General features: G+C 42.2%; 2 long non-coding RNA genes across 2 annotated transcripts; one reads left to right on the top strand and one right to left on the bottom strand.

The window, feature by feature from the left end:
• Positions 1-1,749: 1,749 nt before the first annotated feature.
• On the bottom strand, positions 1,750-32,315 carry LOC138758792 (uncharacterized). The gene is made up of 2 exons (XR_011354447.1): positions 32,202-32,315; positions 1,750-1,830 (listed from the first exon to the last, which is right to left on the bottom strand). It is a non-coding gene; the product is annotated as an uncharacterized lncRNA (long non-coding RNA).
• Positions 20,458-32,407, top strand: LOC138758791 (uncharacterized). Its single transcript, XR_011354446.1, has 2 exons — positions 20,458-20,539; positions 32,261-32,407. It is a non-coding gene; the product is annotated as an uncharacterized lncRNA (long non-coding RNA).
• Positions 32,408-72,089: the final 39,682 nt, after the last annotated feature.

Genomic DNA, 72,089 nt, shown 5'->3' on the forward strand with positions numbered 1-72,089 from the left:
TGTGTGTGTGTGTGTGTGAGAGACACCTGTGGCATATTCATTCAACTCTTTGGATGAGAGGGGGCGTGGCAAGATGGCGTAGAGTGCAATCTCGACCTCTCTGGCCAGACTTTTAAATACCCCTTTTTTAACCCTTTGTTTTCAAGTTTAAACTTTTTAAATTTTAGTTTAAAGTATTAAGGAATTATTATGGCCACTAATGGTAAAAAGACTAAACCTCAAGGTCAAAAGAAGATACATTTTCGAAGTGTTGAAGATCTGGGGCCTAGAAGACTTGAAACAGCCCATTCTTCAGGGGACACTGAGCTTTCTTCAGCATCATCCTGTTCTTCTCATAAATGTTCAGTCTGTCCAGAAGGAAGGTGTCATTGTCTTTAACTCACAAGGTTGACATGATCTGTTATAATCTTGATCTTTGCCACATGCACATTGTATCACCAGTGTTGCACAGCTGTCTGTGGATCTTCTGTGTATGCTGCCATTTTGCCTTCCAGACTGCACAGGAGAGTTCATCCCTGGGTGATCTTGAAGCTATTCTGTTCCCTGCCATGAAGGCAACATCATGAGCTCTTAGAAGGGCCTGTACCTCTGTATCCATCTGTGAGAGATGAGTAACACTGATCTAAAAATATGAAGATGAAGAAACTAGTATAGATATATGTGTAATGAATAAAGCCAGTATGAATAGGATAAGAATAGATAATAGATAATAGAATGTAGGAAGTAAAGTTAGTCTGAATAAGATAAGGGTCTTCTAGCCTTTTAGACAGAACCAGCAAGTTCACCAGTATGAATAGGATAAGAATAGATAATAGATAATAGAATGTAGGAAGTAAAGTTAGTCTGAATAAGATAAGGGTCTTCTAGCCTTAGACAGAATTAGCAAGTTCTGCATGTAAGAAGTTAGTCAGCCCTGAGAGTCAGGAAGGTGTGAATAAGGACAATGACATGATGGGATACCTCCAAGTTCACAGAAACAGCACGTAGGCAGACAGGATTGCCTAATGCCAAACTCATCCAGGAGGCAGAAGAATGTAAGGGGGAGGATACTTCTATATTGAAATAAACTATAAAAGTGGGTGAGCCCCAGAGAATGTGTGCATTGTTGTATAATAAATGTTCTTTGTTCTCAATTTTTGTCTCGAGCAATTTCTGTGAAGGTACTTCTGTTTCTAACACATCTATGGTTTCTGTTAAGCCCTGGTTGTGAAATATTTGGTCTTGCTGATGTAGCCAGTCACTGAGCTGGTGTACTCCTCAATGATTACATGACCGTAGTTGTTGGTCACCTCCCTGAAACAGCTCCAGCCTGTAGTCTCAAAGCACTCTTTTGTAGTGCTGCTGTGCCTCCCCCACCATCCCCCCCACCCAAAGCCTTACAACATCCTGATCTCCTTGCAAACTGACTTAGTTTGCTCTATGTCCATAACTCTACCAATTTAGCTAAGAATTTTACAGAGGATACAATATTTGGTAAGATTATGGAGACCACATGAAAACTGGTAAATTAAAATCTTTCTGGAGAAATACCAAGTAATATATTTGGTTAAGGGAAGGTAACACACAATCATGAATAAGAATGGAAAGGTTGAGGGACTAAGAAGTGCATGCTCACACTTCCTAAGAGATGGCATGTTAGATAAGCTGGACATTTTCCTTTTGTTACTGGGACAAAGAATATAACAGATGGGAGGTGTTGCCAGAAATGTATTATTGATAAATTAGCCCAAAAGTGGACTGTGTACTCACATGATTGCTGCATTTCATGTACTGGAGAAAAATAGAGGTGTTTTCCACTTGCTTGAGATTGACAATGGCTAACTAATACACCTGCATTAAGAATTAACAAGTTTAAAAGACAAACATCAAAAATACTTTACCGTTCTTTCACTGAACAAACTTCACTTGCATTAATATATAAAATATATTACAGTACTTTATTTTCAGTCACATTGTTTGAAAACATTTAACCATCACTGCATCTGCAGGTTCTTCCCCCTCCACAGAGCTGCCTGAAAGACAAACATTATAGATAATTTCCCCCCCCCCCCCCTCAAGTTTACAGATAAAGCCTCTGACCGGTTGACTCTTACGAAGCATGGATAAGGAGAGTCACCCCAATGGCAAGCGATATCAACCAGCTCTTCATCCTGAGAGATGTCATTATATTCCAACACAACTTTATTTAAATGCTATTCCATCAGCTGCTACAAGCAGCTACAAGCTGCTACAAAAGACAAAGGAGGAAAAACCCAACACCCAACCCCAACCAACCAATTTTCCCTTGCAACCGCTGCAACCGTGTCTGCCTGTCCCGCATCGGACTTGTCAGCCACAAACGAGCCTGCAGCTGACGTGGACATTACCCCTCCATAAATCTTCGTCCGCGAAGCCAAGCCAAAGAAGAAACAAGCAAAGCACAACCAAGGCAATGTGTTGGCTGAATATTTGCTCCCATCTTCACCAAAGGTATATGTGTTATTTCAAAGAATATTTACTTTACAATATTAAACATTTTTTTTAACTGAATGCAGATATGAAGATCTTGGTTAAAGTGGTAGCCCACAGACTGGAGAATATATTACCATTAATTTATCTTTGAAGATCAGACTGGCTTTATTTAAAAAATTATTCTTATTTTAATATACATAATTTATTTAATATTTTATATTTACCCCCCCCTCTCTTGTCTATGAATGTGTTCTTTTGTTAGATGCAGAGATAGCTTTTGACTGGGTGTGGTAGGGTTATTTATTTGCAATCCTGGAAAAATTAAATTTTGCACCATGTTTAATTAAGTTATTTTATTTCAGTCCTAATGCTTTAATTTTTACTGATATACAGCAGTCAAAACCTTTTAATCTTCAACTGTACTTGTCATTACTTTTTGATTTGGTTTTACAACCATTAGTACAGTGATGTTCAGGGATTTACAGGAAGGGTATTGATTCCCGTATATGCAGATGACCTTTTGCTTTTTATAAATACTTCTTTGCCATTCTTTGCTATTTCAATTTAGTCAGCTTTCAGGGTATAAGCTGAACCTGCTTAAGAGTGAATTATTTTTTCTTATTTGTTTTAATATTTTAAAATTTATTTTCTTTGTTTTTTGGTGGTTGCTTGAATTCCACATACCAGGGGCTTTACTATACAATAAAATTCTCATATTTAAAAGCAACTTGGATGTGTTTCCCATTCTCAAAAGCTATGTCTCATAATCTCAAAGGTGGAATTAGGCCAGATGTCACCTTTTTGGATGACACAGACACAATGGTTGACAGGCCCTTGATACTTCTGTAGATTTTGGTGATAGAAGATTGACACTCAAGTCACCTTATCTTACCTGTAAGGAGATCCCAGGTAAAGAAATTAATAATACATTTTGTATCTCCCAAGCAAAAAGCACTGTGTGCACAGTGTAATTCAATTCTCAAGAGATTGAAAGCACTATTGTATAATTTAGGATATGGAAAATGAGTTCTGCTTGGAAGGGGAAAACATTGTTCAGAAAGATTTTGCTATATCCTATTAACTTTTTATTTTATCTGCATGCAGAAATCAGATTTAGAAAATGAAGTAGGAAGACTAAATTTGAAGATGAGCTTTTAGCATCTCAACACTTTCCAATGAGTATTAATATTAATGAAGTACACCTGAGGTGTCGTCATAGTTGTAACAGAGGAAGTTCTGTGGCCATTTTACACACATCAGGGGCAGTTAAACGAAGGTCCTCATTCTTCCTGATTGAGATGTCTCATCTTTGTGGGTTTTTTTAAAAGTTTTGTGCACGCAGTGCAGGGAATAAAAGCAAACTATAAAAACATGCAAATAGAGAAAAGATGCAAGGGGCCACATTTGCTCCAAAATTCAAGCAAAGCTTGATGTGTGTGGGGAAAGACAAACATTTAGATTTGTGCTTCTTAAATTTTTGAAGGAACAAAGGTAGTTTCTGAAATGGGAGATTGTTAGGTTTCAGAGGTGAAGGTCAGAAGAACTATGTGGAGAGGAAAGATGGGAATGTTGTAAGAGCTATGCTAGTCAACTAATAACACAGGACAGTGAAGATTTTGCTTCTGGCACACATGTGGGTACATTTTATCGATATCTATTTATTATCATGAACAAGTCACAAAATTCGGTGTTTGCAGGAGCATCATTAGTGCACATTTCCAACAATAATTTTTTTTAAAATAGTGCATGAAAAGTAAGGGAGTGTCTTTGGTTCATTTATTATTCAGGATTCTGATGGCAGAGGGGAAGAAACCATTCTTGCACTGTTGAGTGCTTGTCTTTAGGCTTTTGTACCTTTTTCCCGACGTTAGCAGAGTGAAGAGGGCATGGCCTGGATGAATGGGGTCTTTGAGGATAGAGGCTGCTTTTTTAAGACACCGCCTCTTGTAGATGTCCTCGATTGAGTGAAGTCTGGTGTCTGAAGGCCGAGTTAACAACCCTCTGGAGTTTATTCTTGTCCTAAGATTTGACGCCTCTATACCAGACTGTGATGCAGCCAGCCAGAATGCTCTCCACATTACACCTGTAGATGTTTCAAAAGTCTTCGGTGACATACCGAATTTCTTCAAATACCTCATAAAGTCTAGCTGCTGGCGAGCCTTCTTCGTGATTGCATCAGCATGGAGGCTCTAGGACAGATCCTCAGAAATGTTGACAGCCAGGAATTTGAAGTTCTTGACCCTCTCCACTACTGAGCCCACGATGAGGAATGGGCTATGTTCCCCTGACTTCCTCCTGAAGTCCACGATCATCTTGGGTTTATTAAAGTTGAATGCAAGGTTGTTGGCGTGACACCACTCAATGAGCTGATTGATCTCCCATCCTGTTCGCTTCCTCATTGCCGTTTGTGATTCTGCTGACAACTGTGGTGCCATCGGCAAAATTGTAGATGGCATTGGAATTGTGCCTGGCCACACAGTCATGGGTGTATAATGAGTAGAGCAGTGGGCTAGGCACAGATCCTTGGGGTGTGCCTGTGTTGATAATCAGAGAGGAGGAGATGCTGTTTCCAATTCAAACTGTGGTCTTTTGATGAGAAAGTCGAGGATCCAGTTGCAGAGGGGGGTGCAGAGGCCCAGAGTTTGTAGCTTTTTGACCAGTATTGGTGTTGAAGGCTGAGATGTAAATGATGAGGAGTGGTCGTATGTATGAGTTGCTGTTTTCAAGGTGATCCAGAGCTGAGTGGAGAGCCAGTGATATTGCGTCAGTTGTGGAGTGACTGTGACAATAGGCAGATTGCAGTGAGTCCAAACCTTTGCTTAGGTCTGTGTTAATTCTGGCCATGACCAGCCTTTCAAAGCATTTAATCACAGTAGAGGTTAGTGTTACTGGGCGATAGTCGTTGAGACAGCTCACACCGGGATGATTGATGCTCTTTTGGAGCAGGTGGGAATTTCCGATCGCAGCAATGAGAGATTGAAAATGTCTGTAAACCCTCCGGCTAGTTGGTTAGCGCAGATTTTCAGTACCATGGAAGGTATGCCATCAGGGCCTGATGCCTTGTGAGGATTCACCGTCTTGAATGATGTTCTGGCATCGTCCTCAGAGACAGATATCACAGGGTCCTCAGCCTTTGCAGGGATTCTAGTAGGCACTGTTTGTGTCTCCTCAAAGTGGGCATAGAAGTTGTTTATCTTATCAAGCAATGAAGTGCTTAGCCGTCTATGGTGTTTTCCCTTGCTTTGTAGGCTGTAATGGCCTGCACTCCCTGCCATAGCAGGGAACCTTTCTCTAGATTCCTCCTGAATTGCCACTTTGCTTCAGAGATGGCTCTCCACAGGTCGTACTCGGACTTTTTGTCAAGATATAGATCTCCGGCTGTAAACTGCCTTGATCTCGCCCTCAGCAGGTTGTGAATTCTCTGATTCATCCAGGCTTCTGTTTGGGGAACACCTGGTATGTGCACAAGGGCAAACTCTCATCTACACAGGTCTTGCTGAAGTCGACGACACCTGTTGTATATTCGTTTAAATCTATAGATGAGTTCTTGAATATGTTCCAGTCCACCAATTCAATGCAGTACAACAAACAGTCCTCCACCTCCCTTGACCATACTTTCGCTGTCTTCACTACTGGTGCTGTGGTCCTCAGTTCCTGCTTGTACACCAGGAGTAGAAGTATATCCAGGTGATCAGACCCACCAAAGTACAGTCATGGTGTGGCTTGGTATGGGTTCTTCATGGTGGTGTAGCAGTAGTTGAAGTGTGTTGGCTCCCTTAGTCTCGCATGTGATGTGTTGGGGGTAGTTTGTCAGGGACTTCTTCAGATTGGCCTGATTGACGTCCCATTCAATGATCAGGAAGGCATCAGGATGTATTGTCTCATGGCTGCTAATCACTCTGCTCAGTCCTTCCGGTGCCAACCTGACATTAGCCTAGGGTGGAATATACACTGCAACCAGGACGATGGCAGTGAACTCCCTCGGCAGGTAGAACGGGTGGTTCTTGATCGCTAGATGCTCCACATCGGGGGGAGAAGGACCGGAACATGGCCGTCACGTCTGTGCACCGTGATGAATTGACGATGATACAAACGCCTCCTTATAACCATATAACCATTTACGGAGCGGAAACAGGCCAAGTTGACCTGTCGAGTCTGCACCGGTTCACTAGAACAACTCCACTAGCTCAAACCTCCCACTGTCCGCCAATAACCCTCCAACCCCCTCTCCTCCACGTACACATCCAACCTTCTCTTAAATTTGTGAATAAGATTCCTAGAATTGGCCTTGTGGAGTCTCTCATGCATGGGTCTGTATCATTGTAGCTATTAAAGTTGGAAAAGAAGAACATAAAATTAATTTATTTGCAGATGATGTATTCATTTACATGACAGATCCAATAAACTCTTTAAGACATTTATCGGTAAGATTGATCTGATATAGTTCATAAAGCCCATTGGATTTTTACTTCTGTTGGGAGCACAGTGGGCTATGAACAACTTTTCTTGTTGTTTTCAGAGCATATCTTTCCCCTGGTTTATAATTCTTTGTGTGAATAATTTTTTTACTCCTGTCTAAGTTAGTAACCTTCTTTGATTTTTTTTCCTGACGCCAGTGTTTGGTCAACGTGAAGAAGGGTGTAGCCCATGGGCTGTAGCGTCATGTCCAGAATGTTCACGTTTAACCATATTTTTGTAAAGCACATCACGTAGCACTCCATGATGTCTCTCTGATGTTGAAGTCAGGCTTGGAGTTCATCGAGTTTGGCTCCAAAGGTTACACATTGGCCAGGAGGATAGTAGGGAGTGGAAGCCTCAGGGCTTGGCGTCTCAGCTAAACTTGTAGCCCCCCTCTGCATCCATGTCTTGTTTGCATGGCCTGTGGGTCTGTTGCTGGTAGTTCCTGCAGTGTTTAAATGGTCTGTGTGATGTCCCTTTAAATCACCTGCGACGTTTAAATGTATTGATCATCTGCTGTTTGCGACTCCCGCGGTTTAAATGGCCCGATCGTTGACTGTTTAAAACTCCGACAGTGATGAACCTGCCCGATCGCTGCTGTTTAAAGGTCCCGTAGTCCGACGGAGACTGACAATTCTTCCAATTCCGAGGTCTGCCAGCGATTTTAGGATATCCTTATTTACAGATGAGTTTGATTTTATGGTTCTGGGGTTGAATTTGAATATTTCTGAAATATTTGATAACTCCAATCAAAGCTGCATGCAAAGAGTCGTCACTGTAAGGCGCCATCTTAAATCCGGTTTTGAGCTGGATAAAATTTTGGGCTCATGATTTCGAAAATCTCCGGAAAAGTTTCCTATCACATACTTTTTTTTAGCTATTTTTGTGATTTCCTGCCATATTTTAAGTCGACTTCAAGCAGAAAAAAACACGAAGTGCAACATATCATTGAAAATTCATTTTCTGCATTTGCACATGGACGTCTTCCCTGCTGATCTTAGTGCGGTTTTTGATGAACACGGTGAAAATTTTCACCAGGGTATTGCGACCATGGAAAAGCGGTATCGAAGCAACTAGAATCCATCAATGCTGGCCAACTATTTTTGGACACTGACACAAGAGGCATCAGGTGCTGATTACAAATGAAATTTGTTGTCTAGTGTAATTTAAAGGTATGTTTTAAGTGATCTGAAAAGTTTCCCCAAGGCAGACGCAGATCAAATTGCTGGCATGGTAACAGGGTTGCACAAATTGCTGCACTAACTGTGCCTGTATGTAGGTGGCAAAGAATACAACAGACTGAATATTGTGGTTCAAATGACAGTTTATATTGCTTTTACTACACTAATAATCTGACAGTAACTTTAGGAAGAGACAGAGTTAATAATGAAAATAAAACAGATGGAAATCTGAAAAAAAGCAGAAAATGCTGGAAAATCTCAGCGGGTCAAGCAGTTTTTGTGGAAATTGAAGCAGTCAACATTTCAGATCAAGCATCAGGGTTGTGATTCCTTGATCTTCCAGCAGGGTACACTCCTTTACAGCTTTCCTCTGTAATTTCAGTGAGAAAAAATGTGCCTTGAAATTCACCCTTAGTTGATTTCACTGTTATAGGAGCTTTGTGCTCTACTTTCAAAATTCAATTCTAATTTTGGAATCAGAATAGAGGTTGCAGCTGTTACTACACAGCATATTTAGAACAAGTGATGAGATGAATTTCCTGTCAGAACTATTTGCAAGTTACTCTCCTTGTAAAATATCCTTTGCTGCATGAGCATGTACACAGATAAATTAGTGGCAGAAATCGGTTAATCAGTATCTTGAGCTTACTGATCATTCCTGATCTAACTGTAACCTTAACACCAAATTCCTGTCTAACCTGAATTGCCCTTTTACTTCTTGCTTGTCAATAAACTAAGCCTGCCTTAAAACTGTTCAAAGATTCTGTCTTTCTGTTTCCATTATTTTTTGAGAGAGTTCCAAGGATATGCTGTCCTCTAAGAAAATAAGTCACTTTATCTCGTAAGTGCCTGCTGCACCCAGATCTTATCCTTTGAGAATCACGCAGTGACACCCAGATCCCTCTGCAATTTCTCAGCAGTCATATTATGCTTCTTCCTGCTAAGATGGATCATTTTACATTTTTCTCATAATATTCCATTTGCCAGATCTTTGTCCAATCACACAACTTCTCTCTATGCATTTGTAGCCTTTTACAACTTACTTTACTATCTATTTTTGTATATTTCTCTTGCATTGCCAACCAGGAAAAGATCGATTTATATGTATACTCTGTGAAGAAGGCACCTCAGTGCCTCTACTCCCCAAAAGCTTACTCTATCAAACTTCTACAGGTGCACTGGGGAAACTATACTGACTGGTTGCATTGCAGTCTGGTTTGGTAACTCAGATGCAGAAGACTGCAAAAAAATTGGCACATCCATCACAGGTTCTGATCTCCCATCCATTTAAGATATCTATGTGAGATGCTGCCTCAAGAAGGCAGCTAACATCATAATGGAAACTCACCACCCTAGTCACAACCTCTTCTTGCTGCTACCATCGGGCAGAGATACAGAAACCTGAAATCCAGCCCTTCTAGGTTGAAGAACAGTTTTTTTAATCCAAAAGCCATCAGGCTCTTGAGTCTCCCCAAACTATTCTATTTGCAACTGTGAATATTTTAATTTTAAATTCAGACATGCAGCACGGTAATAGGCCTTTTCATCTCTCTGCTATGTGCCGTCCAATTACACCCAATTGACCTACAACCTGTTACGTTTTGAAGGGTGGGAGGAAACTGGAGCACCCAGAGGAAATACACGCGGACACGGGGAGAACATCCAGACTACTTACAGACAGCGTGGGATTCGAACTCAAATTGCTGGCACGGTAACAGCGTTGCAAATTGCTGCACTAACTGCAATTTAGATAGATCATTGATCTATCCTTTTATATTGATTATTTCTTTATATGTCTTGGTATAGTGTGCTAATTGAATATATACTATAGTAGTTGGTGTATCTTGTGTACCTGCTTGGCTGCAGTAAGTCTGAATTTCAGTGCATCTGTATATTGTATTCGTGTATATGACAATAAACACTCATTACCTTCTATTCATTCTTGGCGGCTATCTATTTTCTCTGTACGTCACTTTGTTATTACTTACATTGTAGGCTTTTCATTTTGGTAATAACCTTGAATATTGCATTTTAATTTATTTAATATTAATTTAGAGATATAGCACGGAAACATGCCCTTACAGCTCACAAGCCCATGCAACCCAAATTAAACTAGTAGTCCTGGAGGAACCCCATGCAGACATGGGGAGAATATGCAAACTCCTTACAGACTGGTGCTGCAATAGTATTTTGCTCATCAGTACATTATTTATTGAATGTCCACTGGGAAGCTAAGTATAATACATTTTCCAGTTCCTTTTTATAGCTAAAACAAATCGGTCATGGATGCTACCCTGCTGAGTTCCTCTCACACTTTTGTGTATTGTATTAGTGCCCTGGTATCTGCAAAATTCACATTTACCAGCAAATCAGACAAAACTTTGCAAAATTATACAAACTTTGTGCGATTATCTTGATTTTTTCTAAGTGCCCTGCTCGAACAATGTTAACTATAGCTTTTTGTATATTCATTTTGACTGGTTAATGTAACTGACCTGAAATTTGCTATTTTTTGTGCAAACTATATTTTCCTTTATGCTTTATCCTTGTGTGTGGATATTCTAAATGTGACCTGTCTATGACCACCAAAAGTAACTACTATACTTGCTTTAAGTATTACTTATCTCCATCCAAACTGCTTCAACAGTTTGGTTTCCCGAACTGACATCGGTGGTGCTGTGGCCTAGAGTTCCCTTTAAATTGGTGTCTGAACGAAGAGAAAATAACAGAATCACTTCTCCAACTTTCAATGGTTTCTATCTTTCCTTCATATCTGTCCCTCAATATTCAGCTTCCAATCTATGTCTCCCTGGAGTCACATCTTTGTAGTTTATGTGAGATTATACATAATTATTTCATTTTGTACTCTTATTTCAACAGGCACAGGACATTTATCTCTGTCCTATTATATTTGAAACCAGAGCCTCATCTCCCAATTAGAATGGTATTTATTCCTTTATGGTACAGTCTGTTCAACATTCCCCATTTTCACTCCAGCCTTGTCTCTACTCAGCTCTTCACAACTTTGATCCCTTGTCCTGATATTTACTGTATGTACTCATGTAAAAGTTGATCTCACATAAATGTTAGCCCCTGCTTTTGGCCAATATATCTGCAATTTTCCATATATTTCGTATAAAAGTTGACCTTAGTCTCTCACCCTGGCCCTGGCTACCCACAGCTAGAACTCCCGATGCCTCGAACATGGACATGTCTTGACCCTGGCCACCTGCCCATCTGATCTCCTGACACCTCTGAGAACGCAGATACTTACTGCAGTCCTGGCCTTCCCAATGGTAGGATGTGCGTTTTGATGCGCAGACTCTGAATGATTACTGTAATCCATTGTGTTTTTGGCCTTTATTCATTGAGAGATGATTTGAAGTTCTGCTGTTGATACGGTATTTTGGATTCTAGTGTATATTTCAACCCTTTAGAAGTAGTATCCATGTAATAGATGACCCCATGAATTTAACATTAAAAAATGGTGTACAAAATTTGACTTTTACATCAATGTATGTGGTAGTTTAAAATTCCTGCTTCCAGCTCTTGTAGCTACTCTGGAAATCTCCTCTCTTCTGCCACAATTTTTATCTGAAGCAAAATATGTTTGATTCTTGAAATGTGAAATATAAACAGAATATGCTGGAAATACTTAGCAGATCAAGCAGTATTTGAGGAGAGAAATAGGGGGCCAAATGCAAAGTGCAGGAATAAAACAGGAAACACAGAGTCTAAAATATGAAAGGTCATCAAATTCAAATGTTAATTTTGTTTCTCTGTCTTTTCATTTGCCTGGATTTTCTGTAATTATCTCTTCCCTTTACATTTCTTAGGTATTGAATGCTGTTGCTTCATTCGTTTAGTTAACTCAAGGCAAGGGTTGCTGCATTTCAACAGCAGATTCATACCACCTAGGCAAATCCAAACAAGGTCTTCTGGTAAATGCAGTTTTTAATATACCAAGGAAGCACAAGTTGTCTGGTTTCTGCAATGCAAAGTGATTGGCATGCTATACGGTCGAACCCCTGGTATCCGGAACCTATGGGGATTGGAAGATGACGGATAATTGAATTTTCCAGTTGCTTGAAATTCCGTGTTGCATGGATTGGCAAAATGATGCCAGGTATGTCAAGTTTAAACCTGTATGTTTTGCAATTTTTTTTGCCGGTTACTTAAATTCCGGATAACAGAGGGTTTTACTCTATATATTTGGAAATTTCTCATGAAAATAAGCAAAATACATATTAGTATGACCAAAAAGCAGCCAAAGATTTCAGTTCATCAGGCAGCGGGTCTATTCTGATGATTTTCCCATTGAGGATGATTTCCAGTGAACAGGAGTGTTTTTATCTTTTCATAAAATGGGTTATACGCACATAGGGGAAATTTGGCAGGCTAATGGGATATTGAATTTCAGTTCTGATTGGAGGAAAGTGAATTTGACATGCCTTTCTATTCATACAATGCCAGTTACCATTTGGCTCACAAAAGCTTTTTATTATGGAACATGCATAAAGAAATATTCACTGGAGATAACGGATCCTTGAAAGGAAGATCAAGTGAAAAATTTGGAAAGGTGGTCTGCCAGCTTGGAAGTGGCACCTCCTTCTTTGACTCTATCTCAAAAGATGCAGATACCATTCAAACTTCATAAAAATAGATTAGATCTAGTAATGGAAGGGTTCCGTATTCTTTTTAAGTAGAGTTCTTCAAAACCTGAGGTTATTTTTTGCGTATCACAGAAAGCTGGATAAGATGTAAGTGATCAAGGACTGGAATGTCAGTGAAGTTTACTTCCATTTTAAGTCCAGGGATGAAAAGAATCCTCTCTCAATTTATCAGGGATCAAAACGTATGATCAAACACAAACTAAGTGATTCTTGAGCAGGCTCCAATCAAATCTGTGCAGATGCAATTGGAATTCTTTTGCAGATGGAAGGAACATTTGAAATTTCATATTTTCTGCAAAGTTATCGAAGTAAATTTCTATAAAAACAACTTTACTTTACATAAATTAGTGAAATCAAAGAGTTAGAAATCTGAAACAAAAATAGAAAATGCTGGAAACACCCAGGGTCAGGCCACATCTAGGTAAAGAGAAACAAAGATAATGATTTAGGTCAGACTTTTCAGCAAACACTTAATTTGTTTTTATCTAACTTAACTTGGCAAAGTGTCCCTGGTGCTTCAAGGGAGCATCATATTCAAAATAGTGCACCAATAGATTTATCTAACTATAGCAATCTAATTAGTCAAATGAAGGAGGGAGATTGAAAACTTGGCCGAATAGTGCACCAACAACAACTTCGCATTCAATGTCACCAAACCCATGGAGCTGATTATTGACTTCAGGAAGGGAAAACCAGATGCGTATGATACAGTGATCATTGGGGATCAGAGATGGAGAGGGTGAGCAAATTTAAGGTCTTAGAAGTCACTATCTTGGAGGATCTTTCCTGGACCCAACACACTAATGGCATTGTGAAGAAAGCATGTCTGGTACGATGCTAGAAACCCTGGCAAATTTCTGCAGATGTGTGGTGGAAAGTGTGCTGACCAGCTGCATCATAGCCTGGTATGGAAAACCAATACCCCTGAGTATAAAGCCCTGAAAAAGGTCGTGCATATAGCCCAAGACATCACAGGTTGAATCCTCTGCGCCATTGAGAACACTGCTGTCGAAGAGCAGCAGCAATCATTGAGGATCCATACCACCCAGCACACACTCTGTTCTCACTGCTGCCATCAGGAAATGAAGTACTATTGTTAAAGATGGCACCTTACAGTGGCCACTCTTTGCATGCAGCTCTGACGGGAGTTATCAAATATTCCCACACATTGTGGAAAGCTGTACCAAAGGAAAATACAGCCCAATACTGTTTGGGGCAACACAGTTTTATTCCACTCATATAAATATGTAGTTGGCTGCTAGCTGTGCTTACAGTGATCCTGGGGGAGAAAGAGAGAGCACACGTTGGGGACCTCGGCTTTATACCATGGGCCCTTTGGGCCCACCTGGTGGTCGGATGTCATTAGACCACGTGTCGTGTTTCTAGGCCACCTGTTGGCCGAGTGATGTACTGAAGCGTATCATCGCACATATAATGACTAAAATACAACCATAGAACCAGAAACATAAAATCAAACGGCTGTTAATAAAGATGTCCTAAGATCACTGGCAGACCTCAGATCTGAAAAATCGCAGTCTCCATTGGAATGCAGGATCTTTAAACAGCCGACGCTCAAGCATGTACAACAACAACACTGTGGGAGTTTTAAACTGCCAGCAATAGGGCCATATAAATTTCGCAAACAGCAGATGCTCAGTACATTTAAAAATTGCAGGTGATTTAAAGGGACAGCACACACACCATTTAAACACCACAGGAACTACCAGTAGCAGACCCATGGGCCATGTAAAGAAGATCCGAACTCGTGGACCTGATGGGCGGGGGGGGGTTACAGGTTAAGCTGAGATGCTGGGCCATGAGGCTTCCATTCCCTATCATCCTCCTGGGCAATGTAAAATCCTTGGAGAACAAACTTGATGAACTCCAAGCCAGACTTCACATCAACATGATGTGCTTTACAGAAACATGGCATTCCGGACATGGTGCTGCAGTCCAACGGCTACACCCTCCATTGCACTGTCCAAACACTGGCATGTGGAAAAATTAGGGGAGGCAGCGTTTCTGTCATCATCATTTCATCATGGAAATAGATGTGACAGTCATGTCCCAGTCCTGCTCCCCCAACCAGAAGCACTGGATGAATCAGAGGATTTGCAACCTGCTGAGGGAGAGAACAAGAGTGTTTAAGGCCAAGGATCTAGATCTCTACAAGAAGTCCAGGTACAACCTGCAAAAGGCCATCTCTGAGGGAAAGTGGCAATTCTGACAGAGGCATATACACGCCAGCTATTGCAGGGAGTGCAGGACATTACAGCCTACAAAGCGATGGCGAACACTATAGACAGCTGCAATGCTTCACTACCCAATGACCTAAATGCCTTCTATACCTGCTCTGAGAAGAACCAAACAGTGTCTACTAAAATCTCTGCAAAGGCAGAGGACCCTGTAATATCTGTCTCTGAGGATGATGTTAGAACATCAATCAAGAGGGTGAAACCTCACAAGGCATCAGGCCCTGACAGCGTACCTGGCAGGATACTGAAAATCTGCACTAACCAACTAACTGGAGTATTCACGAACATTTTCAACCTCTCATTGCTGTAGGCAGAGGTTCCCACCTGCTTCAAAAGGGCATCAATCATCCCGGTACCCAAGAAGAGCAGTGTGAGATGCCCCAATGACTATCGCCCAGTAGCACTAACTTATACTATGATTAAATGCTTTGGGAGGCTGGTCATGACCAGAATTAACACGTACCTAAGCAAAATCTGAATTCACTGCAATTCGCCTATTGTCACAATCGCTCCACTGCAGATGCAATATTGCTAGCTATCCTCCGCTCTGGAACACCTCGATAATAGCAATTCATTCATATGGCTATTCTTCATCAACTACAGCTCAGCCTTTAATGCCATTATTCCCTCAGTTACAAACTCTAGGGCTCTGTACCCCTCTCTGCAACTGGATCCTTGACTTCTTCATCAGAAGACCACAGTCAATATGAATTGGAAGCTCTTCACTGATTATTAACACAGGTTCACCACAAGGATGCATGTTTAGCCCACTGCTCTACTCATTATACACCGATGACTGTGTGGCCAGACACATTTCCAATGTTATCTACAATGACACCACAATTGTCAGTAGAATCACAAACGACAATGAGGAAGGGTAAAGGAAGGAGATTGGTTTGCTCTTTGAGTGGTGTCACATCTACAACCTTGCGCTCAATGTAAGCAAAACCAAGGAGATGATTGTGGACTTCAGGAAGGAGTTTTGGAAACATGACCCAGTTTACATCAAGCGTTCAGTAGTGGAGAGGATCAAGTGTAATTTTCCAACCTCAGTGTAATTTGATCTTTTTTTAAAATCTTGGTCTCAACAAGCTTCCTACCCTGAAATATTGAATCAAATCAAGTAAAGTCTTTAGAGAATTCATTGAGCGCCAAATTAAAATGTACTTTGAAATAAATACGGAATCAGTGAAAGATAAATTTATACTATGGGATGCAATGAAAGCGTTCATCAGAGGGCAGATAATAAGTTATGTAACTAAGATGAAGAAGGACTACAATCGGGAAATAGAACAGCTGGAAAGGGAAATAGCAAGTACAGAAAAAGAATTAGCAACAAGGGAAGATACAACAAAAAGAAGAGAATTGGCGGACAAAAAAAAATACGAAACGCTACAAATGTACAAGGTGGAGAAGAACATAATGAAGACAAAGCAGAAGTACTATGAGCTAGGAGAAAAAAATGCACAAAATACTAGCTTGGCAGCTTAAAACAGAACAAACTAAAAGAATGATATTGGCATCAAGGAAAAAGGACAAACAAATTACATATAACCCAACGGAGATCAATGAAAACTTCAAGGAATTCTACGAGGAATTACATAGAACTGAGAACAAAGGGAAAGAAGGCAAAATAGATGAGTTTCTAGCTTAAATTGAACTACCGAAATTTCAAGAAGAGGAGCAAAACAAATTGATAAAATCATTTGAAATAGAGGAAATACAGGATATATTAAAAAAACTACCGAACAATAAAATGCTGGGAGAGGACGGACTCCCAATAGAATTCTATAAAACATTTAAAGACTTATTAATTCCTCCTCTCCTGGAAGTAATGAACCAGATTGAAGAAACACAAAACATGCCAGATTCATGCAAAACAGCAATAATTACAGTAATACCAAAGACAGGGAAAGATCCACTAACACCAGCATCGAATAGACCAATATCTCTACTCAGATATGATAATAGCTAAACTATTAGCAAACTGATTGGCCAACTGTGTACCAAAAATAGTAAAACTAGATCAAACTGGATTTATTAAGAAAAGACGAACAACGGACAATATCTGTAAGTTCATTAACTTAATCCATACAATATAAGGAAATAATACGGCAACAGTGGCGGTTGCCTTAGACACAGAGAAAGCCTTTGACAGAGTAGAATGGAATTATTTATTCAAAGTACTACAAAAATTCAACCTACCAGAGAAATATATTAATTGGATTAAAGCATTATATAAGGGACCATTGGCGAAGGTGACAGTAAATGGATATATATCAAACCAATTTAAATTAAGCAGGTCAACTAGGCAGGGATGTCCACTATCTCCTTCACTGTTTGCGTTAGCTATAGAACCCTTGGCAGAACTGATAAGAACAGAAAATAAAATAAGAGGGATAAAAATAAAAGAGAAGGAATATAAGATCAGTCTATTTTCAGATGACGTTATAATATACTTAACACAACCAGAATTATCAATAAAAGAATTACATAAGAAATTGAAGGAATATGGAGAAGTATCAGGGTACAAGATCCACACAAATAAAAGTGAAGCGATGCCAATGAATAATGCGGATTTCACAAAGTTTAAGAAAGAATCACCATTTAAATGGCAAACATAAGCAATCCAATACCTAGATATTCAACTAGATAATAATCTAGGCCATCTATAAAAATTAAATTATCAGCCTTTAGTTAAGAAATTACAAGATGACTGAGAACATTGGAAAGATTTACCACTATCACTAATGGGAAGGGTAAATTGCATTAAAATGAATATCTTCCCAAGGATACAATACCTATTTCAATTGTTTCCAATTCACTTAACAGAGAAATTCTTCAATGAGCTAAAGAAAATAATAAAGAAATTCTTATGGAAAGGGGGGAAACCGAGGATAGTGCTAAATAAATTAACAGAATGGGTCAAACAAGGGGGCTTACAGCTACCAAACTTTAAGAATTATTATAGAGCAGCACAATTAAGATACCTATCAGATTTTTATCAAACAAGGGAAAAACCAGATTGGACCAGATTAGAGCTAGATAAAATAGGGGAGAAGGTATACTATATAAGTGGGATAAAAAGCTGGTGCAACATCTGCTCAACATTTGGAAGAAGATTCACGTAGAAAGGAGAAAAAAAAACAAATTACCAACTAACAAAATTAATATTGACGCAAAATCAACTAATCCCTTTCACAATAGATAACCTTTCCTTTAGAGAATGGGAGAGAAAAGGGATCAAAAGAATAGAAAATAGTCTTTTGGGAAATAATTTATTATCTTTTGAACAAATGAAGTACAAATATGGTATGCCACCAACTGAAAACCTACTTGAAGGACAAATTGGGAAGCAGGCTGAGGTTAACAGAAGGAAGCAGTTTTGAATTTGTGATTACAGACACAATGATAATTAAAAGATTTATAACAAACGTGTATATCAAACTGCAAGAGAAAGAGAATGATGAAATAAGCTGTAAACCCAAACAAAAGTGGGAACAAGATCTAAATATAAAGATAAAGAATGAAACATGGGAAAAGCTATGCTCCAGAACTATGAGAAATACAATAAACACGAGGTTACGCATGATACAATATAATTGGTTACACAGGCTATACACCACGCCCCAAAAGTAAAATAAATGGGACCCAACAGTATCAGACAGATGTTTTTGCTGTAAGAAGGAAATGGGAACAACAGTACATGCAATTTGGGCATGTGAGAAAGTGGAAAAGTTTTGGGAAGATCTAAATCAGGTATGAAATAAAATCACAAAAAGCAACATACCAAAAAATCCAGAGATCTTTCTTCTAAGCCTCGATTTGGATGAAGCACAAAAATGATTTATTATGATAGCCTTAGCTGCAGCAAAAAAATGTATAATGTCAACCTGGAAATCAGAAGATAGCCTGAGAATACAGCCATGGTACATAGAAATGAATAAATATATTCCATTGGAAAAAATAACATATAATTTAAGAAATAACATTACAGTATTTGAACAAATTTGGGAAACGTACATGGAACACAACAGAGAGGTCCTACCGCGGTCCTCCACCACCTAAAATGACAGAATGAGAAGAAGACGAAATGAACTGACCCAGTGTGTAAAAGTAGATGACACAATTTTCTTGTTTATTTTCATTGTATGATGACAATGTTTAATGTGTTTAATGTATTGTATATGTTGAATGTTTAGTGGGTGGGGAGGGGGGTGAAGGAGGGAGGGAAGGGAGGGGGGGAAAAAGGGGAGAAAATACTGTGCATATTCAAGAGGGAAATGTTTATGTGTATTTTGGTCAATATGGTTCATAGTGTGAAAAATAAATTTTTTAAAAAAAATCAAGTAAAATCTCATTGTACAAGTACAACCCAAAAAACAGCATTCTCCGGTCCTTGGTGCAAAACGTGCAGAAACACATCCAGACATAACACACATACAGACAGACAATACATACGAGTGACAAGAATTTAAATGATAGAAATAAATTAATTAATATTGTTTCATGAACATGAGAATCTCAGGTGGTTAGTGTGAACATTTCCTTTGGTTATTCAGCATTTTCACTGCCCATCGGGAGAAGTTGTTCTTCGCCCTTGTGGTGCTGGCACTGATACTCCTGTATCTCTTCTCCAACAGGAGTAGCTGAGCGATGCTATGTGGAAGGGGTCCTCAATGATTTTGCATACCCTCCTCAGACTATGATCCTGGAAGATCATGGCAATAGTGGGGAGCGAGACTCCAGTGATCCTCTCTACCACTCTTGTGATCCTGTTGATTGACCTCCAATCCATTTCTCTGAAGCAACTTTACCAAGGTTACTGTAGAGAAGAAGGTTGACATAATGGTGGCTGGTAGTCTTGCCGCTTCAGACTTCTCAGGAAGTGCAGTTGCTGTTGTGCCTTCCTGACAAGTGAGGAGATGTTGAGTGTCCACGATAGGATACTAGTTAAGTGAACAACAAAGAACTTTGTATTCTCTAAGAAAGGACTTAAGAGAGCTCAAAGGGGGCATGAGAAGGCCTTGTCATATAGGATTAAAGCATTTTATGCATATGTGATAACAGAAGGATGACGAGAATGAAGGTGGGCTACTAAAAGATAAAGGAAGCAACATGTGCCTGGAGGCAGAGGGTTACAGAGTAGGGAGCCTTTAATACTTTTATTTAGGAATATATGGGTCAGCACAACATTGAGGGCCAAAGGGCCTGTATTGGGCTGCAGTGTTCTATATTCTCCACCCTATCTGCTACAGGATTGTTGATGTTTAGAGGTCGTTCCTGGACCTTCTGAAGTCCACGATCATTTCTTTAATCTTGTTCACATTGAGACTCAGGTTGTTACCCTTGCACCATATGAGATTTTTCACCTCTTCTCTGTCATGTGGCTCATCACTGTTGGTGATGAGGCCAATTATTGTGTCACCTGCAAACTTCATGACACTGTTGGAGATGGATCAGGCGATGCACACGTGGGTCAGTACTGTGAACAGAAGTAGGCTGAGCACTCAGCCCTGAGGTATGCCAGTGTTCAACGTGGCGGTGCTCGATGTTCTGCTACTATTGAATAACCATTTTCTGCCCTTGGATGCCACCTGACCCACTGAATTGCTCCATTTGTTCATTGCTTGCTCAAGTTTCCAGTCTTTGTGTTTCAATATTGCATTCAAGATCCACTGGACAAAATCATGCCCTAAAAGTGAAAGTGAGATTTGAGTGGCACTTTAAATTGAGGTTACATTGGATTACATAGATGCAGGCATCCATTTTTCCCATAAAGCCACTGGCTGAAGAGTGTTCTGCTATTTAAGGTATGTCACCCATTGTTTATAAATCTCCCTCTCCCCCACATCATATCATCTTGTTGTGGGCGCGACAAATACTAATTCCCTCATCCACCCTCGCAAACGGTGACACAATGCATTGCGTCGTCCAGATCTCATGCAGGGCATCAATACCCAATGGACAAAGTGTGGGCCGTTTCAACTGAAAGGTAATGAAAGCTGTGGGTGTGAAATCATTCCTGCTTTCAACCAGTTTAATTCTTCAACAACCGAATGCCCCATCTGTTCCACGGATAACAAGACAGTGGCTTTATACTTTGTTCGCTCACAGTACCGTTAGTATAGCTCTTCACTTGAATACACAGGTTCATTGCCTTAACTGCAGCTATAATGAAGCTTTGTCCAGTAGCTGCACATTAATAGCTGCATTTGATTATTGCAAAGTGCTGTTATTATTAATTTTCTGTCAGTGCTTCTGCTTTGTATGCCACTATTGCTCCTGGTTCACTTTCCGCCAACTTATCAATTTGTACGTTTTTCAGCTAAGAAAATAGGCCCTAAAGTTTATGTTGCAATTATCTTATTGTAGCTCCCATGTGGTTAATGCTCAGACCACAAAAATAAAACTGCCTCATAATTTAAATGAGGCTTATTTCTTTTTGAGTGATGTAGAATTCACCATTGTGCGAATTTGTAACTTCTCTCTGTTGTGGAGCTGTAGGTTTAACTTGCAATTCTGAAAGTACGATGGGGTAGAAATTAGCTTGGCTCACTCTTGAAAACATGACAAAAAGTTGGTTGATGTTCTAAGGTTCATAAGAGTCACCTAGAGTTTAAAGTTTAGCATAATTTGACCAAGTACAGGCATTCAATCAGAAGGGTTATTTTTATCTTGGGTAGTACTACTTAGTGGAGTAGGATTGATGGGTTGGGGTGAGAGATGTTGCTTGTAATAATATTGCTTTCAGGAAAATGAAGTCTGCATCTGGCAGAAGATATAGCCCTGCAAAACAAAACCATTGTTTCTCCTAATAAAGGGAAAACACTATAAAACCTGGATGTAGAATGGAAGAGATTGGAGTTTGCCTCTTGATATTGGCACATGTTTCTTCTTCTTTGGCTTGGCTTGGCGGACAAAGATTAATGGAGGGGTAATGTTCACGTCAGCCTCAGGCTTGTTTGTGGCTGACAAGTCTGATGCGGGACAGGCAGACACGGTTGCAGCAGTTGCAAGGGAAAATTGGTGGGTTGGGGTTGGGTGTTGGGTTTTTCCTTCTTTGCCTTTTGTCAGTGAGGTGGGCTCTGCGGTCTTCTTCAAAGGAGGTTGCTGCCCGCCGAACTGTGAGGCGCCAAGATGCACGGTTTGAGGCAATATCAGCCCACTGGCGGTGGTCAATGTGGCAGGCACCAAGCGATTTCTTTAGGCAGTCCTTGTACCTCTTCTTTGGTGCAACTCTGTCTCGGTGGCCAGTGGAGAGCTCGCCATATAATACGATCTTGGGAAGGCGATGGTCCTCCATTCTGGAGACGTGACCTACCCAGCGCAGTTTGATCTTCAGCAGCGTGGATTCGATGCTTGCGGACTCTGCCATCTCGAGTACTTCGATGTTGGTGATGAAGTCACTCCAATGAATGTTGAGGATGGAGCGGAGACAACGCTGGTGGAAGCGTTCTAGGAGCCGTAGGTGATGCCGGTAGAGGACCCATGATTCGGAGCCGAACAGGAGTGTGGGTATGACAACGGCTCTGTATACGCTTATCTTTGTGAAGTTTTTCAGTTGGTTGTTTTTTCCAGACTCTTTTGTGTAGTCTTCCAAAGGCACTATTTGCCTAACCATCCTCATCTCCACCCTGCTTCTCTTTTTCCTATCAGGGTCCTTCCAGTGAAGTGCAGAGCAAAAAAGCTTTCAGAAAATTAATGAATCCTTTCTCTGCTTGCTTCTACTGATACTGATCTCCAAGTAATCATTGTGCACAAGAAGGTGATGAGCCAAAAGAATACAGTTTATTTTTGCTAGCAATGGGAATAGACTGCATGCTGCTCACAGTCCATTGCCTTCTCTCATTCTGCTTCTTCAACTGTTCTACTCACTGTAACCCACGCATTAATTTCTTTGTTTAAAAATATTAAATATCCCACTTTCCTTTTATGGGATTTCAGCATAGACTTTACATACAATTTACTTACAATACTTTTTTCTCTTTTGATTGAGAGTCATCATTAACATATGTTTGCATGTATTAGCATGTGATATACAAACTTCGCATAAATTAGAACATTTTCTGATTACACAAATCGTGTGACAACTGTTGAAACCTGTGCAAATTATGATCATTTACTGAAGAATGTAATTTTCCATGCTTAATGAAAATGTTGTGGAAAATGATTACTGAAACCTCAATGCTAGAACATAAAAAATCTGATTTCTCTTAATTTTGCATGCAATTAATAGAAAGTAGGAAATAGGCTGGTCTATCTGCATAAATTAAGTCCAAAAGTAACTATGACAAAATGAAACGAAAATAAATTAATATGAAATTGGACCCCTATCTTTGAAGTTTAGAAGACTGAGGGGTGATCTTATTGAAACACATGAAGTCATTGGGGAAATCTCAGGGTAAATGAACTTCAAGTTCTTAAGTGTCAATTGGGAGGATCTGTCCTTTGGTCGCCATGTTGATGCAATCATGCAGAAGGCTTAGAAGTTGCTATACGAGGAGTTTGAGGAGATTTGGTATGTCAGCAAAGACTTTAACATTTCTGCAGGTGTGCAGTGGAGACCATTCTGACTGATGGCATCACTATCTGGCAGGCAGGGCTGGCGCTACAACTAAGGGAACTAGGCAGATGCCTAGGGCACAGATCTTAGAGGGACGTAAGTCAGGATGGCCAGACATCCTGTGTGTAGAGGCCAAATGTGAAAAATGTTACTTTATTAGTTGGCATCCTGAGGTCCGTTGGCTGGCTGGGCATGGCCATCTTTATTTTTTCCAGCATGCGTGACGGATTTGAGTCCCAGGGCAGGCAGGCATATGCGCAGTGGGCCCACAGATGGGGGAATGCTTAGTGCAGCTATGCGCAAGCATGTAGTTTTGTCATGAACAGTAGTGACCGCAGTGCTTCAGTTAACGTCGAATAGAGTACTTTGAAGATAGGCCAGAATAGAGGGGGGGGGGAAGAGAAAGAGAGAGGAGAGTGGCTGGGAGTGGGGAGGGGAGAGGAGAGAGAAAGAGAGAGGAGATGGGGGAGGGGAGGGGAGGGGAGTGGAGTGTAGAGGATTAGGTGGGCCAGTTGGCATGGTCCAATGATTTTGAGGGGGTTTACTTCCTCTGGTACAGGCAATATGCCTTGTTAAAGAATATTGATATTGTAAAGAGAATTCAGGGGGATCCTTTGGCACATAATATTAATATTTTAAAGAAAGTTCATAAAAGATTATTACAGATAAAATATATAAATAAAGAACCAACTTGTGTTTTATTTATTATATGTGGTGGCCACACACACAATTAAAAATGTATAGTATCTTTTCCCACTTTCCTCACGACCACCACGAGTGATCATGTCTGCCTTGCTATCGAGCATTAGCTCGATAGAGCCTGCCTTCCCCCATCAGTTTCTTCATGCTCATGTATTTGTTGTGTAATTGGTTTATAAATAGATATCTGTGTTGAGCCTGCACAGCACCCACACACTCGCAACACAACATGTCTCTATTAAATTTCAGGAAGCTTGGGTTTGACAGCAGATAAATGCTATCATTTTGAGTAGTCAGGTCAATGTGAGTAGTTTCAATACTTGTTGATAAAAGGTACATTATTATATTTTAAATTAATTGCTTCATTATTAGGTTTGTTTTTTAGTGCTGTCTTTTGCATTTTATACACTCTTGTTTTTATCTTTTGTTAACTGTTAATACAAAATATTTTTATGCTAATATATTTTATATTATGTTAAATATAATAGAGGTACAAAGTTTGTGAAAATCTAGGTCAGTAATTTTGCCTTATTCTTTCTTGAAATTTAAAGTAAATTTAGTGGTTTCCTTTTTTATGGTTTTGAAAATTGAAGGCAATTTTTTTGGGGGGTGCAATTAGTTGGCCTTGCTTAGGGCACAAAATAGTTTGCCACCGGCCTTGCTGGTATGGAGGAGCCAATGTACAGGACAGGAAAAGACGACAGAGAGGTGAACTCAGTCACCCCTCCATCGAGTGTCCACTCCATCGAGGGTATCTGCAAGAAGTTGTGTCTCAGGAAAGCAGCCTCTATCCTCAAGGACCCCCACCACTCAGGCCATGCCCTCTTCACTGTGCTACCATCAGGAAGGAGGTACAGGAGCCTAAAGATGAACACCTAGCGTGGCATAAAAACAACTTTCTCCCTTCCACCATCAGATGTCTGAACTGACTATTAATCATAGGCACTATCTCACTTTCTCTTATTTTTGAACAAATTTATTTGTAAATGTAATTTTATAGCAATATTTGCACTGTAATCTGCCACAAAAAGACATATTTTGTGTCATGTTTCCACTGGTGGGAGAATCCCAAATGAGAGGACATTGCAAGGTTAGACAGCAATCAGTTACAGACAGAGAGGTATAGAAGTATTGCAAAGGGTGGTGAATCTTTGGAATGCTTTATCCCAGAGGGTTGTGGATGCTAGGTTATTGGGGGTATTTATAGAAATAAGAACAAAGATGAGGAGACACTTCTTCAGCTAGAGGGTGATGAATCTGTGGAATTCATTGCCATAGGTGGCTGTGGAGTCAATGGAGGCTGATAGGGTCTTGATGCGTAAAGGTGTCAAAGATCATGAGGAGAAAGAAAAATACATGAGCCATGATTTGAATGGTGAAGCAGGACTCTATGGGATTAATTCTGTTCTCATGTCTTATGGTCTGGAGGAATTATTAATTTTTGAAGGATTAGGAGATGGAGAATTTATAGGAAAATAGTATAGAAGAGGAGGAGTAGGGCACACTGGCTATCACCATATAGAGGGTTCTTCTTTGGCTTGGCTTCGCGGACGAAGATTTATGGAGGGGGTAAAAAGTCCACGTCAGCTGCAGGCTCGTTTGTGGCTCACAAGTCCGATGCGGGACAGGCAGACACGATTGCAGCGGTTGCAAGGGAAAATTGGTTGGTTGGGGTTGGGTGTTGGGTTTTTCCTCCTTTGCCTTTTGTCAGTGAGGCGGGCTCTGCGGTCTTCTTCAAAGGAGGTTGCTGCCCGCCAAACTGTGAGGCGCCAAGATGCACGGTTTGAGGCGCTATCAGCCCACTGGCGGTGGTCAATGTGGCAGGCACCAAGTGACTTCTTTAGGCAGTCCTTGTACCTTTTCTTTGGTGCACCTCTGTCACGGTGGCCAGTGGAGAGCTCGCCATATAATACGATCTTGGGAAGGCGATGGTCCTCCATTCTGGAGACGTGACCCATCCAGCGCAGCTGGATCTTCAGCAGCGTGGACTCGATGCTGTCGACCTCTGCCATCTCGAGTACTTCGACGTTAGGGGTGTAAGCGCTCCAATGGATGTTGAGGATGGAGCGGAGACAACGCTGGTGGAAGCGTTCTAGGAGCTGTAGGTGGTGCCGGTAGAGGACCCATGATTCGGAGCCGAACAGGAGTGTGGGTATGACAACGGCTCTGTATACGCTTATCTTTGTGAGGTTTTTCAGTTGGTTGTTTTTCCAGACTCTTTTGTGTAGTCTTCCAAAGGCGCTATTTGCCTTGGCGAGTCTGTTGTCTATCTCATTGTCGATCCTTGCATCTGAAGAAATGGTGCAGCCGAGATAGGTAAACTGGTTGACCGTTTTGAGTTTTGTGTGCCCGATGGAGATGTGGGGGGGCTGGTAGTCATGGTGGGGAGCTGGCTGATGGAGGACCTCAGTTTTCTTCAGGCTGACTTCCAGGCCAAACATTTTGGCAGTTTCCGCAAAGCAGGACGTCAAGCGCTGAAGAGCTGGCTCTGAATGGGCAACTAAAGCGGCATCATCTGCAAAGAGTAGTTCACGGACAAGTTTCTCTTTTGTCTTGGTGTGAGCTTGCAGGCGCCTCAGATTGAAGAGACTGCCATCCGTGCGGTACCGGATGTAAACAGCGTCTTCATTGTTGGGGTCTTTCATGGCTTGGTTCAGCATCATGCTGAAGAAGATTGAAAAGAGGGTTGGTGCGAGAACACAGCCTTGCTTCACGCCATTGTTAATGGAGAAGGGTTCAGAGAGCTCATTGCTGTATCTGACCCGACCTTGTTGTTTTTCGTGCAGTTGGATAATCATGTTGAGGAACTTTGGGGGACATCCGATGCGCTCTAGTATTTGCCAAAGCCCTTTCCTGCTCACGGTGTCGAAGGCTTTGGCGGCAAAACTCTGCATGCCAAACTGCATGAGTTTTTCAAGCTTTGTTGGGACCAAGGTAAACTGCCTCAGGATCTTCGTGATGCCACCATCATCACCCTGTACAAAAACAAAGGCGAGAAATCAGACTGCTCAAACTACAGGGGAATCACGTTGCTCTCCATTGCAGGCAAAATCTTCGCTAGGATTCTACTAAATAGAATAATACCTAGTGTCGCCGAGAATATTCTCCCAGAATCACAGTGCGGCTTTCGCGCAAACAGAGGAACCACTGACATGGTCTTTGCCCTCAGACAGCTCCAAGAAAAGTGCAGAGAACAAAACATATAGAGGGTTAGAATGGGGCTAATCATGCTCCTATTTTCTTATTATTCAAAGAGTGTGAAAATGAATAAGAAGTTAATTTCTAAGAGTTGTAGGATCATTTAGTCAAATAGTGTGTAGGTGACAGTTGTAAGGAATGCTGTTCTCAGCCCACAAGGTAGTAAATTTTTTGAATAAACAAAAGTAGCTGTTGAAAAGCCATTGTGTGACAATGACAGCCAAATCTATTAACAATTTCCAAGTAGAGATAATGAATTTCAATTGAATAGAAGACTGATGAAGGTCTTTAAATGAAGTTTTTAAATTAAGTGCCAGCTCTTAGCTCAGTGGCAATACTTGCTAATCTCTTCTTTGGCTTGGCTTCACGGACGAAGATTTATGGAGGGGGTAAATGTCCACGTCAGCTGCAGGCTCGTTTGTGGCTGACAAGTCCGATGCGGGACAGGCAGACACAGTTGCAGGGGTTGCAGGGGAAAATTGGTGGGTTGGGGTTGGGTGTTGGGTTTTTCCTCCTTTGCCTTTTGTCAGTGAGGTGGGCTCTGCAGTCTTCTTCAAAGGAGGTTGCTGCCCGCCGAACTGTGAGGCGCCAAGATGCACGGTTTGAGGCGATATCAGCCCACTGGCGGTGGTCAATGTGGCAGGCACCAAGAGATTTCTTTAGGCAGTCCTTGTACCTTTTCTTTGGTGCACCTCTGTCACGGTGGCCAGTGGAGAGCTCGCCATATAACACGATCTTGGGAAGGCGATGGTCCTCCATTCTGGAGACGTGACCCACCCAGCGCAGCTGGATCTTCAGCAGCGTGGACTCGATGCTGTCGACCTCTGCCATCTCGAGTACTTCGACGTTAGGGGTGTAAGCGCTCCAATGGATGTTGAGGATGGAGCGGAGACAACGCTGGTGGAAGCGTTCTAGGAGCTGTAGGTGGTGCCGGTAGAGGACCCATGATTCGGAGCCAAACAGGAGCGTGGGTATGGCAACGGCTCTGTACACACTGATCTTTGTGAGGTTTTTCAGTTGGTTGTTTTTCCAGACTCTTTTGTGTAGTCTTCCAAAGGTGCTATTTGTTTGGCGAGTCTGTTGTCTATCTCTTTGTCGATCCTTGCATCTGATGAAATGGTGCAGCCGAGATAGGTAAACTGGTTGACCGTTTTGAGTTTTGTGTGCCCGATGGAGATGTGGTAGTCATGGTGGGGAGCTAATGATAAAGAGTTTATTGACATATACAAAAGTACATGCACATATGCACCAAGATTCTTACTTGCTGCAACCAAGCAGGTACTTCTGTTAAAAAAAAAACGCAATAGCAGACACTAAATCAACCTTCCACAGAAGGATAAAATAAATGAAAATTTCAAAGTTCAGATTTTTTGTCAGAGTACATATATAATATCACATCCAACCCTGAAATCCTTTTTTCCTGTGGCCCAGGCAGATTTTCTACTTTTAGGTAGTGTATATAAAAAAAAACTACAGAAGAAAAATATGTGTATACAAAAGGAAGTGCAAACAAACTATGCAATACAGAAAATATTAAATTGTAGCAGTCTGTGAACTGAGTCACGACCCAGCTCACAAAATGATTGGTGAACGCGATGATTGTGAGGGCCCCGCAGGGTGGGAAACAGCAGGCGATGGTGGGAACGCCGACCAGTCAGAGGCTGGCACTGCGGTGATGTCACTCCTGTCATCAGAGGCAGGAAGTGAATATGATCAGCTGGAAGAGCAATAAATCAGTCTTCAACCTCAACTGGACTGTGTGTGTTGTTCTTACTCCACACTGACCCCGAGAGATCCAACTGGCAGTTGGACCTAAAGATGACGGACCAAGCAGCTCTCCACTCAGTCTTGCTCAAGCTGCCGACATTCTGGATTTGCAGCCGCATGTGTGATTTGAACAGGCCAAGGCCCAATTCCACCTTTGACAGATCAATGCCGACGACACCCGCTACTACTATGTAGTGAGCTCACTCAACCAGGACACTGCAGCAAAGGTCATTGATTTTCTACGGCAACCTCCGGAGCAAGGCAAATACGGTGCCCTCAAAGAGATACTAACCCGCACTTTTGGTCCACCATGGGGCGAGCACGCCACCCATCTGTTGCACTTGGAACAGATTGCCAAACCCCGACTCCAGCCGACAACAAGGCCACAGAAGACAGAGAGGCAAGTGGACCCCCCCACCCAACCATATTGTTATTACCATCAATGATGGGGTGCGTGTTTCCAGGAAATGCTATGGCTAGCTGTCGTTAATGGCTGCGGCAGTTGGCCAACGCGACAGCCTCCTCCAAGTGTGGGACTCTGTCGGGAAGGCGGTGCTGAAATAATTGTCTTCCCCCCCCCCACGGCCTATGAATCCCAGAACGCCAAGCCAGGCCTGTCACTGAGGGCAGCAAATAGCACCTCTATGCGAACTTATGGCACACCTGCAAATATATTTTTGAGTGATGGGGAGCGCACTGGGGTACCCCTCCAATGGCCTTACAAAGCGTCGTAAGAGTCGTCAGGCATAATGGGTTTGACGAGTGGGCACTCTGATCGCTGGTTCTGGTGGGGGGGGGGGGTGGGGCTCACAAAATGGCCAGAGAACACAGCAATTGCAAAGTCCCCACAGGGACCAACGGCTGTCATCCTGCGTGACCTCCTGCAAGGTTGGAAACAGCGGGAATGCCAGCCAGTCGGAGGCCGACGCTGCAATGACATCATTTCTGTCTTCAGAGGCAGGGAGTGAATATAAACAGAACTGGCAGAACAATAAATCAGTCTTTGACCACAACTCGACTGTGTGTGCGATTCTTACTCCACACTTAATGTAGCGCGCACACTACACAATAAATAATGTGCAAAATAAGAGTCCTTAAATGAGTCTCTGATTGAGTTTGTTGTTTAGGAGTCTGATAGTGGAGGGGGAGCATATAGAAAAGATAGATAATAAATATTCACAGTTAGTGCAAGAAAAAAAAGTGGCATTTCAATAGCGAAACCAGGTATAGTTTATGGTTAGGGTAGTAAGACCCTCTCAGTCATTGGAAAAAAAAGCTGTTCTGGAACCTAAAGTACTGAACTTCAAGCTTCTAAACTTTCTTCCTGAAGGTATCAGCGAGATGAAGTTGTGATCTGTGTAATTTGGGGGAGTGGTCATTTATGATATTGGCTGTCTTCCTGAGGCAGCACCTGACATAGATGTCTTCGATGGAGGTGTGGTTGGAGCCCATGACGGGCTCTGACTTACCATCCACTTAATATTTAATGGGGAGAAATCTTGCTGGCATTTCATTGCAGTCCCTTTGGAGTGCTGCAGTGTCAGAGAAGCTATATTTCAATTCATGGAAAGTGAATGTAAAAAATATATAGATACTGCCTAAGCCCATTCAGAGATCCAAGATATTCAAGGTGCTGGAATCTGGAACAATAAAACAAGCTGCTGACAAACTCAATGGGTTGGGCAGCATAGATGGGTAGCCAGCGGAAAAAGAATTGTCAATGTTTCAAGTCAAGATCATTCATCCCTGACTAGGTTTCAATGCAGGATCCCAACTGGAAATGGTAACAATTTCCCCCTTCTCCTTTGATCACTAAATTCCTCGAGCAGTTTGTGCTTTGGCTTCACTGCCAAATTTACCATAAAAATAATTTGTCTCAAATGATGACTAGCTGATGAAAAAGAATTCTTTAATTACCTTGCATCAGAAAAACTAATCCGAGCCCTTGTGTACGTTTTTGTTAAAGTCTTATAAATTTTGACCCTTTTAGACATCATCAATGTCCACATGTAAACTCGTCTGAAACTGCACACTTTCTGTGCAAACACACTGTCCGAAGCACGGGGTGGGTGGGCGCAGGGGAGGAGAATAAATGAGCATTAGATCAGGTTAGTCAGAATAATGCAAATTAAAGGTCTTCGCTGCTCTAAATGATCTGTGTGACCTTCAACAAATGAATGTGGGTTATTTTATGCAGTGCCTACAACACACTGTCATATCTGACTTGATGGTGATGTTCCGCTGAGAATAAGCTTCAGGAATTTTTCCTTAAAAAAGACAGTTATGCACTAAACATTCCAACAGTTTCAGCAGGTGGATAGAGAAACGTTGATGTCAAAACTTGCCTTGGATATGTCCATTACAGCTCACACTGATACCTCAGTGAAATATCAGCCCAATCAATCAATCTGATTTAAATCAGCGAAGATTCCACCTTACCCAATTCACTCTAGAAGTGAGGCAGGGGTGTCAAGAACATCAAGGATTAATCACTACATGATCTCATATTGCATTATGATGGCAGCCTTCGTTGATTTAAATCAAATTGATAGATTGGCTGATGTTTCACTGAGGTATCAGTGTGAGCTGTAATGGACATATCCAAGGCAAGTTTTGCCATCAACCTTTCTCTATCCACCTGTTGAAAGTGCTGGATGTTTGCTGCTGCCTTTTTAAGGAGAAATTCTTGAAGCTTACATTCAAAGTATTACAATCAGAGCACAGGTTGCATCTTATTGCTGTGATTGATAAGGCATTGGGGTACTATACAAAAACTACCTATTTCCCCTGATCAGCAAACCTTGAGCAAGACAGGAGTTGGACCAAAGTGAAAATCTGGAACACTCCCCCACAATGGACAGTGACAGTGTGAGGCAGTGTGGAGCAAGGGTGTTGTCACATCTGGAGCAGATACATTAATGGAGAAATGACCTACTTTACCCCCATCACCTACCTCTACAGACTCTCTTCCTCAGCACTCAGTCCTGATTCAGAGTCTCATTCCCTCCACAGATGCTGCCGGACCTGCTGAGTTGGCTTGCAGCTTGTTTTTTGCTCCAGCATCTGCTGTTTCCTACCAAGATTGGAGAGTCATCATGTGTCAGTACTGGGGAGAATTGTGGCTGAATCTTCCAATATAAAGTTATGCTTTTCTCTTGATGTTATGTCCTTGCTAGTGTTTAAGTAATGTCCCTTGTTAGATAATCAGAAAACAGCACTTAGATGGCCAAATAGATCAGAAATATTTCCGCTAGTGTCACCTTGACAAATCAGAGTTCAGCTTCTCTGATGGTGATGCTACAAATTGTCCCAATGCTTGATTGAATCAAAATCACCTCACCTTCCCAGTGGCTATCTTCTCACTCTTACCTTAAATTGTACCTGAGTACAGAGGAGGAGGTTGTGTTTCCATGATCAATTGGCTGCCAGTGCTCATTATCAACAGAAAGAATGTTAGATGCATATAAACATTCTTGGTCTCTGTAGAGTGGAATGAGATGAACAAGTATAATGTTCCCTGTTGTATGGGAGCACAATAGAGAACACCAGCAAACATTATTCAGAGAGCAGATAGCACATACCTCAAACTAGAAGATAAATCATAACATCTGATATTAGTTTGTGTGATAAACATTTCTTTGCCTCATATTTGTGCAGAATATCATGTGTTGTTAGTATGTGACAACAGTTTGAGCTTTTGCACTCAAAAGGTGATTGTAACTTGCATGGATTAGAGAGTGAAGTCTCATTATTAGTGCAGACTTTTGCATCATTTTTCAATCTACAATGAAAGGAAATTTTAGTCTGCTGACTATAAATAGGACACTGTTCTTGCTGAAAGAACAGATAGGTGAATGTCATCTAATTTTAGAGCAAAATATCACGTCATTGATTTACAAGGACTTTTCTTAACTTCTATGTACTTCATGGTACTATATAGCCAATAAAGTAGTTTTGAAGTGTAGTCACGTATCTTTGTAAGATTACTTATAATTTTTTTCAATCTAGACTGTTGTCCATTAAAATTTAAATGATATACTAAACATCTAAAATGCAGATGTTGTCAACAGAATACTGAATGAATTTAATTGATTTCTTTTTAGCTATGAAGTGCTAAAAAGCAACAGCCAGTGTCCACCCACACATAAATAGACTTTGCATCCTTTATTTATCAGCGTGGCTTTAATATTCATCATGTGGCAGATTGCTTTTTCTTTAAATAGCACAATTTGTTGTGCCAGCTTTGGCCATATTATATATATATACACACACACACACATCACCCACACATTCAAATGTCCCCACAAACAATCAATCACTGCAACCCCCCTCCACCTTAAAGTTCATCAATAGTTTAGATTTTCCAATGAGACATAAAGGAGATTTAGTGATAGGAAATGATAAATAGGACAAATGGAAGCACAAATGCTCAACCTGGGAATCATAGACTTTGGTTAAATCAGTCTTGTTGAACCAGGTTGAAAGATTGAGTGAGTGTCGCTTTTATAATGCAATGGGGAGGTTTAGAGTTGCTAGCAATTGCAGATGATGTTTTGCTGCTTTCTTTAAAATATGCACTCAAATCCAAGGCCAGATGCAAAGTAAATCACACCCATTGATATCCCTCCTTGGTGGTGCAAACACACTTTAAGGCCGGGTTGCCATTTTGCGGAGCTGAGAGGTGGCCCAATGCCAAGCCATGACAGTTATGGAGGCATCATGATGGTGCACCCTGCTGCTGCTTCTTCTCCACCCTCCCCTCCCTCCCCTCCACCAGGCTGCTTATCCCTTCACATGTCCGCTGCTTGGCCCAGGCCACTTGCGGCATAGCCTAGCAGCGGAGGCACGTCACCAGCCACCTGACAATCAACTTTTCTCCAGCTTCTGACTCCTGCTTATACTCCAATGAGGGAAGTGAGTAATATTACTCCAAATAATAGACTATATTAATATATCACCTGCAGTGAGTCAATGGAAAGCGAGCATCATTTGAACCGGAAGGAGATGTCATTCTCCATCTGGCCGGCTTGTTGGTTGTAATTACGGGTTGTTTGTAAATCAGTTGTTTTCAACCTGGGGACTGCCTGTAGCATACATTAGCAGGAGATTCACCAATAAAGTTTGTTACCAGTTAAATGAAGGGTATTAATGACCCACATATAAATTAGCAAAAACTAATTAGTCCATGGGAATTTTAATGAAATATTTCTTTATTGCATTATTTTGTTTTCATCATTGCAATTACTAATTCTGTCAGCAGTGCAAATTAAGTAGTGTTATTAAAAGGTACATTGGACATGAGTGTTAACATCCCAACCAATTAATCAAAAAAAAACTAATTACTTCAGAGGATAGTTTACCTTGCCACTGCTCCCTGGCATTTATTTCTCTGGAGTTCTAATCCAGCACTGTCTGTTTGGAGTTTGTCCATTCTCCCTATGTCTGTCTGGGTTTTTTTTCCAGGTGCTCCAGTTTCCTCCTGTCTTTCAAAACATACCAAGGCTACAGGTCAATTGGGTGTAATTGGGCAGCAGGTTAGTGGACCAGAAAGGCCTGTTACCGTTCTGTATTTTTAAATTAAAAAAAGAAATCCCCTGGATTTGGGAATGGGATTGTGCAGTATAACCAACAATTTGGTGGATTGCATCTCAACTCCTTTACTTGTTACCTTAGCCATTGAAGGCAAGCATACCATATCTCTGTAATGATAGAGTGTTAGTGATCTTCCTGACCACTAGAGGGAATCAGAGACTAGTTTGTCGCAGCTTGGGTTGGATTCAAGATGGCTGCCTCCACACAGTCTTGTGTACTTTAGCTAATAAAGTTTAGTTGTTTTAAAAGAATCCAAGTTCCTTTATTACAATGAAAAGAAACATTATAATGCCTTCTTTACCACTGTTTTTTGCCACTTTCAGGGAACTATGTACTTGAACTTCAAGGTCCTCCTGTTCAATAACAATCCCCAGGGCCCTGCCATTCACTGTGTATGCCCTGGCCTGGCTCAACTTCCCAAAATTTATCACTTCCCACTTGCCTGAGCTAAATGCTATTAACCATACCCTTGCCCACTTTCCCCATTGATCTAGATCCTGTTGCAACTGTCTACTATAACACCAATTTTAGTGTCACCTGCAATCATACTTATCATACTACAATCATATTCTCTTCCAATCATTAATATACATGACAAAAAAACGAAGATCTAGTGTGAAAACCTGCAGCGCTATACAAATGACAGGGCACCAATCTGAAAAGGAAACCTCCACTATTATCCTTTACCTCCAGCCATGAAGCCAATTTTGTATCCAGCTTACCCTGGATCCATGTACTCAAAACTCTGGACCAACTTTGGCCTTGCCAAAGTTCATGTAGACAATGGAGGCACCAGGTGATAAAGCTCTTGGTCAATAAGATAGCTTCAACATAGATTCTTAATGGAGCAGAAAATATTTAGCCCATGGAGTCCTTCTGATTCTATGTTGAGCAATTTTGTCAGGTACATTCTCGCTGAAAGCAGGTGAGTGAGACAGAGAGACTCCTTCTCAAGACGGAGAGCGCAAAAGAATGAATTTCATGACTTGTTCATGACAATAAATTTTGATTCTGATTCTGTCTTGCTAATTATAAATTGGATAATGACATTGAATCAGAGAGCATTTTGCAGCCAAGAAGCCCCTTTATTTGAAAATATAGAATTTGACCGAGAATAAAGACTGATTCCATGTCTGTAAAGTAAACTTGTGACTTCTTGTCTTCTCCCTCACATTCGTACTGCTGCTTCAACTTGTCATTGTTTTATGCTCTGAGGACCTTCGAGCCAACAAGCATTTTGTTATTATGCCAAGTGCATAATTAGCATATATTACAATCTCATTTTCACACTACTTAAATGCCACATGCAGTAGTCTGAGCACCTTCCTGACAATAAAATAGCAAATGTGCAGCAGTGTGAATCTATAATTCTTCACTGCACAGCTGCAGTGTGCATCACTATTTATAAAAAGAAGCTTTTTCTTCAAGTGATGTGGCCAGTTAAATGGACTGATGCCTGCGGTAAAGTCCTACTCATTCTTCAGGCATGCCCCTCGAGAATTGTCTGTGGACTGCATTCATCTTCATTGAATTCAGGCATTAAAGCAAGGGGGACATCATCCCATCTTCTCCTTGCATTATCCCTCTGGTAATTCAGGGCACTAAGCACCTACCCTTAAACACACAGGGATCCCAGTTCCTGCAGTGAAACATGAAAATCTGTAGATGCTGTGATTGTAGTAAAAACACAAATGCTGGAGGAAGTCAGCAGATCTCACAGCATCCATAGGAGGTAAAAATATATAACCAACGTTTCGGGTCTGAGCCTTTCAAGTCTGAAATGTGGGTTATATACATTTACCTCCTATGGATGCTGCAAGACCTCTTGAGTTCCTCCAGCATTTCTGTGTTTTTATCTCAATTCCTGCATCCCTTTTAACTCACTGGAGTTCCATTTCCAATAGGCTGTTTACACTCACTGGTCCCAGATTCTGCTCTCCTTTTAAACATATTGGGGGCCTTGTGCATTTAAAGAGAGAACATCCTTTAACTTTATTGGGTTTTCTGAAAAATTCATTATATTTCTGTGTAATAATTTTTAAAAAGTGAATAAAATGTGTGCCAGAGTATTAAGTGGAATAACCACCAGATTGAGAGTTTCATTGTAACCTGATAAATACGATGGGAAATGCTTATTAGGTATGGTCAACTGCTCTAATTAACTTATTGTGATTTGTCAGTGGATCTCAACAGAACTATGTTATTTATATGTTTCGTTGTGGTTAATTAAAGGTTGGAATCTTAAGCTTTTACCAACCTACTAAAAGCTTGAAACCATGTTATAGTGTCCAGGATGAAGTTGTATGTCCTCCCGAGTTACTGTGTTTGATTGCTAAGGGTGAAGTCTCATCAAGTCTGGGAATGTACTTGAGTGAATGGGAGCAAAGATCATGAACTGCTACTGGGGCAGTCACACGACACTGAACTTTGTTTCCCATTAAAAAAAAAGCTTTTTAAAAATCAGGCAAGTTAGTATTTGAAGTGCTTGAATTTTTTTTTTCTGACCTGGTCAGTGAGTGACATTGTAGCAGAAAAGTAGGTATGTTTCTGGTTCGTGAATTTGTATCAGTGTATATCATGGCTATTGTGATTTATGGTGTGAAAAATAAAAAAATTTAAAACAAAAGAATATATTGAGTGAAATATTCAGTCTGTTACTGATTTTTCAGACATTGCTCAAATTGATGTTTTTTTTCTCCCTAGCATTTCCTGATTCTGTCGTAGTTGGCTCATTCCTAGTTTGGCTGAGGAAAGGCTCAATTAAAGCCACCTATAAACATCAAAACATTGTTGAAATGGATGAGTAGATTTCTTTACAAGATAGTCAAGTGTTAAAAGCAAATGTTGATAGCTTAGGGGTGTACCATATCCAAATGAAACATTAACTGGTATAGTAAGGCATGACACTGTTGAGAAATCCACAGTGCAGAATGAAACCAATCAAGAGCAATTTGGATCTTTACTTGAACAATATAAAACTCTTCTGCCATCCCCTTCCTCATTCCATTTCTTCCTCTGCTTCAACCTTGTCCCCTTGAAAAAATGCAACAATTTGACTGCCAAAGCATTTGATAGACTTCAGTAAAGCATTCAGCAAGGCTCCTCATTGGTAAGCTGATCTAAGAGATTAAGGCCCATTGTTTGTCATATACTGTATAATATACAAATGATTTGGAGAAATTAAGAAAGGGACAAACTTGGATTTTATTCTCTGGGGTGATGAAGGCTGAGGGAAACCTGAGAAGAATATAAGAATATAATGAGAAAGATTGATAGGGCAGATAGAGTATTCCCTCCCCCCAGCACACATACACACACCCCAGTGGAAATGTTAAATACTAGAGAAGGTAAGGGGGGGGGGGAAATTTTCAAGAAGATGTAAGTGGCATTTTTTTTTAAGCATAAAAGAGAGATTGGTGCCTGCATGGTATAGATTGACTTGACTGGATAGCATGCAAAACGAAGTTTCTCATTTTATCTTGATACACACGACAATAAACAATTCAATTCAAATTCAAAGTTCAAGATGCCCTTATTGTCATGTAATAGTACTGAACATGTACTATTACATGAAATTACCTTCTGCCTGTCGTAAGGCAGACAAAGTACCACCATTAGTGACACCCAGCACCCCTTACAGTAAGAGAAAAAGAGAAGCACAAGAAAGACCCCTTCAGAGTCACTGAGTGTCTGTGGATTCACCTCCAACCCTCCTGCATCCTCTGCAGCTGTTCAGACTCCTGACTGATCCATTGACAACCTGAGGTCCAGATCCAAACCTCCGACACAATCAGGAAGCCTTCAGGTCCTGAGGCCCTTCCAGAGCCCTTGTTGTCTTTGGCATCGCCTCCATTCCTGGCTCCGATACCTAGATACCTAGTTCCAGACTCCAACAGCCTGCCACCCTTGCTGGTCCCCTGACCTCAAGTCGCCCACAGCCAGTGTAGGTCCCTCAGCTGCTGAGCACCTCGCTGATTCACTGCTGTGATCACTGTTCATTTCAACTTTCCCTGCTTTAGATTCTAAAAGACATTTAATGACTCTCTTAAAGCTGTATCCATCATTTAAAATAAAGGCCAACCTACTACTAAAAGAATAATGAAAAAACATTTACAACATCACAGGAGGCCATTTGGTCCATGAGTAAAATTGAATGATCCAGTCTCATGCCATCCTCGAGCACCAGATCCACAATCCTATAGCTCACCACCCTTTAAAAAGCACATCCAAGCTTAAATGTGCATAGGTTTTTTTTTTGTTTCTATTCCCTTATCACCTTGTTCCAGAGACTCATAACCCCCAGCTTGAAATAATATTTTCTCAACTGCCTTCTAATCCTTTCACCAATTATTTTAAATGTGTCTCCTGGATTTTGGCCACTTTGCCAAGGGAGATCAATTTTTTTCTATTCTGTTAAAAAAATGGTTGCACTCCCAGAGCTGCTGTAATGGCAGCACTGCCGCTGGTGCGGACATGTGGAGAGTGAGGAGGGTACACATAGTGCTCCTCCACAGGGTTCTACCCCCCACCTCCCCCCCACCCACCAAGTCCAACCACTGATGGCTCTGCAACAGCCTTTAAACAGCCTGTTACAGCTGATGGAGGTTTACTTTAAATTCCTGCGACTTGGGCCTGGGCCCAAGATGGTGACACCTGTGTTCGGCAGCAACCTCGAGGGGTTGCAGTTTCCAGGGAGGCAGAGGACTGGTGCAGGGCACCAGAAAATGGGGAGACCACTACCCTGTTTGAGAAGGAGAATCAGAGGAGATGACCCACAGGATGGTGACCATGGTGCAGACTAGTGAGGGGCTATGCAGGTGAAGAACGCACAGGTTGTGGGCTATTAGTGACTGACGTTAAAGGAATCATATCAGGCTGGAGGCTGACTCGAGACTGGCTGAAGGGGTATCAGGCATTAGACCCAGGATGTGAGAAGGTGCCGAGGGTGCTGAAGGTTCCTGATCATGTTGGAAGTACGTTGGTTTAGTCTGGAGTGTGTGTGGGTGATGAGGCTGCAGGAGTACTGGAGCCGAATCCATGGACACTCAGTGAGTCAGAGGGAACTTTCTTTGCTTCTCTTTCTCTGACTGTAAGAGGCACCTGGCCATTTTGTGTTACATTGCAAGCAAAATCTTCGCTAGGATTCTCCTTAATAGACTAATACTTAATGTCGCCGAAAATGTCCTCCCAGAATCACAGTGTGGCTTTCGCGCAAACAGAGGTCTTTGCCCTCAGACAGCTCCAAGAAAAGTGCAGAGAACAAAACAAAGGACTCTACATCACCTTTGTGACCTCACCAAAGCCTTTGACACCGTGAGCAGGAAAGGGCTTTGGCAAATACTAGAGCGCCTCGGATGCCCCCCAAAGTTCCTCAACATGGTTGTCCAACTGCACGAAAACCAACAAGATCGGGTCAGATACAGCAATGAGCTCTCCGAACCCTTCTCCATTGACAACGGCGTGAAGCAAGGCTGCGTCCTCGCACCAACCCTCTTTACTATCTTCTTCAGCTTGATGCTGAAACAAGCCAATAAAGACCTCAACAATGAAGACGGTGTTTACATCTGGTACTGCACGGATGGTAGTCTCTTCAATCTGAGGCGCCTGCAAGCTTACACCAAGACACCAAGACACAAGAACTATTCTTTGCAGATGATGCCGCTTTAGTTGCTCATTCAGAGCCAGCTCTTCAGCGCATGATGTCCTGTTTTGCGGAAACTGCCAAAATGTTTGGCCTGGAAGTCAGCCTGAAGTAAACTGAGGTCCTCCATCAGCCAGCTCCCCATCATGACTAGCAGCCCCCCCCCCCACATCTCCATCAAAACGGTCAACCAGTTTACCTACCTCGGCTGCACCATTTCATCTGATGCAAGGATCGACAAAGAGATAGACAACAGACTTGCCAAGGCAAATAGCACCTTTGGAAGACTACACAAAAGAGTCTGGAAAAACAACCACCTGAAGAAACACCCAAAGATCAGTGTGTACAGAGCCGTTGCCATACCCACGCTCCTGTTTGGCTCCGAATCATGGGTCCTCTACTGGCATCACCTACGGCTCCTAGAACGCTTCCATCAGCGCTGTCTCCACTCCATTCTCAACATTCATTGGAATGACTTCATCACCAACATCGAAGTACTCGAGCTGGCAGAGTCTGCAAGCATCGAATCCATGCTGCTGAAGACCCAACTGCGCTGGGTGGGTCACGTCTCCAGAATGAAGGACCATCGCCTTCCCAAGATCGTGTTCTATGGCGAGCTCTCCACTGGCCACTGAGACAGAGGTGCACCAAAGAAGAGGTACAAGGACTGCTTAAAGAAATCTCTTGGTGCCTGCCACATTGACCACCGCCAGTGGGCTAATATCACCTCCAACCGTGCATCATTTGACGCCTCACAGTTCGGCGGGCAGCAACCTCCTTTGAAGAAGACCGCAGAGCCCACCTCACTGACAAAAGACAAAGGAGGAAAAACCCAACACCCAACCCCAACCAACCAATTTTCCCTTGCAACCGCTGCAACCGTGCCTGCCTGTCCCGCATCGGACTTGTCAGTCACCAACGAGCCTGCAACAGACGTGGACATACCCCTCCATAAATCTTCGTCCGCGGCCAAGCCAAAGAAAGAAGAAGACATAATAATACACCTGTTTTAGTACATGATAATAAAGGAATCTTGAAGACCCCAGATAATTTCATACATATCTGTTAAGCATCCCCTTTGCCTCATCTCTTCCAAAACAAAACTGTCCGATCCAATTTTATGGCTATAATTTTCCAGTTCTGGATTGACAATTGACACACCAAGTATTTTCTTGAATGCTTGTTCTACACTGAATATGGAATGCCAGCAGTGAGACAACTTAATGCCAAGGCTGGTTGTAGAATTTAATTGTACCTTGGGTCACTTGTATCAATTTCAAATCACAAGCATTGTGCATGAACAGAATAGTGATTTTCTCATCTGATATGCAAGTGTAACGATTCTTCTGTCTGTCTGTGTGGAACTGTTGTATTTCTGCTCAGCCTTTTGTAAAGTTTCAAGGAAGTTGAAAAGCTACTGATAATAATTACTTCACTCTTGAGAACCCACTCAGATATCACGAACAAACCTGCTTTTGGTGAAGATGCAATGATTGAATTTTTTTCACAACGTCCAGTTGTGAACAAAGGGCCCTGAGGGCAATTCCTCCCAGCGCTGACTCCATCCAGACACTGCTTTGTTTACACTGCCTGAGATCTATTAAAATTCTGCGTGCTTGCAGACATGTGCAAATCTCTCATCCCAGCTGTTAAAATATAACATTCTGAATGTGGGAGGAAACACCCACGCAGTCTAAGCATTTAAAGCAACTTAGTGAGATTCAAAGAATGCATGGGAGGTGTAAAAGACCCTTCGAACCCACGCCACCTTCGCTGAGAATTTCTTAAACCTGGTTTGATTCTCCATGATAATTATATTGCATGCACTTTTGAACCTAAAGAATAAATAGCAGAATACTGAAAAGTGCAGAAGAACAGGATCTTGGCAGACGTCTCCACAGATCCTTGCAGGCAGATAGGGAAGAAACCATACAGGACATTTGTTTAAATATAAAATATAAGATCAAGGAGTACCAAACCATAAGAAATTTAAATAGGAGCTGAAGTCATTTCACCTCTGTTCCTGCTCTGCCACGCAATAAGATCATTGCCGATCTCTACCTCGGTAGCACTTTGCTGAACTAACTGCACATCCCTTGATTCTTTCAACAGCTAAAAATGTATTGATTGCTGCTTTGAATATATCCAACAAGTTTGAGTAAAGTATTGTAAAGATTGGATACCTTCTGGATGTAGTCATCTCCTTCCATTGCTCTCCTGAATGGCTAACATCTTATTTGAGACCGTGAAGACGATTCTAGACATTGCAGTGAAGGAAAACATCATCCCCACATTTGGAGTGAAAGGCCCTGCAAATATTTTTCAGTTAGATCATTCGTCTTTCTTCTAAACACAGAGCAGAGGCCAAGTGTGTTTAATTTCTCCCCATTTGATAAACTTACCATTCCAGCAATCAATCCAGTTAATATTCACAGCATTGACTCCCTCATAACTACAATAAAATCCATGTGATCCGGAATTCAAGCAACCAGTAAAAAAGTGAGGAAAATTAACAGGTAAAAAATATGGAAGCTTAAAATTGAGGCGCCTCGCCGTTAGTTCACCAATCCATGCAACATGCAATCTCAAGCAACTGGAAAATTCATTTATCCACTATCTATTAATCCCCACTGATGCTTAATGCCAGGTCCGTACTACCATATAGGATGTAAAGGAAATATACCAAGGTGTATCAATTATGAGGAGAGAGACTGAGAGAATGTTAAGAGGGGACATGATCAAGATCTATTCAATTATGAGGAGCATAGATAGGGTAGGTTACATTTGTTCTATTTTATTTACAACATGGTGAAAACCTGTGCAGCTTAATTCTTCTTTGGCTTGGCTTCGCGGACGAAGATTTATGGAGGGGGTAAAAGTCCACGTCAGCTGCAGGCTCGTTTGTGGCTGACAAGTCCGATGCGGGACAGGCAGACACGGTTGCAGCGGTTGCAGGGGAAAATTGGTTGGTTGGGGTTGGGTGTTGGGTTTTTCCTCCTTTGCCTTTTGTCAGTGAGGTGGGCTCTGCGGTCTTCTTCAAAGGAGGTTGCTGCCCGCCAAACTGTGAGGCGCCAAGATGCATGGTTTGAGGCGATATCAGCCCACTGGCGGTGGTCAATGTGGCAGGCACCAAGAAATTTCTTTAGGCAGTCCTTGTACCTTTTCTTTGGTGCACCTCTGTCACGGTGGCCAGTGGAGAGCTCGCCATATAACACGATCTTGGGAAGGCGATGGTCCTCCATTCTGGAGACGTGACCCACCCAGCGCAGCTGGATCTTCAGCAGCGTGGACTCGATGCTGTCGACCTCTGCCATCTCGAGTACTTCGACGTTAGGGATGAAAGCGCTCCAATGGATGTTGAGGATGGAGCGGAGACAACGCTGGTGGAAGCGTTCTAGGAGCCGTAGGTGATGCCGGTAGAGGACCCATGATTCGGAGCCGAACAGGAGTGTGGGTATGACAACGGCTCTGTATACGCTTATCTTTGTGAGGTTTTTCAGTTGGTTGTTTTTCCAGACTCTTTTGTGTAGTCTTCCAAAGGCGCTATTTGCCTTGGCGAGTCTGTTGTCTATCTCATTGTCGATCCTTGCATCTGATGATATGGTGCAGCCGAGATAGGTAAACTGGTTGACCGTTTTGAGTTTTGTGTGCCCGATGGAGATGTGGGGGGGCTGGTAATCATGGTGGGGAGCTGGCTGATGGAGGACCTCAGTTTTCTTCAGGCTGACTTCCAGGCCAAACACTTTGGCAGTTTCCGCAAAGCAGAACGTCAAGCGCTGAAGAGCTGGCTCTGAATGGGCAACTAAAGCGGCATCGTCTGCAAAGAGTAGTTCACGGACAAGTTTCTCTTGTGTCTTGGTGTGAGCTTGCAGGCGCCTCAGATTGAAGAGACTGCCATCCGTGCGGTACCGGATGTAAACAGCGTCTTCATTGTTGGGGTCTTTCATGGCTTGGTTCAGCATCATGCTGAAGAAGATTGAAAAGAGGGTTGGTGCGAGAACACAGCCTTGCTTCACGCCATTGTTAATGGAGAAGGGTTCAGAGAGCTCATTGCTGTATCTGACCCGACCTTGTTGGTTTTCGTGCAGTTGGATAATCATGTTGAGGAACTTTGGGGGACATCCGATGCGCTCTAGTATTTGCCAAAGCCCTTTCCTGCTCACGGTGTCGATGGCTTTGGTGAGGTCAACAAAGGTGATGTAGAGTCCTTTGTTTTGTTCTCTGCACTTTTCTTGGAGCTGTCTGAGGGCAAAGACCATGTCAGTAGTTCCTCTGTCTGCGCGAAAGCCGCACTGTGATTCTGGGAGAATATTCTCGGCGACACTAGGTATTATTCTATTTAGTAGAATCCTAGCTTAATTAGACTCAAATTAACCTACAACCTTGAATGTTTTGGAGGGTGGGATGAAACCAGAGTACCCTGAGACATAGGGAGAACATACAAACTCCTTATAGACAGTGCCGATTTGAACACGGGTCGCAGCCATTGCAACAGCGTTGCACTAACTGCTACACTAATTGTGATGCCCAACTGCAGGAAACCTTTACCCGGATCTGCAGGGGAAACTTTTTCACCCAGAGAGTGTTGAGTATCTGAAGTACACAGGGAGAGAGAGAGAGAGTGCTGGAAGCAAAGTCACTCACACCATTTTTTTTGGTGTACAGTTGAATATATGAATAAATTAGGCACAGAGGCTATAGGCCAAGTGCTGCAACATGAGTTTAATATGGATGGGTCCCATTGGTCAGTTTGGACATAGTGAGGTAAATAGCCTGCTTCCATGCTGTGCGACTATGAATCTGTATGTTACTGGGGCCCTAAATAATTGGAACAAAATGCCATAATATATAACTACATGCTAAGTTTTAGTGATTTGTAAGGTCATCAAATTCCTCCAGTCATTAACATTTCCAATCTATCACCATTTAAGAATATCCATGCTCCCATATATCCCATATATTTTTCTACCAAAATTAATTAACTCCTATTTTCCACATTGAATTCCATCTGCCATGCTTTCACCTATTTCCCAAAGCCTCTCTGCATTCTCCTTAAAGTTCACAATAGCACAGAACAAAACCATTGGCACTCTTTGTGTAACTATATCTGTCCCCACAGTTAGCATCATAGAACTATACAACATGGAAAGAGATCCTTCCATACTAACCAAATTTGTCACTCCGAGCTAGTCCCATTTGCCGTCACATTGCTCATATCCCTCCAAATCTCTTCTATCTCTGCACCTGTCTAAATGTAAAAGTATTTGCTAAAACCTGGAATTGAACCAGGGACCTTTTCATCTTCAGTCTAATGCTCTCCCAAAGGAGCTATTTTGGTATCACAGAGGGCAAGAAATATGCTCTTAGGCTTAGTGGTTGAGAGACAGAAATGCTGGAGAAATTTAGCAGGCCCCGCAGCATCCATAGGTGGTACAGATATATAACCGACGTTTCAGGCCTGATCCCCTCCTTCTGTTTTGAAGAAGTGCTTACACCCGAAATGTCGGTTATATATCTTTACCTCCTATGGATGCTGCACGGCCTGCTGAGTTCCTTCAGCATTTCTGTGCTTTTACTGCAATCACAGTGTCTGCAGACTTTGAGTTTCACCCCACCCTGATTACTAGATTCAGGTGGCTCGTTAAGTTGTGCAGGATCACAGAAACTGAATGAAATAACCCATGGTCCATTTCATGGACAGCACATTGATCGAGGTAGTTAGATTGTTCTGACGTTCCTAAGGTTCTGAATTGAAAGTTCTCTATTAGCCAAGGTGACTCATTACCTCATTAGCTTATATGGCTGTACCTTCATCCATGCTGTTCACATGTGCAGGTTCTCAGGGGAATTGGGAGCAGATATTAAATATTGGCCTTGCGAGTGCAGCTCAAATCTCTTGAAAGATTAATAGGACTCATATAACATCCCACAAACAATGTCCAGAGATCTCCACATTTGCTATGCATGCTATAAATGGTGGCCCCCACACTGCAAACATTAAAACAAACAGAATTAATAACTTTCCCTGTTTCTTATTCGATCTGAGCAAAAATGAGAACTCACTTTAGTTCTGATTAAAATATACTGGGGTTCTTAATCCTGAAAAAGTGTTTCATAAATGGCTAAATGGAAATCAGCTAACAGCATGGAACGCAAAAGCATCAATTAGAGATGAGGGAGCATCTCATTTGACCACTTTAATCTTTATACAGATTGTCTGAGATTGAATAATCCTGAGTGTTAGCTATAGACCAAGGCATTGAATAAAATTAATCCAATCCTCTTGGCTACAGCAAAATAACAACAAATGATGAATTGGCTAGATTCTTTTCAATAGACTTAATGTAAATTATAGCCAGCTGATTAATCGATTAGTTATTGCAACTTGAGTTCTTATGTGATCTGGAATGAGATTATTGTTGGTCAGTATTAGGGAGAATAGCTTGCTCATCCATCACTCCACACTCGATAAAAGACTGCACTTCATTGTGCTAAGCTGGCCTTATTGCTAATTACATTTGGTGATCATTAATGACGATGGTGCTAAAATAGTATAAGTACTGAAATTAAACCTTCCAAATGACAAAGGAGAAGGGAATGACAATAGGTGGTATTTAGAGACCTTTAAGTCTTAGGATATAATTGTACTTAATGGCTCATATTTTCAGGTGCATATTGAATGGTCTTCACTTACTCTCTTGAGGTTTGCAGATGAGGTTTAGAAAAAAAATTGCAGCAAATATTAAAAAACACTACAAAAGCTCAGAAATCATACTGCTGAACATTGTGGAAATCTTAATACATTCTTATTAATCCACTTATCTGATATTTATACATACTGTCAATCCATCAGGCTATTAAGTATTTCAGTAAGAATGCATTTACTTTCACCGTCTCTATTTCCTGTTGTGACTATTTTTGGTTTAATGTTACCACCTCATAGCTCCAAAGACCAGGATTCACTTCTGATCTCCAGAGGTATACGTGTGGAGTGTGTGCATTCTTCCTGTGACCATCTGAGTTTCCCTTGGGTACTCTGGTTTCCTCCCACATCCCAAAGCTGTGCTAGTTAGTAGGTTAATTGGCTACTTACATTTCACCCCCCCCCCCACCCAATCCCAGTAAAGCTGGATGATAGGAGAATTGTGGTAGAGTGAGATAAAATAGAGTGCTGGGAAATGTGGGAGACTAAAAAGGGATTGTCCTGAGATCTAGCATAGACTTGATGGGCTGAATGGGATTTAAATGTTGTTCCTTTAAAAACATAAAATAAGTTTGTTGTGTTAACTATTAAGGCATGATAATAGTCCCCAGCTAGCAGCTGGTATTATGGACCACATTTCTATTGCCTTACATATCTGCTGCTCTCTTGTACCTAATAAAGGTAGCACCTTGGACAATGCCATAGGCAGTTTACTGGTTTAAAATAACCATGCTACATTAATTGGTATGTGTTATGGTTTGAGAGACTTTTGCCACATCCAGTTATGCAAGAAAACCTTCAGATGCTGGAGAAACTCAGCAGGTCATACAGCATCCATAGGGAATAAAAGGCAATCAATGTTTTGGGCTGAGTCCTTTGTCTGGAAAGCGGAAAAACAGGTAGCCACCTCAATAAAAAAAGATTGGCGGGGTGGGGGAGGGGGGTGGGGAGTGGCAAGATGGATTAGAGGACAGACGTGCAGTCCTAATCCTCCCCAGCCAGTTTTTTTAAAGTACCCATGTTTAAACTTTAATTTAGGAATATAAATGCTTTAATTCTGTTTTTAAGTATATCAGTTGTCTATAATGGTGACTAATATTAAAAAACCTAAGGTTCAACTACAGAAAAAACTGAAGAACTGAGGCCTACCTGTCCACTTGGAACCATGGAGCTGTCATCGGGAGCTTCCAAGCCATATAACCATATAACCATATAACCATAACCATATAACCACTTACAGCACAGAACAGGCCAGTTCAGCCCTACTAGTCCATGCCGTAACAAATCCCCACTCTCCTAGTCCCACTGACCAGCACCCGGTCCATACCCCTCCAGTCCTCTCCTATCCATGTAACTATCCAGTCTTTCCTTAAATGTAACCAAGGGTTCCTTGTTCCATCAGATTGGCCTCGACCACGTCTGTCGGAAGTTCATTCCACATCCCTACCACCCTTTGCGTAAAGAAATTTCCCCTTATGTTCCCCTTATAATTTTCCCCCTTCAATCTTAAACCATGCCCTCTAGTTTGAATCTCCCCCACTCTTAATTGAAGTACACAAGAGGTTGAATATTACGCCGGCGCCTGTCTTCTCCCCGCAAGATGGTGCCGGCTTGTTGAAGAAATTGACCAACGACCCGTGTGTTCATGAAGTCGGGCGCGCGGCCAATCTGATGGAACAAGGAACCCTTGGGTTCGCACTGCGGTCGGGGGAGTTGGGGATGCACAGGAAGGCGCTGGAGACCGCCCCCGTGCAGCCCCTCGCTCTGATGTAGTGTCTGTGCTAGCGGAGTGAAAGATGAGATCGGTAGTCAGCGGGTTCGTCCAGAGCTCGTGAGTTTATTTTGTCTCTTGCACAGCATCCTTAAGATGCTTGAAACTCCCGTCCTTCGTGCCAGAGGTCACATCAAGGCTAAGTAAGCGTGCGGCCAGTGCACATACGGGCTCCTTGCTCTTAACAGGAGAAGGATGCGCTGACTCAAAGCCAATTCTCCTGACCACCAAGCACGTGGGTCGCCACAGTGATTTGAAGATATAATTCTGTTCTTACCTCCACTTTGGGTCAAAAGTCCTGCTCTGGGAGTTTAATGAGGCTCCCACTAGTTCCACAAACCCATTTGTGGATGGTTTATAAATGCTGATCTTATCACCAACATCTCCACCTCATGAGAGAATAATATAAAGTATAGCAGGCAGCCAATCCCATTGTGTTCATTTTGCCACATTACTGGACTAAAATGACTCCTGGTGAGTTTGGGTAGGATACAGCTCTGCCACCAGGTGGAGCAGCCTACCATGGGATGGGGGTGAATCTGGCATTCAAGCCACAACAGGGAAATGCCAGGAAGAGCCTGTCCTTAAATTTTAAATTTAGACATTCGGCACAGTAACAGGCCCTACTAGCCCATGAGGTTGTGGTGGCTAATTATACCCAATTAACCTACAAACCCCGTATTTTTTTCTACAGTGGAATTAAACCAGAGCACCCAGAGGAAACTCACACAGACAGGGGAGAACATACAAACTCTACAGACAGCTCCGGATTTGAACACGACTCACTGGAGTTGTAACAGCATTGTGTTAACTGGTATGCTAGCTGCATTGCCCTAACAGAAACAAATCTGGTGTTTTTTAACACAAAAATAAAAGTAGCAAAGAAATAAGAGTTAATACAGCAGAAACGACCTTGGCAGAGTGATCTGAGCTGAATGGACTGAATTTGAGTGGTTCACCAGATCACATGGTGTCAAGAAAGGAATGTAAAAATGGTTCAGTAAGGAAGCTCATGTATTTCCTGTGTCACTCTGACTCTCATAATGGTCATATAGCCCCCAAATGTTGTGGGTGAATGTCTTCCCTGGTAGGGGAAAGCAAATATCTGGGCTTTCACTCCAAAGCATGACAGAAGAAACTGCAACTGCTGGAGGGACTCAGCGGGTCAGGCATCCATGAGGAAATATTCAATGGCCCCTTTTCCACTGGCACCCAGTCCCAAGAATTAACTGGGAATATACTGGGACAGGGTCCAGTCGAAAAGGAACGCAGTCCAAATGCCAGCATCAAATGACGCCATTTCACACCGAGGATTAACCGCTTCGACCCCTACACATATTCCTAGCGTTTGCTAATGGCATCATACTGATAAAACCAGTAAAAAAGGGACAACAGAAGATCACCCATTTCCAGTTGAAGGTAGAACACTCCGATTCCTGAGGATGAGTGTGTTCATTGGAAAAACAATTAGTGTACACTGCACAACCAATTAATTGGGATGCCAGTTGAAAAGGGGCTAGTGTTTTGAATCCCTTTTATTGTACCAGCCTGAAACTTTGACTGTCTGTTTTTCTTCATGGATGCAACCTGACCTGTTGAGTTAATCCAGCTTCTTTTTCTTTGCTCAGAACTGAGGAGTGCAGCACTGGAGAAGGTGTTATTTGTTGAAAAGCTCAACCGAGACTCCCAAGGGAATTATTTTAAAGAGCAAAGTTGAATTCAGGACTGATTTTCTGGTTTTCCGTACTTTTTCTGTTCTATTTAATTGATGTTTAATTTTTAAATTTAATTTAGAGATGCAGCACAATACCAGGCCCTTCTGGCCAACGAGCCTGTGCCATTCAAATAAGAGTGTATAACATCAACCCTGTCAAATCTTCACCACATATAACATCCATTCCAACGAGTCCTCACCTTGTATAACATCAATCCTGACCAACATTCACCCTGTATAACATCCACCCTGACCAATCCTCACCCGTATAACATCGATCCCGACTACTCCTCACCCCATATAATATCAACCCCACCCAATCCTCACTCCATATAACATCATTCCCAACCAATCCTCATCCCACATAACATCAACCGTGTCTAATCCTCACCCCATATAACATCCATTCCAACGAGTCCTCACCTTGTATAACATCAATCCTGACCAACATTCACCCTGTATAACATCCACCCTGACCAATCCTCACACGTATAACATCAATCCCGACTAATCCTCACCCCATATAATATCAACCCCACCTAATCCTCACTCCATATAACATCATTCCCAACCAATCCTCATCCCACATAACATCAACCGTGTCTAATCCTCACCCCATATAACATCCATCCCAAACAGTCCTCACCCTGTATAACATCAATCCCAACAAACATTCACCCTGTATAACATCATCCTGACCAGTCCTCACCCCATATAACATCAACCCAGTGCAATCCCAAACCCATAAAACATCCATCCCAACCAGTCCTCACCTTGTACAACATCCATCCCAACTAGTCCTCACCCTGTATAACATCAATCCTGAACAACATTCACCCTGTATAACATCTACCCTGTCTAATCCTCACCCCACATAACATCAACACCGCCCAATCCTCACCCATATAACATCCATTCCAATGAGTCCTCACCTTGTATAACATCAATCCTGACCAACATTCACCCTGTATAACATCCACCCTGACCAATCCTCACCCGTATAACATCAATCCCGACTAATCCTCACCCCATATAATATCAACCCCACCCAATCCTCACTCCATATAACATCATTCCCAACCAATCCTCATCCCACATAACATCAACCGTGTCTAATCCTCACTCCATATAACATCCATCCCAAACAGTCCTCACCCCGTATAACATCAATCCCAACAAACATTCACCCTGTATAACATCATCCTGACCAATCCTCACCCCATATAACATCAACCCTGTGCAATCCCAAACCCATAAAACATCCATCCCAACCAGTCCTCACATTGTACAACATCCATCCCAACTAGTCCTCACCCTGTATAACATCAATCCCGAACAACATTCACCCTGTATAACATCTACCCTGTCTAATCCTCACCCCACATAACATCAACACCGCCCAATCCTCACCCATATAACATCAAACCCAACCAACATTCACCCTGTATAACATCCAAACTGACCAATCCTCAGTCTGTATAACATCAATCCCGACCAATCCTCACCCCATAACATATCAACCCTGTCCAATCCTCACCACATATAACATACATCCCAATCAATCCTCATCCTGTATAACATCAATCTCGAACAACATTCACCCTGTATAACATCCATCCCAACCAGTCCTCACCCCATATATCATGAATGCCGACCAACATTCACTCTGTATAACATCAACCCTGACCAACCCTCAACCTGTATAACATCAATTACGACCAACATTCACCCTGTATAACATCCATCCCAACCAGTCCTCACTCTGTATTACATCATTCCAAACCAACATTCACCCTGTATAACATCCACCCTAACCAATCCTCACCCCCGTATGACATCAATCCCGACCAACATTCACCCTGCATAACATCCACCTTGACCAATCGTCACCACGTATAACATCAACCCTGACCAATCCTCACCCCATATAACATCAACTTTGACCAATCCTCACCCCATATAACATCAACTCTGTCCAATCCTCACCCCATATAACAACCATCCCAACCAGTCCTCACCCTGTATAACATCAATCCCGACTAACATTCACCCTGTCTAACATCAATCCTGACCAATCGTCACCCCGTATAACATCAATCTCAACAATTCCTCACCTCATATAATATCAACACTGTCCAATCCTCACCCCATATAACATCCATCCAAACCAGTCCTCACCCTGTATAACATCAATCCATACCAATCCTCACCCCATATAACATCAACCCCGAACAATTCTCACCCATATAACATCCATTCCAACCAATCCTCACCCCATATAACATCAACCTCAACAATCCTCCCTCCGTATAACATCAATCCTGACCAATCCTCACCCCATATAACATCAACCCTGTCCAATCCTCACCCCATGTAACATCCATCCCAATCAGTCCTCACCCCATATTACATCAATTCTGACCAATCCTCACCCCATATAACATCAAACCTGTCCAATCCTCACCCCATATAACATCCAAACCAATCAGTCCTCACCCCATATTACATCAATCCCAACCAACATTCACCCGGTATAACTACAACCCTGACCAATACTCACCCTGTATAACATCAATCCAAACCAGTCCTCACCCTGTATAACATTACAATTCCAAACAACATTCACCCTATATAACATCCACCCTGACCAATTCTCACCCAGTATATCATCAATCCCGACCAATTTTCACCCCAAATACCACCGATCCCAACCAGTCCTCAGCCTGTATAACATCAATCTCGACCAACATTCACCCTGTACAACATCCATCCCAACCAGTCCTCACCCCATATAACATCAATCCCAACCAATCCTCACCCCATATAATATCCATCTCAACCAGTCCTCAGCGTGTGTAACATCAATCCTGACCAATCCTCACCCCATATAGCATCAACCCTGTCCAATACTCACCCCATATAACATTCAACCCAATCAGTCCTCACCCCATATTACATCAATCCCAACCAACATTCACCCAGTATAACTTCAACCCTGACCAATACTCACCCTGTATAACATCAATCCAAACCAGTCCTCACCCTGTTTAACATTACAATTCCAACCAACATTCACCCTATATAACATCCACTCTGACCAATTCTCACCCAGTATATCATCAATCCTGACCAATATTCACCCCGTATACCACCGATCCCAACCAGTCCTCAGCCTGAATAACATCAATCTCGACCAACATTCACCCTGTACAACATCCATCCCAACCAGTCCTCACCCCATATAACATCAATCCAAAGGAATCCTCACCCCATATAATATCCATCTCAACCAGTCCTCAGCATGTGTAACATCAATCCTGACCAAAATTCACCCAGTATAACATCAATCCTGACCAATCCTCACCCCATATAACATCAACCCCAACCAATCCTCACCCCATATAACATCAACCCCGACCAATCCTCACCCTATATAACATTAACCATGCCCAATCCTCACCCGTATAACATCAATCCCGACCAACATTCACCCTGTATAACATCCAAACTGACTAATCCTCACTCCGTATAACATCAGTCCCGACCAATCCTCACCCCATATAACACCAACCCTGTCCAAACCTCACCCAATATAACATACATGCCAACCCGTCCTCACCCTGTATAACATCAATCTCGATCAACATTCACCCTGTACAACATCCATTCCAACCAGTCCTCACCCTATATAACATCAATCACGACCGATCCTCACCCCATATAACATTAACCCCAAACAATCCTCACCTGTATAACATCCATCCCAACCAATCCTCACCCTATATAACACAAACCTGAACAATCCTCTCTCTGTATAACATCCATCCCAACCAGTCCTCACAGCATATAACGTCAATGCCGGAAAAACATTCACCCTGTATAACATCCACCCTAACCAATCCTCACCCCGTATGACATCAATCATGACCAATCCTCACCCCATATAACATTAACCCCGAACAATCCTCACCCATATAACATCTATCCGAATCAGTCTTCACCCCATATAACATTAACCCCGAACAATCCTCACCCATATAACATTTATCCCAATCAGTCTTCACCCTATATAACAGCAATCCCAACCAACAATGACCCTGTATAACATCCATCCCAACCAGTCCTCACCCTGTATAACATCAACCCTGTCCAATCCTCTCCCCACATAACATCCATCCCAATCAGTCCGCACCTCATATTACATCAATCCGAACCAACATTCACCCTGTAAAACTTCAACCCTGACCAATCCTCACCCTGTATAACATCAATCCAAACCAGTCCTCACCCTGTATAACATTACATTCCCAACCAACATTCACCCTATATAACATCGTCCCTGACCAATTCTCACCCAGTATATCATCAATCCCGACCAATCTTCACCCTGTATAACATCAATCCTGACCAATCCTCACCCCATATAACATGCATCCCAATCAGTCCTCACCCCATATTACATCAATCCCAACCAACATTCACCCTGTATAACTTCAACCCTGACCAATACCAACCCTGTATAATATCAATCCCAACCAGTCCTCACCCTGTATAACATTACAATTCCAACCAACATTAACCCTATATAACATCCACCCCGACCAATTCTCACCCAGTATATCATCAATCCAGACCAATCCTCACCCCATATAATATCCATCTCAACCAGTCCTCAGCCTGTGTAACATCAATCCCGACCGAAATTCACCCAGTTTAACATCAATCCTGACCAATCCTCACCCCGTATAACATCAACCCCAACCAATCCTCAACTCATATAACATCAACCCCGACCAATCCTCACCCCATATAACATCAACCCTGCCCAATCTTCACCCGTATAACATCAATCCCGACCAACATTCACCCTGTATAACATCCATCCCAACCAGTCCTCACCCTATATAACATCAATCACGTCCAATCCTCAGCCCATATAACATCAACCCCAACCAATCCTCAACCCATATAACATGAACCCCGACCAATCCTCACCCCATATAACATCAACCCTGCCCAATCCTCATCCGTATAACATCAATCCCGACCAACATTCACCCTGTATAACATCCATCCCAACCAGTCCTCACCCTATATAACATCAATCACGTCCAATCCTCAGCCCATATAACATCAACCCCAACCAATCCTCAACCCATATAACAAGAACCCCGACCAATCCTCACCCCATATAACATCAACCCTGCCCAATCCTCATCCGTATAACATCAATCCCGACCAACATTCACCCTGTATAACATCCATCCCAACCAGTCCTCACCCTATATAACATCAATCACGTCCAATCCTCAGCCCATATAACATCAACCCCAACCAATCCTCAACCCATATAACATGAACCCCGACCAATCCTCACCCCATATAACATCAACCCTGCCCAATCCTCATCCGTATAACATCAATCCCGACCAACATTCACCCTGTATAACATCCAAACTGACAAATCCTCACTCCGTATAACATCAATCCCGACCAATCCTCACCCCATATAACATCAACCCTGGCCAATCCTCACCCGTATAACATCAATCTCGAGCAACATTCACCCTGTATAAATTCCATCCCAACCAGTCCTCACACCATATAACGTCAATGCCGGACCAACATTCACCCTGTATAACATCCACCCTAACCAATCCTCACTCCGTATAACATCAATCCCGACCAATCCTCACCCCATATAACATCAACCCTGGCCAATCCTCACCCGTATAACATCAATCTCGACCAACATTCACCCTGTATAACTTCCATCCCAACCAGTCCTCACACCATATAACGTCAATGCCGGACCAACATTCACCCTGTATAACATCCACCCTAACCAATCCTCACTCCGTATAACATCAATCCCGACCAATCCTCACCCCATATAACATCAACCCTGGCCAATCCTCACCCGTATAACATCAATCTCGACCAACATTCACCCTGTATAACTTCCATCCCAACCAGTCCTCACACCATATAACGTCAATGCCGGACCAACATTCACTCTGTATAACATCCACCCTAACCAATCCTCACTCCATACAACATCAATCCTGACCAATCCTCACCCCATATAACATCAACCCTGTCCAAACCTCACCCAATATAACATACATGCCAAACCGTCCTCACCCTGTATAACATCAATCTCGACCAACATTCACCCTATATAACATCCATCCCAACCAGTCCTCACCCTATATAACATCAATCACGACCAATTCTCACCCCATATAACAAATGTAATTCAAGTGGCTTCATTAAGTTATTAGCTGTAAAGTTCATGTTTGTGTGTTCTGTGTGTGTGTGTGTGTGTGTGTGTGTGTGTGTGTGTGTGTGTGTGTGTGTGTGTGTGTGTGTATGTGTCTGTGTGTTATTGGGAGCAAGGTAAGTCTTTTGCCATCAGATGCAATGTCCATTCATTTATTCCAACACATCCAATGAATTACTTGGGACAGTAATGTCACTAGGGTTTTTGGTTACCCAGTGTGGTAACTCATGGTGTCACCACCCCCTCCCCCTCCCTCCCCACCCACTATGGACCTCCTCCTGAACCAGACCAAACAGAATCCTTAGTAATGTTCCTGTACTAATGTTACTTGTAAATTGTAATTCCTGTGTATCCCTGAATGTAATGGCAATAGTAGTGAGTAAACAACTAGTAAAATTAAAGCTACACCTTTAAATTACAATTTTAGTTCTCAAAAAAGTTACTGATCTCGGTTCACAAATACTAATTACCACAATATTGTAGCTAAAACACCAGAAAATTTGACAAAAGCAGCGACTATAAAAACTTCAGCAGCAAGCAAACCACTGATTTGAAATGTCACTTTCATTGGGTAATAACGACATCTCTGACTGGAGCGTATTGGAAGGTTCAAAATGTAAATAAGTATTGAATTTTAGCCTTGTCGGTATATTGATATATGCAAGCTGTGCTTTTGAAAAATGTTTTTGCTGTTATAACTAACTACAAGGATATTTTTATATATATAAAAAAATAAATTTCTGCTGAAACACTGCCAAAAAATATTATAGACAGCTATTTTGGTGTCACCCCTCCTCTGATGGTGTCACCCGGTGCAGTGCGAATCCCCCTGGTGACGCCAGTGACTTGGGAGCAGGAGGCCACAGAACCCTCTGTGGCTGAATCTGTGAAAACATACGGAGCAATGGGACTAGGATCCTGTAGGAACGGCAGGGCATATTTTGAGTAGGGAAACACTTGAGGTGAGCCTGACGAACTGCTGATGGAGAGAGAGGATGCTAGGAAGTTTGGGCCAATAATTTTAAGAAAGGAAGAACAGAGAAAATCACCTCAAAAATACAACCACCTGCCAATCCCTAAATACCAGAAATTTGCGGTTGCAATGTTATTTCGGTGTGAACTTATTTCAGAGAATGTTATTCTTGAGAGCAGAGGCAATTTGTTTTAAGGCAAAGGAGACTTGTGAAATAGCTGTAGAAAATGACTTAAATAAATGCTTAAAAACCCTCAGTGATGAAATAAAGGATTCAAAAAATGTCTAGCGTAAGATATATTGTTCCTACTTCTAACATTATCTTGTGAAGTTGAGAAGATACTAAATTTATTTTGTGTATGTTTGGGCGTGTTAGTGTTATTGAGTCACAGAACTACACAATACATAAAGCAGGCCATTTAGTCCTCGATGTCAGCATCACTACTTATCTGTAATCCATTTTCCAGTACTTGGCCTCGGAACCATTTGAGTCAGTAATCTAAACATTTGGATTTTAACAACTGGAGCCATCAATTTGGTGTGGTGCTGAGGGAGTGCCAAATAATTGCAGTTAAGTTCCTCTCAAGAAATGCGAGGTTTCATTTCTATTTCTCATCAAGGAAGGAAGAAGTTAGAAACTGCAAGACAACCCCTGGTGTGTAGGTGTGAAAATTTTCCTGCTTTCTCTCCTGGAATTAGTGAAAATACTGAGGAGGAGGAATTCCTTGAATGTTTACGGGACGGTTATCTAGACCAATATGTCGAGGAACCAACTCGGGAGCAGGCCATTTTAGATTGGGTATTATGCAATGATAAGGGGCTAATCAACAATCTTGTTGTACGAGGCCCTTTGGGTAGGAGCGATCACAATATGATCGAATTCTCACTCGACATGGAGAGTGATGAAATTAAAACCGAGACTAAGGTCCTGAATTTAAATAAAGGGAATTATGATGGTATGAGACGGGAGTTGAGTAAGATTGATTGGGTGGTGTTTATGGGGGAGTTGACTGTGGATAGACAATGGAAAGCATTCACAGATCTAATGGAGAAATTGCAAAAATCGTTTATACCAGTTTGGCATAAAAATAAACCAAAAAAGGTGACTCAACCGTGGATAACAAGGGAAATTAGAGACAGCATTAGGTCAAAAGAGAGAGCATATCAATTGGCCAAAAAAAGTACCACAACCGAAGACTGGGAGCAGTTCAAGATGCACCAAAGGAGGACAAAGGGATTAATCAAGAGAGCAAAAATAAATTACGAAAGTAAGCTTGCGGCAAATATAAAAACCGACTGCAAAAGCTTTTATAAATATGTCAAGAGGAAAAGATTGGTGAAATCCAGAGTAGGTCCTTTGCAGTCGGAATCAGGGGAATATATAATGGGGAATAAGGAAATGGCAGACCATTCTTACTTTAGTTCTGTTTTTACAAGAGAGGATACAAATAACCTCCCAAGGATGTTGGGAAACATAGAGACTAATGCAAGGGAGGAACTGAAAGAAATCAGTATCTCTAAGGACATGGTCTTGGGGAAATTGATGGGATTGAAGGCAGATAAATCCCAAGGGCCTGATAATCTACATCCTAGGATACTTAAGGAATGGCCATTCAGATGGCGGATGCTTTAAGAATTATTTTCCAGAACTCGATAGACTCAGGATCAGTACCCATGGATTGGAGGGTAGCTAATGTTACCCCACTATTTAAAAGGGGGGTAGAGAAAGAGCGGGGAATTATAGGCCAGTGAGCCTTACATCAGTAGTGGGCAAAATGATGGAATCCATTATTAAGGATGTAATAGCGGAGCATATGACTAGCAGAGAAGGGATTGGACAGAGTCAACATGGATTTACAAAAGGTAAATCGTGCTTGACAAATCTTTTGGAATTCTTTGAGATGGTGACAGATAAAATAGATGGGGAGAGCCAGTGGATGTGGTGTACCTGGACTTCCAAAAGGCCTTCGATAAGGTCCCTCATAAACGACTGGCTTCCAAAATCAAGGCTCATGGGATTGGGGGCAAAGTATTGATGTGGATTGAGAACTAGCTGGCAGGTAGAAGACAGAGAGTTGGGATAAATGGCTCATTTTCTGAATGGCAGGCGGTGACCAGTGGGGTGCCACAGGGATCTGTACTGGAACCCCAGCTGTTCACAATTTACATTAATGATCTGAATGAGGGGATTGGATGTAATATCTCCAAATTTGCAGATGACACTTAGCTAGGAGGGGTTGTGTGCATGGAAGAGGGGGTTAGGAAGCTCCAGTGTGATTTGGATAAATTGAGGGACTGGGCAGATACAAGGCAAATGCACTACAATGTGGATAAATGTGAGGTTATCCACTTTGGTAATACAAACCGGAGGGCAGATTACTATTTGAATGGCAATAGATTAAGAGATGGGAAAGTGCAGAGAGACCTAGGGGTACTTGTACACCAGTCTCTGAAGGCGAGCATGCAGGTACAGCAGGCGGTTAAAAAGGCAAATGGTATGTTGGCCTTCATATCAAGAGGGTTTGAGTATAGGAACAAGGATACCTTACTGCAGCTGTACAGGGCCTTGGTGAGACCCCACCTGGAGTATTGTGTGCAGTTTTGGTCACCTTATCTAAGGAAGGATGTTCTTGCAATGGAAGGAGTGCAGAGGCGATTCACCAGGCTGATACCTGGAAAGGCAGGAATGACTTATGAGGAAAGATTGCGCAAATTGGGATTGTACTCACTGGAGTTTAGAAGATTGAGAGGGGATCTCATAGAGACATATAAAATTCTGGCAGGACTGGACAGAATGGATGCAGATGGGATGTTTCCAAGGATGGAAAAATCCAGAACCCGGGGCCATGGTTTGAGGATAATAGGCAAACCATTTAGGACCGAGATGAGGAGGAATTTCTTTACCCAGAGGGTGGTGAATCTGTGGAATTCATTGCCACAGAGGGCAGTAGAGGCAGGTTCATTAAATATATTTAAGAGGGAATTAGATATATTTCTTCAGTATAAGGGTATTAAAGATTACGGAGAGAAGGCGGGGACGGGGTACTGAACTTTAAGATCAGCCATGATCTCGTTGAATGGAGGAGCAGGCTCGAAGGGTCGAATGACCTACTCCTGCTCCTATCTTCTATGTTTCTATGTTTAATTGTACACTGATAGAAAAATCAAGACAGACAAAGACCATGATGGCCAACAAAATGGAGCTACCTTGGGCTAATCTGAGATCTCTATCCGTAGTTTTGTAGGTTAGAGCTGTTCATGCTCATCGAATTTTTAATGTGCAGTAAAATCCCTGTTATCTGCAGTTCAAGTAACCAGCAGCCTCAAGCAACCGACAAAAACACTTGTGGAAAATAAATAGGTAAAAAATACAGATGTTTAAAATTGGTGCGCTTCGCCATTAGTTCTCCATTCACACAACACACAGTCTCAAGCAGCTGGGAAATTCACTTATCTGGCATCTACCAATCCCCATAAGTGCTGGATACCAGGGATTTTTCTGTAGTCCCTACACCACTCTTTCATGGAGTAAGACCCCAAACTTCACTACTCTGGGTAAAAAAAAAGTAATTTTCTTCACTCCCATGAAATGTTTCAATGAATTTACAACCTCTCCAATGTGGGAAATCAATCCATCCTATTCACCTTGTCTTGGCCTCTCTGAACCTTACATACCTGAATTAGGTCTGCCTCTCATACTCTGTTGCAAAAGAAATCTGATGGCAATAGCTCTGACTATTTGACATCTACCTGCTCCTAGGGGCAATGAGTCTGGTAGCTTTTCAACCATGGAAGGGTGATATCAATGTTCACCTGGCATTCAAGGTTCCTGATGAGCAATCAGGTCTGGAAAAGCGACATGATTTAGTTTGATTTTTCCTTGGCTTGTTTTGTGGAATGGTTTTGGATGACAATTGTTATTGCAAAGGTTGTTCTCAGATCCTTTAATTCATGAAAGCCTGAAGTGAATGAATGCAGGATGCTTCCTCACTGATGCACAGCACTGATCCCCTGTGAGTCAGCTGTGACTCAGTGGACTCTCATCATGAGTAGGGAGGGTCTTGATTCAAGCCCCACTGTTGAAACCTGAGCACAAAAATCCGGTTTGGTTCAGGCAGATGTGGACAACCCATGCAGAAAAGAGAAAATGGTTGCACAATAATTCACCCTCAAACAATGTCAAGGAGAATCCCAAGGTATTTTATGCAATCAGTGAAGTAAGGGGATAGCTAGGGAAAGTATTAGACCATTCAAGGACAAAGGAAGAATCCAGAGCAAGAGTGTGATCTAAACGAGTTCTTTGCATAGGTATTTATCAAGGAGATAGACATAAATGATAGTAAGATCAGGGAAGATAAAGTGAATCTTAAAAAGTAGGTGGTCATAATAACATTAAGGTGGATAACTCTCCTGGGCCTAATAGAATCTGTGAAACAAGCAAGTCTGCAGACACTGTAGTAAGAACACATAGAAATGCTGGAGGAACTCAGTCTCCCAGCAGCGACAGGAGGTAAACAAATATATTATATATATCTGACATTTCGGGCCTGAGCCTTCAAGGTAGAAGCAAAGAACAGATTCCCTTTTCCCCATCTCTTGTCTGTGTCTCTCTCTCCCCTTGTTCCTCTGTCTCCTTTCACAGAGGCAAAATCACTTCTTACCTTTCCTCCTATCATATCCAATTAACACCTTTTGTTGATTGGACACCTCCCCTTGCCAGTCTTCATTCTTTATTCTGACATCATCCTGTTCTTTGCTTATACCTTGAAGATCTGTAAGCAGTGATGATCCATAATGATTAATGTGAGAATCTCTGTTGTTGTTGTTGTGAGTGTGTGCTGCGTGTGTGTGTGTGTGTGTGTGTGTGTGTGTGTGTGTGTGTGTGTGTGTGTGTGTGTGTGTGTGTGTGTGTGTGAGAGAGAGAGAGAGAGAGAGAGAGAGAGAGACATATTTATATAAAAATACACCTAAATACAAGTTTAACATGCAATACACAAGTGTGCTGGAGAAACACAGCAGGTCATGCAGCATCCAGGGGAAGTAAAGGGTTGTGATGGACCGTGCCACTATTTACCTCACTGGAGCTCAATGTTATCAAACCATGGAGATGATTGTGGACTTCAGCAGGAAGTCAGGAGAACATGACCCCATCCTCATGAAGGGCTTAGTAGTGGAGAGGATCAAGAATTTCAAATTCCTGGGTGTCAACATCCCCAAGGATCTGACCTGGAGCCTCCATGAAGGCGCCAGCAGCTATATTTTGTCTGAAGAGATTTGGTATGTCATCAGAAACTTCTACAGATGTACTGTGGAGAGTATTCTGGCTGGTTGCATCACTGCCTGGTATGGAGGTGCCAACTCTCAGGACAAGAATAAGCTCCAGAGAGTCGTTAACTCAGCCTGCGACATCACAGGCACCAGACTTCACTCCACTGAGGACATCTACATGAGGTGAAGTCTTAAAAAAGCAGCCTCTATCCTCAAAGACCCCCCACAAACCAGACCACACCCTCTCCCTCTTCATTCTGCTACCATTGGGAAGGAGGTACAGGAGCCTAAAGATGAGTACTCAATAGCATAAGGACAGCTTTTCCCCGATTCCATCAGAATCCTGAATAATCAATGAACAAAAGACCCTGCCTTCCTTTTCGTGCTCTATCATTTTTATAGTAATGTTGTAAGATGGTTATAACATGAATGTTTGCTCTGTGATGCTCCCACAAAACACTGAATTTCATGACTTGTCCATGACAATAAATTCTAATTCTGATTATCTTTTACTAAAAAAAATTCCACTTTGGGTGGCTTTGACTCCATTTGAACAGTAGGAGTCAGTGGTGTTTCACCATGGGCCACACCGCTGTTTCTGTGCAAAATATTGAATGTGAACAGGTTCGACCTTTCTGCAAATATATATTTCCAAACTTACTGGATTTCATTTGTCTTCCTCCTTCGGAGCAAGAAGTAAATAGAATCATGTTGAAAGTTGGGACTGTGGACTTTCAGCTGAATGTGTTGGCTATGGAATTATGGGTTAGTTGTCCATTAATGAAGAGCTGTGTGGGTGTGGAACAGGACATACGCGTGGGAGTCAGAGACTGTAGGCATATGTATTCGCACAGAACTCTAATGAAGGAGCAGATACTGCATTCACAAAGAAAGGATTAATGAGAATTATACCCTAGTCCTGATTTCTGTACATTTTCAGAATCTCTTGTTAGGTTGATAACAGGTATTCAGTGTATTCAATCATATCACAGGCAACAATCTTTTATTGAATGGAGACCTTGAATGATAATAATTTAGAAAAATATGGAATGAGGATGTCATGATAAATACAAGTTTGATCCATCTTCATAATGAACAAATGCAGCTAAAATGCACGTATTCAATGATAAAATACACATAGTGTTAACAGATTCACTCCCACCAGACTTCGATGGAACAGTCAATCCTCCCACTTTTGACCTACTTTTCTGCTGCATGGCTGGTTTGCCTACTTTGGTGGAACAACTGTTAATACTGTATGTGTGTGGATGGCTGGCCTACCCCCTTGCCCCTGCCCCTGCCCCTGCCCCTGCCCCTGCCCCTGCCCCTGCCCCTGCCCCTGCCCCATCCTTCTGTTTATGATAATAAAAATCTATCAGTCAGGTAACTTCTAGTCTTTGATAGCAGGTCACTTACTTTTTCGAGTGAAACATGAAATTCTTCAGCTGCTGTGATTGTAGTAAAAGCACAGAAATGTTGGAGAAACTCAGAGGTCTTGCAGCATCCACAGGAGGTAAAGATAAATAATCAACGTTTCAGGTCTGAGCCCTTCTTCAAGGCAGGCAGGTACCTAAATTAAAGAAATGAGCAGGGGAGGGGAGTACAGACCAAGAGACAAAACTTTTCATTGGATATGGATAGGCTAGGAGAGAGGAAGGGTGAGAATTGAATGGGAAGGGGTGGGGGGTGGGGGCTTTGGTTCAGTGAATGTAGAGCAGGGGTAAAAGTGACAGAGGGAAAAGGGAAGAGAGAAAGAAAGAGAGAGAGCTAAAGGAAAGGAAACATAGGTAAAGATTGGTGGGGGGTTGGGGGCTAAAAGAAACAGATGTCATCCATTTTGTGGGTGCCCAGACAAAAGTTGAGGTGTTGTTCCTCCAATCTGTTTAAGGACCAGATAGAAACAATGCAGGTGCAACAGGAATAGAATGAAGCTGCAGAAATGCAGTGTGGCCATGGCTGAGCAAAATAGGAGAGTTTGCATTAAAAGCAGGAGCTTGCATCAGGAGCCCCACAGCTTGCATCAAAAGCTCCGCCGTTTGCATCGAAGGGCCCGCAGCTTGCATTAAAAGCTCCGCAGCTTGCTTCGAAAGCTCCGCAACTTGCATCGAAGGCCCCGCAGTTTGCATCAAGTGCCCATAGCTTGCATCAAGTGCCCCGCAGTTTGCATCGAAGGCCCCGCAGCTTGCATCAAAGGCCCCACAGCTTGCATCGAAGGCCTCGCAGTTTGCATCGAAGGCCCCAAAGCTTGCATCAAGTGCCCCGCAGTTTGCATCAAGTGCCCTGCATCTTGCATCAAAGGCCCCGCAGCTTGCATCAAAGGCCCCGCAGCTTGCATCGAAGGCCTCGCAGTTTGCATCGAAGGCCCCATAGCTTGCATCAAGTGCCCCGCAGTTTGCATCAAGTGCCCTGCATCTTGCATCAAAGGCCCCGCAGCTTGCATCAAAGGCCCCGCAGCTTGCATCGAAAGCTCCGCATCTTGCATCAAGTGCCCCGCAGCTTGCACCAAGTGCCCCGCAGCTTGCTTCGAAGGCCCCGCAGCTTGCACCAAGTGCCCCGCAGCTTGCTTCAAAGGCCCCGCAGCTTGCACCAAGTGCTTTTGGAAGATTCACTTGTTGCAAATTGTACAAAGCAGCAACAAAACGATTGAGAAATACAAAAGCTGCAGATGCTGGAATCTTGAGCAGACAAAGAATTGCTGGAGGAATTGGTGACAGCATCCATGGTTAGAAATGGACAGTCAGCATTTTGGCACTGAAACTTTTATAAAGACATAGGTGAAATTACATTGGAAAAAGGGAAAAGAAGCAAAAGATTCGGTGGGGTGCAGAGGTGATGGAGTATGGTACTGAAGGTGTGGGAGGTGGAGACAAGTAGAGGGAAACAGCGTTAGGAAGGGGCAACAATTACAATAGACATTGACATTCAGCCACCATATCCCTTGAATGTACCAGAATTGCATTCTCACACTCTCAATTTAATATGACAGCATGTTTGATGCAACCTGCTGGGAACTTTTAAAATTCAATGATGAATCACTTTGAAAACTTGATGAGATTAAAGTTATTGGCACATGTAGAAGAACAACGTACAGATGCACTGAAATTCTTGACATGCCTAAACATAAAGATACACCAACTACAATAGTATAATTTAAATGACCACAATTTGCCTAAAAAAAATAACGTTTCAATAGGGCCGAGTCTGCCGACAGATCTTTCAATAATCCTGCAGTCATTTATGGGAATAGCATGGGAAAATTCTAGAGCCTTGTAACTGTTGGAAAAAGTATTTGACAATATGCCAAATCTCTTCAGACCTCTTGGAATGGTGAGGTTTTATTGTGCCTTTTTCATGGCTGCCTTGATGTGCTGGCTCTTGGAGAGATCTCTCAATATGTGGACTTCCAGGAAGTTGAAGTTGCTAACCCTCTCTATCACTGACCAGATAATGAAGATGTGAGTTGGTCTCCCCTTTCTCCAATCCTCAATAGGCTCCTTGTTCTTGCTGATATTAAGTTTGCTGTGCCATACAAGGATCTTTGTCCTGTTTCAACCCATCCTTACCCGTAATTGGCCCAAAAACAGGAGTAAACCAATTTACATTAAAATTCCAGTCCAAAGACCTTGCTATTGAAATCATTGTGACTGGAAAGATCATAGTGGAGTCACATTATAAATACAGCCAGTACTTTATTATTGTTACAATTTGAGGCTGTATCAAGCTTTGAGAATAATCACTAGGATTCCCTTGTGGGATGACCATGGCTTTTTAAAGAAATGAATATGTTAAACACTCTGCAGTTTAGTTTCTTAACCCTTTCCCATTTTGGATGAATGGACAATAAAGCTGTTAGTTATTTCAGACTTATGACAGGATGTATTTTCTCATATGCTTATTTATTTACCTGGAATCCCAATGGGAAAACACAGAGCTCCATGGCTTTACGTATGTGTCCAGAATGAGAACAGGATTTTAGGTCAGTGAATTAAGTGTGTGGAAGATGGGATCCATATACATGGGATGGATTGTTTTGTGTGGGATGAGACCGTGTGTATGGGATAGGTCGTTATGAGTCAGTGTGTGCTGGATCTATCGTTGTGGGATGGGTCAGTGTGTGTGGGATGGATTGTTGTGGGATGTGTCAGTGTGTGTGGGATTGGTCAGTGTATGGGGAACAGGTTAGTTGTGTATGAATGGGTTGGTGTGTGGCGAATGGACCGGAGAGTCTGGGGCTCTGTAATACCACAGCTGTTGTCTTGACCTCTGGAGGTACTGACTGACATTTCCGTGAAGCAGCAGAGAGCAAGACCTGCATATTGTGGGTCAGTCAATAACAATTGTTCATCTAGGTGAGAAGTTTATGGACTTAAATTTCATTCCAAAAACTTGTAGTGAAAACCTGGAATCTAACCTTTCAGCTACTTTTCTATGACTGCAATGTCACAGCAGTTGTATTTTAGATGTAAATGGAAGTGCTACATAAACCACAGGGTAGACCTGTGACAGTAATCATGAGGAATCAGCTTCAGAACATGGCACCCTTGAAGTCATGCTGTCTTTGAGCCCCTTGGAACCACACTGACCCTTCTACATTAATTGCATTCTTTAATTCTGTGCACATTTCCAGCAACTCCTCCCATATGGTATCTCCTGCCAAAGTAAGGCCAATTGACACCAACTCACCAGTTTTTAGAATGTAGGAGGAAACGGGAACACATGAGGGAAGCCTTCAAAGTGTCAGAGAGAGCATGCAAGCTCCACGCAAACTGCACCAGCAATCAGGATTGAACCCATGTCCCTTGAGCCTTGAGGCAGCAGCTCAACTCCCTGTCATGGCTGTGCCACCACTAATGAGAGGCTAATAACAAACAGATTTGCTTACATTACACGTACAATGAGATCATCACACTACCTGCACATGTGGCTCATTTGCACTCATAAAAACAAATATATTGCAGATGACGTGTTAAATTGATGCACTCTGTTCTCTTGGGGGACACTGATTACCCCATGGTACTTTTTAGAAACAGGGTGTTTTTCCTGATATCCTGTCTTCTGTATCCGTCACCTAATGCTGCCAAATGAGATTGACATTGAAATTCCCTCCAGCCAAACCCCACCCCCCACCCCCACCATCACTGCTCAGCAGACTTTTTTTGCTTCAATCTATATTTTTATAGATTGAATGTTCAGAATGGAGACTTGCACCTCATGGGGATACTAAGCTCTGGTAAAATCAAGAATTTCAAATTCCTGGGTGTCATCATCTCTGAGGATCTGTCTAGGAGACACTACGCCAATGCAATCATGAATAAACAACCAACGAATATACTTGGTGAGGAGTTTGAGGAGATTTAGTATGTCACCAAAGACTCAAAAATATCTACAGGTGTATTCTGGAGAGCATTTTGGCTGGTTGCATCACTGTTTGGTATGGAGGTGCCCACGCTCAGGACAAGAAAAAAACACTAGAGGGTCATTAACTAGGCCTGTGACATCACCGGCACAGACTTCACTCTATTGAGGACATCTCTACAAGAGGCAGTCTGAAGAAAGTAGCCTTTATCCTCAAGGACCCCACTACCGAGGCCATGACCTATTCACTCTGACACCCTTACCAATTGAAAAAAAATTGATGTCACACCATTTATGGTTCAGGTTTTCCAGGAGGAATTAGTTATGCTATTCTTCAAATGAAGGCGTTTTTGTTTGGCAACGAATGATTCTTCCACATGATGGATAAACCAATCTTATTTCACCAAAAAGAAGTAATATGCTGCTCATCTTCATGCCTGGAAAGCACCAGTTTAAGTCACACATAAAAGAATTCCTCCTATATTTATGCCAAATTGGGTCTGTGTAAACAATGAAAGATTGATGGCAATTGAGCACTTGAGAAATATTGGCCCCAGACATTCAGACTTGACCTTTCAATTGCAAAAAGATATTTCATATATTTTTCTGGGCATTAGTTGAATTTCATTTTCCTCATTATGATACCTTCATCTTGGGATGAGTTATACTGTAAACAAAAGTAGAGGATTTATAACTAGGCTTCACATGTCAGGAAATTGCACTTCCGGGAAATTCAAATTTTGTTGCTGTGATGACATGAGAATTCTTAGCATGCAATGCCCTATACTTGGAAGACACATTTGTAACATTGGTCCCAAAATGATGAATAGTTTATCTTGTGACTTTCCAAACCTATTTTTGCACCCTCATTGTAGGGGAGCATAAGGCCTACAGATGGTAGCATCTATTAGCAAACAATGAAGGCATCATGGTTCACATAACGGTTACCACAGTGCTGTTACAGGTCCAGCAATCGGAACCATTTTTAATGGTGAGGAGTTTATAAGTTCTCCCCCTGCCTCCATGGGTTTTCTTTAGGGCCTCCAGTTTCCTCGCACCATTCGAAACATACTGGGGGTTGTAGGTTAATTGGATGTAATTGGGCGGCAAAGGTTTGTGGGCTGAAATGGCCTGTTACCATTACTGTATGTCTAAATTTAAATATAAAATTTATCTGAAAATGAGAAGCTGGATGGGCTCAGCAGGCCAGGCAGCATCCACAGAGATAAATGGTCAGTCAATGTTTTGGGTCATGAGACTCAATGAAGCAAATTAGGAACCAAGAGCCAGGAAGTGGTAATAACCTGGATCACTCTTGTTTGGCCAGAAGGAAACAATAAGCTGAGTGGCCTTAATCTGAAATGCATATTTTTATGCTTACTTGTCAGACACCTCCATTTTTTGGAGTAGCTCCCCCATTCTTTGGCATACTTTCTTCCCAGGAGAAGGAATTTAATATGTTGGATGGGGTTCAGTGGGAAGATGCAGGTGAAGGTGGAAATATTGAAGGATGACAACTGTAACCATGGCAACCACCAAGTCCTCAAAGGAAATCTAGTGTTCAGTTCTTAATCACCTTGGGCTTCAGCCTCTGAAAGATGTGATTAGGAAACTACAGATTGACTGTGATTATGAAATATGTCCAGTTACATGGTGCCCACATACCTTGAGTTATGCTGCTCTGCTTAATCACAGACAAGAAGAGATGCCGATCGGTGCAAACACACACAAAATGCATCCAGATTATGGGGTGAACAGATCAGCATTTGTGTGAACTGCAAGGAGTAGGTCATCAGATTTGTGACTCGTCGTAAAATTGGTGGAAACGATTCAGCAGACTCTGTCACATCTTTTGCAATTGAGAGAGATGCACAACGAAGGACTGTTTGTTATTAAAAAGCAAAATAAATCTATTGGAAATCAGAAATATGAACACAAAATGCTGACAATACAGCAGCCATTCTCAACCTTTTTTATTTTGGCTATGGCTCCCTTAGAACTCTGCTCAAAGTCTATGGACCCCCTTCTCTATGAAGCAGTCAAATTTTGGTTTCTTCCCTATTTCACTCCGAGCTACTACATAAAAAAGACTTTAAAAAAATTTATATTACATGAAGTGAAAAGAAAACGAAGCTTTTACTTAAATTTGCTGTGGTCTCTGGTGGGGGGAGGGTGGGAATTGAGAATGTCTGCTGTACAATTTTGGTCCCATCTGTGGAGGGAGAAATGAAAATAATGTACCTGGTCTCTGCTAAAGATCTTTCATCAGGACATCTCTACCTATTGTTTTACTCTGACTAACTTGTCCTTCGGCCAACCATGTCTGTGCTAACCTCATTGACCAATAGTTCCATACCTTTCTACACCTCGACAGTTCAAGTTTTGTTCTGGGAACCTCATGAGAGTCTCTGCCTTCACCACCCTCTCAAGCACTGCATTCCAATCTCCAGCCACCTTATGGATGAATTCCTCACCTTCCCTCTAAATTTCTTGACAATTTTGATTCTCCACCATTAACAATCATTTTACAGCAGAGAGTCACCTTTGTTGTGGAGAAATAATTCTATACACCTAATGCTATTCAAAGCATCAACAGGGAGAGAGAGAGAGAGAGAGAGAGAGAGAGAGAGGAGAGAGAGAGAGAGAGAGAGAGAGAGAGAGAGAGAGAGAGAGAGAGATTATGTCAGGAAGATAAGGCCTCTGCCATCTGAATAGAGCCAGCTAGGATGTTCCATATTTGATGGCATATAAGACCCAAGGGCATCTTCCCCCCGCCCCCCAACCATTTCAGCAGGGAATATTAAGAATTTTTTTAGTGCATTTATGGGTAAGCAGAATGTTTTTAATTCAGTTCTTACCTATTTTGCTGTGTGGCTTCTCCTCGGCAAGCTGCCCAGCCCCAGGGCCCGGCATCCCCTCTGGCAACTTGCAAGTGCTGGTGATGTTGGTGATCGGGTTTCTCCTGCACCTCTTGAGTTGCTGGCAGAGGCCACTGTGGTCAGCCTTTTCACTAGAGGAAGTGAGTGGTGGCAGTAGCTCCAGAAAGCACAGGCCACCTGAGGGATGTGGCCCATGAAGCTGCAGGTCCGCTTTCTGGACAGCCGCAGCATCTTCACAGGCTTCTTGAAGCTGAGCAAGTAGCCGGTGACCTGCTCAGTGGCCATTGCAGCAATACCGGACTGACTGCAGGGTATCCCTCCCTCCCTGATACTGGGGTCAGCTGACAATACCAGGCAGACATTGGGGGATCCTTCCCTCCCTGATACTGAGCCACACAGAGATGATGATCACTGTTGGCATTACTCACCATTATCACCCTCATTTCAACTTGGATATTTTTGAGCCAATTTTTAGGAAAAAAGTGTGTATTATATGCTGTCAAATATGGTAATTTGTAGACTACATGTAGGACCATTGGAACAATTCAAATGAAAGGAGACTCCTGGCTCAGTCCGGAGATTTTCACAGGATAAAGCTGGGAAGAAAAAGATGACATCACAGAAGGTCACACATGTGCACAAGATATTGTTTCGTAGGATGT

This window comes from Narcine bancroftii, chromosome 3, assembly GCF_036971445.1.
Source record: "Narcine bancroftii isolate sNarBan1 chromosome 3, sNarBan1.hap1, whole genome shotgun sequence".
Taxonomy (NCBI): Eukaryota; Metazoa; Chordata; class Chondrichthyes; order Torpediniformes; family Narcinidae; genus Narcine; species Narcine bancroftii.